Source organism: Phocoena sinus, chromosome 14 (assembly GCF_008692025.1).
Source record: "Phocoena sinus isolate mPhoSin1 chromosome 14, mPhoSin1.pri, whole genome shotgun sequence".
Classification (NCBI taxonomy): domain Eukaryota; kingdom Metazoa; phylum Chordata; class Mammalia; order Artiodactyla; family Phocoenidae; genus Phocoena; species Phocoena sinus.
In genome coordinates this window covers 88735419-88793093 of record NC_045776.1, presented here as the reverse complement: position 1 = coordinate 88793093, position 57675 = coordinate 88735419, and the positions used below count along the sequence as shown (strand labels likewise).

The 57675-nt window shown below is 58.6% G+C and overlaps 2 protein-coding genes across 12 annotated transcripts; both read right to left on the bottom strand.

Annotated features, from left to right (window-relative positions):
- Positions 1-3269: 3269 nt before the first annotated feature.
- Positions 3270-19807, bottom strand: PUS1 (pseudouridine synthase 1). Of its 9 annotated transcripts, none has more exons than XM_032654577.1 (6): positions 15504-15590; positions 14494-14725; positions 12499-12636; positions 8633-8735; positions 5051-5742; positions 3270-3559 (listed from the first exon to the last, which is right to left on the bottom strand). In XM_032654577.1, the coding sequence occupies exons 2-6, from the start codon at positions 14713-14715 to the stop codon at positions 3518-3520; spliced, it is 1197 nt and encodes a 398-aa protein (XP_032510468.1). In that variant the 5' UTR covers positions 14716-14725; positions 15504-15590; the 3' UTR covers positions 3270-3517. The 9 variants fall into 9 exon arrangements, with proteins under 9 accessions (XP_032510468.1, XP_032510465.1, XP_032510469.1 ...); XM_032654574.1 differs by having other exon boundaries at positions 3270-3771; positions 15504-15573; XM_032654578.1 differs by adding an exon at positions 13996-14119 and having other exon boundaries at positions 3270-5742; positions 15504-15561.
- A 63-nt stretch (positions 19808-19870) lies between these two features.
- Positions 19871-41762, bottom strand: ULK1 (unc-51 like autophagy activating kinase 1). 3 transcript variants are annotated; one of them, XM_032654571.1, is made up of 28 exons: positions 41432-41762; positions 40994-41173; positions 40872-40913; positions 33587-33619; positions 33254-33290; positions 32390-32519; positions 32233-32306; positions 31904-32005; positions 30851-30909; positions 30681-30763; positions 30255-30305; positions 29824-29912; positions 28895-29048; positions 28177-28237; positions 27884-27973; positions 27283-27408; positions 26688-26836; positions 26477-26563; positions 25753-26021; positions 24900-25093; positions 24457-24566; positions 24227-24370; positions 23730-23923; positions 23458-23630; positions 23261-23379; positions 22687-22844; positions 21762-21897; positions 19871-21667 (listed from the first exon to the last, which is right to left on the bottom strand). In XM_032654571.1, the coding sequence occupies exons 3-28, from the start codon at positions 40901-40903 to the stop codon at positions 21612-21614; spliced, it is 2910 nt and encodes a 969-aa protein (XP_032510462.1). In that variant the 5' UTR covers positions 40904-40913; positions 40994-41173; positions 41432-41762; the 3' UTR covers positions 19871-21611. The 3 variants fall into 3 exon arrangements, with proteins under 3 accessions (XP_032510462.1, XP_032510460.1, XP_032510461.1); XM_032654569.1 differs by having other exon boundaries at positions 32390-32563; positions 40994-41086; XM_032654570.1 differs by having other exon boundaries at positions 40994-41086; positions 41432-41481.
- Between the last annotated feature and the right edge of the window lie 15913 nt (positions 41763-57675).

Sequence of the window (57675 nt, the reverse complement as noted above, 5' to 3'; positions counted from 1 at the left end):
CATCCCTCTCGGCTCCAGAGGCAGCATCAGCAACTGGAGGTGCCTTGCGGGGGTGGGGGGGGGGGGGTCAGTTCTGTCTTGTTTTAGGAGTCATTCCAGGAGACCCAGTCCAAACCAGGTTATTAGGCCCCTCCAACAATGCACAAGCCCCACATGTCCTGTGGAAAACGTCTGCCCAACTCAATCTGCAGAGTGGCTTCCGTTTCCAGAAGCAGCCTGTAACGTTTTCCCTCTTAGACCCTCTCAAACTGCAGCTTCAATACACACAGATCAAAACTGCTTAGATGTAAGCTTTAAAAACTGTGAACCGCTATATTGTATACCTGCAACTTATAGAATACTGTAAACCAACTACACTTCAATTAAAAAAAAAAAACGCTTAAATGATATTCCCACTGTTTTCTTGGATGGTTGATTCCTGTGCACATCTTACATGCTGGCCGATGTGGGAATCTGCGGGGCAGCCGGGGAAGGCTGGCATGATGGGCCGCCAAGCTCCTCCCTCAGCCAGGAGGGCTGGGGCCGGGAAAGGAGGTGCCAGCTCAGGCTCTGCTTGCCCTCCAGCATCGGGGGGATACAGTGCTTTTCTGTTTTTGTTTTTCAGTTTATTTTATTTATTTATTTTTGGCTGTGTTGGGTCTTCGTTTGAGCAGGGGCTACTCTTCGTTGAGGTGTGTGGGCTTCTCATTATGGTGGCTTCTCTTGTTGAGCAGCACGGGCTCTAGAGCACAGGCTTCAGTAGTTGCGGCGCACGGGCTTAGTTGCTCCGCAGCATGTGAGATCTTCCCAGACCAGGGCTCGAACCCGTGTGCCCTGCATTGGCAGGTGGATTCTTAACCGCTGCGCCACCAGGGGAGCCCTGCTTTTCTGTTTAAATCAACCAGACTGAGTCTCAGTTGCTGACAACTGAGACCCCGACTATGCAGGCCCCTGACTCTTAACTTTTTCCTGAGTGTGCTTCCCCACTCAGGGAAGGGGCACGAGACCCAAAAGAAGGCCGGCCCCAAGATCAGGTTTGCTCCCTGATGTTGTGGAGAGTGGGGGAACAGGCATAGTCCTATGATACTGGCAGGGATGCAAGGAAACACTTCTACAGCAGACAGGGGCCGTCAGAATGAGGTAGACATTAGAAACCCGCCAGACCACCGAGTCTGCATCTAGGGATGCTCACACGTGGACAAGGATGTATAGGGATGGTCGTTGCGTGCAAAATCACAGGCTGGACACATGTCCACCAGCAGGCTGAGTGGCATGGACTGTGTACACTGTGGGCCACCAGCAAGAACGACACAGACTTTTGTGATGGCAAAGACCGCCACCGTCTGTGTGAAGACAAGGGTCAAACACGCTCATATATGCACAGAGACCTCTGGAAGTCACAAGAAAAAAGAGTAGGGGCCTATGGAGAGATACTGGGAATTAGGGAGGGAGGGCAACTTCTGTTTTTTTGTACTCTGTTTTTCCAAGTACACATTTTACTTTATTTTATTTATTTTTTTGGCTGTGCCATGCAGCATGCAGGATCTTAATTCCCCGCCCAGGGATCCAACCCATGCCTCCTGCAGTGGAAGTGTGGAGTCCTAACCCCTGGACCACCAGGGAATTCCCTCCAAGTACATATTTTAAAATATCACATACCCATGGATCCTCCAAGGTGATTTAAATGAGTCACCCAGGGACTTCCCTGGTGGTCCAGTGGTAAAGAATCTGCCTTCCAATGCAGGGGACGTGGGTTCGATCCCTGGTCGGGGAACTAAGATCCCACAGGCTGCGGGGCAACTAAGCCCGTGCGCCACAACTACTGAGCTCACGCGCCCCGCAGCTAGAGAAGCCAGCGCTCTGCAAGGAAAGGTCCCACATGCCTCAACGAAGATCCCGTGTGCCGCAACTAAGACCCGATGCAGCCAAAAAAATAAACAAACAAAATTAATTTTTTTTTTTTTAAAGAAAGTTTGTTCTTTGCTAAAAAACAAAACAAGACTCACTCACTAATTGCCTGGAGTCACACTTGGGAATTGTCTACAATTTGACCCGGAAACCAAGACCACGTAACCTTTCATGGGGAGAGCCCCACGATCCCAGCAGTTCTTAGGTTACTTTCTGCCCTGGGAAGTGACTTTAAAAGCCCTATCACAGGTAAAATTAACATGCTTAAAGCCAAGCCCCAGTATTTCTCCTTCAAGCCCATCCTGTTCCCAATCACGCCACCTGTTAATGGCCCAGCTAGCTCCTCAATTCCTGAAACCCAAAGCCCAAGTCAGCCTCGAACCCTGCCTCCTGTCCCAGCCGCAGGCCACCCGGCAGCGGCAGCTACTCGCCAAGGTTTCTCGGACCCAAAGGCACACCTCACTTGGTCTCTCCCCAATGGCACTGCCAGTCTTCCCGATTCTACTCGCCCCACCCGCTCTGTTCTCTGAAAGACAGTGCTCCCTCGAGGGGATTTGCCCAGCCACGTTGTACACACGTGTGCAACCCACCACACGGCATTTGCACATCACACGTGCACACGTACCCATGCAGACACATCACCTACGATCACATCACAAATACACGCGCACAGACTGCTCACACACCACACGTGCGTCCACGCGTGCGTCCCACGTGCACACACACCACGCGTCTCCTGCGGCAGACTTGCTGACTGCCTGCCCGCCCCCCCCCCCCCACCCCCGCCTGACCCCTCTTCCTCGGTAATAGAGCGTCGCCTCCTCCGCAGGGCGCCACTTAATAAAAGCATTTCCCTGCCCCCCTTGCAGCTGGACGTGACCACGTGACACACCTCTGGCCAGCGAGGGGATGAAGTCGCTGTCGCTGGCGGGACGTCCAGGAGGGCTCGCTACGAGACAGTCAACGATGTGTCCCTTGCTTCTGCCCTCCCTCCTCCCTCCCGCCCGGAACACAGGCGGCGCCAGGGATGCACGGACCAGGATGAAAGCTGCGTGCCGCAGGGGGCCAGGTGGACACCCAGAAGGAGCCCGTGTCCTCCAGCGCTGGAGACTGCTACCCCTGGCCTGACGGCCCCCGTCCTGTTCTGGTCTGCGCCGCTCGCCGGGCCGCCGAGCCCCACCCTGACAGCCGGGCAGCCAGTCCTGCCAGGAGCCGCCCGCTGTCCCGCCGGCTCCAGCCTGCGCCCAGCCACGCGCCCCCGCCAGGTCACCCGTTCCCACCGCTCCGGTCTGCTGCTGACACAGCGCACGGTGCTCCTTGCACCTCTCTCGGTGAAAGACCCGTGGAAAAGACGGAGAAAAAGGTAAAAGAAGTGACTAAGCAAGGTTTGTACTTATTTAATAAGAAAATCGGTTCTTTAAAAAAATAGTGTCTTTACGTGCTGAGTTGTGTGTAGTCAACGCGTGAGCTGAAAATAGACTCGCGGCAGGTTCTCCCTGTGACGGAAACTCAGAACGATACAGCCCTCAGGATCCTGAGCTGGGGAGGCCGCGCGCGGGCCGTCCCGTCTGGGCGAGGCATGCCGCCAGCAGCAGGCTGGTGGGTCCCGGTGTGCGTGTCGTGGGCCAGCTCAGTCACTGTCCCCATCACTGCCTTCCAGGGGGCGGGGGACCTGCAGAGCGAGAGCAGACAGGACACGGCTGTTGGGGAGCGCTCTGCCCGGCGAGGGCCCTCCCCTGCACGTGGGCCGCCCAGGGCGAGGCTCAGCCTCACCCGTCTTCCTCTTCACTGATTCAAGAACCTGTCTTGAACGGGCAAAGCCAAGGGCTGGGGACCAGATGGGGTCTTCATCGGGCTCCTCCAGCTCCCAGAGGCTTCAGTGACCTTGGGGACATAAAACTGATCTACTGCAAAGCTGGTCAAGTACCAGCCCCTCAGCGCTATATAGAGACGGCAGACAGTCAGAGGCCTCTCTCCGTCTGTGGGAATCAGGCAGAGAGCAAGCCTGGCCCCCAGGTCCCATCTGTACACGTGCTCCATCTGGCCTCACAATGCTGGGAAAAGTGATAACCACCAACATTTAAAGAGTGGACTATTTCACACACACGTCTGGAATCCCAGTTTCTCCTGAGAAAAGGCAAGCTCCGACAACACTCGGGCCCACCTTCCGCTGGCTGGCGCTGAGCTGCAGGGGCCCTTCCGGTGGAATGAGAGCTCTGCCGTTTCTCACAGTCTCCACCAAGTCCCGTCTCCTCCCCGACGCTGCTTGGAATTCACCATCCGACCTGCAACCCCTGCCTTTCTTACCCCTGGCCCACCGTGCTCGCTCCCCTTACCTGTATGCACATGGGCTTACAAGCCCGGCTGGGGAGGAAGGACAGTGTTTTTCTAGATATCTAGATAATGGGAAGAAATCTCCCAGAGCTCCAGGTGGGAATCTCACCCTTTGACAGCCTGCTGGGACACCATGAGAGAACACAGGCTTTGGGGACCTCCCTCGCCCCAGGGTAAGGAATTGAGAACTAGAGTAAAATGTTCACTTTTAGCTCCAGCACCTCCAATCGTGGATGCTCTCCTTCTAACGTGAGGTTGGCAGTTAACTCACAGATGAACCACACTTTGAGCCAGGTCCCCGGGCGGTATTGGACAGCAGGGCTCTGGGACAGTGGGGCCGAAAGCACAGCCTGCGTCCCCTCCCACGCGGAGAGCACCCGGGCCCGGACAGGAACGCCGCCCAGAGGGCGAGGAGAACGACGCTTGGCCGCTCAGCGTCCCTGGCGCCTGCCAAGCGACCCCATGTTCTGGAGCCAGGTACATCAGCCAGAGGAGGACGTCCCACTGGCACCTCCATCCCCCACACGGGACGACGGCCACCGAGCACGTCCCTCACCCAGCGTCACTAGGCGCGGAGCAGGGCAGCTGGCCACCAGGTCCTACGCCCTGGCCCCGCTCCTCCCCCTGTCGTGACCCCAGGGCAGCGACAGGCCTCTTGGTGCCTCGGCTTGCTCATCTGTACAATGGGTACAGTGACAGGGGGCAGAGTGGGCTTCAGCTTAGCCACGGACACTGACAGATGTGGACGAGTGCTGGGCTGAGCTCCTGGAAGGGCCAGCGCCAGCCCCGTGGTTCCCCTGACCCCCAGCCCCCGTGGCCCCAGCCCCACCTTGGCGCCTGGGCCGGCGGCTGCGTGGGCGGTGGCGCCGAAGTCATGCATGGGCAGGGTGCTCAGCCACTGGGCCATGGACCTCTCGTGGCGCTCGGTGCCGATGATCGTGGGGTAGATGTGCTGCTCCTTGAAGGCCGTGACCTCAGCCTCCTCCCGCGCCCAGTCCAGCGGCTCGTGCAGCCCGTCGTGGCCGAAGCGCTGGTTGTACTTCTCGAAGTGCACCCGCTCCAGGACCAGGCCGAGCCCCGGCGCCTTGGGCACGTCCACCTTGGCCTCCCCCCAACAGCGCTCCAGCACGCTCTCGGGCGCGTAGCCCTTGACGATGGCCACCACCAGCCCCACCATCTTCCTGATCTGGTGCGTCATGAAGCTCTGGCCCTTGACCTTGATCACCGCAAACTCCATGCCTTCGCGCACGAAGGGCTCCTCGCAGAACATGTCGAGGATGTAGCGCCGGGCGCTGGGCTCGCGGGGCCCCTTCTGCGAGGTGAAGTTGTGGAAGTTGTGGGTGCCCCTGTAGCAGGCCAGGAGCCGGTTCACACGCCCCAGCGTCTCTGCATGCAGCCGGTACGTCTCGTCCTGCGCGTCGTGGTCCTTGTGGGCAAAGGCGAACGTGGGCAGCATGTAGAAGTAGGTCCTGGCGTCGCACTTGTTCTTGGAGTTGAAGCCGCCCGTGACCCTCTTCAGTCCTGGGGGCAGAGGAGGCGATGAGGACAGACTGACGACACCCTGAGCAGGTCTGAGCGCCGGCACCTTACCTGCCGAACCCGGACGAGCCCGAGGGGGCCCCGGCTCCGTGCGCTAAACCCTCAGCTAAACCCTGTCAAACAAACCCCGGGGTCGGCCAAGGTGCGGGACACCCTGCTCTCGCCTCACGGATCCCGGGGGACCCACATGGACTAAAGCACCAGCCGGTGACCCCGACCCAGAAGCCTTGGATCACAAGCCATCCTGCAGGTGAGGCCAGGGACAGCAGTGTGTTCAAACAGCAAAAGAAACTGGAAACGACTTAAAAAGTCCAGCAACAGGGAAACGATCAACGGCTCTCAGACATTTGCAGAATGAGCCGAAAGCAGCCCCGCAGAGCCGGCGCCCGTCCCCAGGACCGGGGGCCGCACCGCTGAGCACTCACTGTGCCTGGCCAGGGCTCCCAACAGACTTCCTAACCGTTCAGTGAAAAAAGGAGAGCAAAGCGAAGAACTACGTGTGTATTTCTCTTTATGAGAAAAATACAAACACACGGATTATGTCTGTATTTGTAGAGAAAACTTCTGAAAGAAATCACAACTGTTGCGGGGGGCGGCTTCTGGGAACTGGGGAGCACGAAGCGCCTTGTGGCCCTGGGTGCTCCGTGCTGCGCGGCTGTCCTCACGCTAAGTCAAGACCGGGTCGCGAGGACTCAGCCTCACAGGGAGGCTGACTTAAAGGCCAACTTTGGCTTCATGTTACAAGGACTGATGACACGGCCCCGGGGCTGCCAGTTCAAGGCTGCATCTGCGCCACTCTTCCCGTCTTCTGTCTCTGCTGTCGTGTTTGATTTGGGGTAATCTTATTTTTGTGTTTTGTCTTGCTTTAAGAATCCAATTTCATCGACACAGCATCGCAGGTATGCTTTGTGCACCTAATTTCTGTTGTGCGGAACGTAACTGCCAAGAAAGGCTGAAGGGGGCTGGCAGCCGACCACATGGCTGGGCTGCTAACGAGGGAAACACAGCCTTGCTGTGTCACGTTATGTAAGCAGTGCTAACGGCTGTGAATTGTGTAGGGCCTGGTATTATTTTAGCAAAAGTGGGGAACAACCTGTGGCATACGTGAGAACGTTCCCGCGGAATGAATGTTAAGAGGCATCACGTGGGGCTTTAAGAGGACTGGCTCCCAGAGAAGGTCCTCAGGAGGGAATTATCCTCACCAGGCAGAGAAAGACCACAGGACAATAAAAATAAAACCGTGTCACGCCAATTAATAAATGCAGAGCCTTCCCCGGCGGTGCAGCGGTTAGGACTCCGTGCTGCCACTGCAGGGGGCGCGGGTTCCATCCCCGGTCGGGGAATGAGATCCCGCGTGCCGTGTGGTGCAGCAAATAAATAAATAAATAAAAATTTAAAAACTAAATTCAATAGTGGGCAAAGTAACCAAAAACAAAGCTTGTGACTTTGTGTTGAGATCCCTATTTATACTTGTACCCAACGTTCATGGCAGTTCCTTTTCGTAACAGCCCCAAACTGGAGACACCCGCAGTGTTCCCCACCAGGTAACTGGATAAACAACTGGAAACCACGCAGCAATGGAAAGGAACAAACCGGATGCACCCGACAACGTGCAGGAACCTTTAACCAGAGGCTCCGTGAAAGAAGCCATTCCATACGATGCTATTGACATAAAACTCTAGAAATACGAAGCAGTCTATAATGAAAGAGAGCAGATCAGTGGTCGCCCGGTGAGGCATGGGGTGGGAGGGGCGTGGGGAGGGTCACAGTCTTCTGGGGGCGACAGAGAGGGTGGCCCTCTCAAGTGGGCTGGTTTCACAGGCATGCACACACATCACAACGTTTTAACTGTATAATGAACTACGCAGTTTACCGTACACTGGTTGTACTTCAACTTTAAAAAGCATTTAAAAGTGTTTTCAATTCTCTGGTTAAAGACGAACTGACACTGTAGTGTGCGGGCGATGACACAGGCAGACCTGAAATACACGTCACGACAGGAGGGCAGGTGCAAGTGCGTGGCTGCAGGTGTTAGGTGCGTGCAAGGTGGCCTGGCTTCACGTGAAGGCAGCTGTGGTAACTGGCCCATGGATGCTTTGACCCCGGGGCTGGCAGACAGTGGCTAAAACCGTGGCCGTTCCTGTACAACTTCTGAGCTAAGGCTGAAAGGGTGGTTAAAAGAAGAAACAAAGGAGAAGAATGTGCGACAGAGACGGTGATCCGTGCGGCCACAAAGCCTCAGATAGTTTACTACCTGGCCCTCTACAGAAAGCCTCTGCCAGCCCTTGCTTTAAGGGCTGGCAAAGCGATCGCTAAAAAAACCATAGCGAGTCATCGCATTAGCTAACCAAGGTGATAATGAAATGCAATAAGAAACATCAACTAATCCAAAAGGAGGGAGAAAAAGAAGAGGGAAACAAATGGGACAGAGAGAAACAGAAGGCAAGCAGAGCTACCCCCAGCCACCCCACTACCACATTATCAATGGCACATATATGCCACTTAAAAGGCAGAGAGGGTCAGACTGGAAATCCCGTTATCAGGCCTGTTACAATAGGAAGTCATAGCCCCTGTTTTAATTTTATCAAATCTGGGCTTTCATATCCAAGCATTTGGTTAAAACAAGGCACGTGTACCACCAAGATGCTGCACTGAGGGCCTTTCCAAGTCTGTCTGTCTGGCTGTGTCCCTTTCTGAAGGAGGTGGGAATACTGAACCCCTCCTCACAGCTGACTCACAACCACTCCTTCCAACTGCTAAGCGACCACTCTTATCTTAGCTCCGCAACAGAGAAATTTGGTGAAAGAAGAAATTTCGTGTCCCTGTGAGACCGGCCACCACCCAGTGTGCAGCCCAGCGCTGCAAGGCTTACCCAGTATCCGAATGTGAGACGGAAGGTGGCTATTAATCTTTTCTAAAAGGTCGTCAATCAGCCACACCTTCAGGGACACAACCTGGCCGGCCGCAGACACACCCTGCAAAGGAAGCAGACATGGGAGGGCCAGCTGGGCCTTGCACTTGGAGCGCGACACCCTGCAAGCTGGTCTCTTCAGGAGAAGGACCACACGCACGCTACATCTGTCCGTGGAGGAATTCTGCTTTTAGAAGTGCATCTGAAGGGAATAACCAGATACAAGAACAGTGCTCTATATACCAAGGGAGTGAGTGCCACATAACTTATAAAATATTCCAAGTGAACTTCAGAGCCCAACAAAACACGGGAACAAATACATGAAATCCTGCAGATAGGAGATAAAGTCCCACCCTGGATGTGACTCTCAAGGACTTAGGAAAAAAGAAAATGCAACTTAAGAGGTGACAGAACTCTGGAGCTGAGCAAGGCCACCATCTAAGTCACAGCAGCAGGTATCCTGTGGGGATGGGGTGCTAGTGACACAGGTAAACTGAGCAAGCTCCGCACTCAAGAAGAGCACAGTTCACCATTTGTATGTTACACCTTTTTCCTAAAAGCAAGTTTTCATAAAAGGCAATACGGCAGTAAGGTCTGGGGGAGGGGAGCGGTGTGGTTCGGAAGGTGGACGAGGAGGGGGCTCCTGGGACACGGGCAGAGACCCACGTGCTGACCTGAGTGGAGATTATCCAGGCGCTCACCGCAGAATCACCCGTTTCACTTTATACTGTATGCACCTTTCTGTTTACTACAATCATACTTTCTAAAAAGATTTTTTTCAATGTAAGCAAAGAAGACAGAGTACCGTGTAACACTCCTGCCGAAAACCTTCTTTACTCTGTATCTAGTCATGAGAACAATCAGACAAATACAGATTGAGGACAGTCGTCAAAATAACTGGCCTGAACCATCCAGAACATCACGCCAGGAAGGACAGAAAGGAGGTGACGAGACCATTTTAAAGGAAACTCAAGGGCTTCCCTGGTGGCGCAGTGGTTAAGAATCTGCCTGCCAATGCAGGGGACACGGGTTCAAGCCCTAGTCCGGGAAGATCCCACATGCCGCGAAGCAACTAAGCCCGTGCACCACAACTACTGAGCCTGCGCTCTAGAGCCTGTGAGCCACAACTACTGAGCCCGCGTGCCACAACTACTTAAGTCTGTGCTCTAGAGCCCGCGAGTCACAACTACTCAGCCCACGTGCCACAACTACGGAAGCCCGCGCGCCTAGAGCCCGTGCTCTGCAACTAGAGAAGCCACCGCAATGAGAAGCCCGTGCACCGCAACGAAGAGCAGCCCCCGCTCGCCGCAACTAGAGAAAGCCTGCGCGCAGCAACGAAGACCCAACACAACCAAAAAGATAAATAAAAGAAATAATAAAAGAAATAGAAAAAAAATTTTTTTAATTAAAAAAAAATGAAGGAAACTCAAAAGACATGACAGCTGAATGGAACCATCAACCCTGGGTTAGACACCGGATCAATAAGAAACGGTGCACCAGCGTTCAATTTCCCAAGGGTGACAGCGACACCGAGCAGTCGCCAGAGGATGCCACGGCTCACGCGACGTATTTTGGGGTGAAGGGTGATGACGTCTGCAACTTCCTCTCAGATGGTTCCATTCAAAGGCACAAAAAGGAAAACAAATATGGCAAACGTTTAACACTGCCGAGTCCAGGGGAAGACCAAGGGTGTTCATGCATTGTTCCTGGGACTTTCGGAGGTCTGAAGTTTTTCCAAATAAAAGGTTGGAGAGATTTTTGTAAAAAAGAAGAAAGACAAAAAATAAACTGGTGAGATGGAACACAGGCCGAATCCACTGTCCACCAGGCAGACACCCTCCAACACAGAGGCATCTGGCCACGAGTGGCTACTGAGGGCATAAAATGGCTGTTCTGAAATGAGGTCTCAAAGTCTCAGTACACGAAAAAGGAACGGAAATACACCTCATTGCTAACCTTTTTATATTGATTACATGTTTTTTGGGGTTTTTTAAAATTTTTGGCTGTGTTGGGTCTTTGTTGCGGTGCGCGGGCTTCTCATCGCGGTGGCTTCTCCTGTTGCAGAACATGGGCTCTCTAGGCGCGCGGGGTTCAGTAGTTGTGGCTCACGGGCCTAGCTGCTCCGCGTCATGCGGGATCCTCCCGGACCAGGGCTCGAACCCGTGTCCCCTACACTGGCAGGTGGATCCCTAACCACTGTGCCACCAGGGAAGCCCTGATTACACGCTGAAATGAGAATTTTCCGCATATGCTAGTGGAGAGTGGGTGATGACTAAAGGGTACAGGGAAGTTTTGGGGATGATGAAAATGTTCTAAGCTTGGCTGTGGTGATGGCTGCACAACCGTGAGAAAGGACTAGAATCAACGAATGTACCTTTAAATGGGCAAAATATGTGGGAGTGAGTTACAGCTCCTTGAAACTTTTTTTTTTAATATGAAACAAAAACTAACAAAATATTCATTTGTTCATCCATGGGGATGTTAGTATCAAAGGTTTTCTAGATTTCCCAAAATGTAAGAAGGAAAACATATTCGAATAAAACCATCTCTAATAACAGTGAAAACTGAAATAAATGCTAGCCCTGTATGTGGAAATGCTGTCTTCATTAGCTCGGGTAAATGTTTACTTTTCTTCTGCCTTGAAAACAACCAGAGAGCTGTAAGTGGGAAAGCTAAACAGAAAACAACGCCGCGGAGAGCCCCGGTACTCTTTACTGGACTGAAGAACACGTGACTGGGTCACCCACGAGACTGCCAGGCGCCTGTTTTTGTTCTTAGCTGTCTGTGCGGTAGCTCTGGTTCCGGGGCTCTGGCCTGGGCCTGTGGATCCCAGGGGACGCTGTACCTTTGAAACTCAACGTTATTCAGATTCCCGGGACCCTGACCTGCAAAAAGCTACGTGTACCACAGACTCCCAGTGACCTTAGGTGGCCAGAGAGATGATTCAGGGCCCAGGTCTGAGAGAGCAGGCTCAAAGGTGCACGGGCACTTTGGGTTTTTTATCTCCTGGGGGAGAGCTTCACGTTCTCCGTGGCTGGTTGTCCCACCTGCCTCGGCGACACCCTCCATTCCTTTGTGGGGAGCCCCTGCTCGCACCAGCCCCACACCTGGGAATGTGCCAGGGTGGGACCAGCCAGCGACTGGCCTGGGACGGTGGGAGAGCCAACCAGACAGCAGGACTCAATCTCATGAGCATGAATGGACAGTGCTGGGTCACGGCCACCCGAGACTCCTGAGCGTGCAACTCCCGCGGGGTTCCAAAGACTTGGCGCTCACACACGCACAATGGAAACTAGTTCCCGTTCATCGCTTTTTATGTTGGTTACACGTTGAAAGGCGACTACCTTGGACACACTAAGTTAAATAAAGCTGATAACAAAACCCAGCGTCACCTGTTTCCTTTTCCCTTTTAGCTGTGGCTCCTGGGAAGTTTAACATCACACGCATGGCGGGCCTCTGCGGCCACGCGGTCCTACTTGTATCGCGAGCCTGAGATGGATGGATCTAAGGCAGATGTTGTGGCCCCCGTGCCACCCACAGGAGCGACAGAGGAGAAAGCACAGACAGAGAGGACGCCAGACCCTGTGGCCCTGAGCACCTAGGTCCAGCCACACCTGGGCCGGAAATGCCCCAGTTTCTTGGCCACACGAGGCAACAACTTTCTTTCCACTTACACTAGTCTGAGCTGTGCATCTGTCATTTGTAACCAAGAGAATCTTGAGAGATAAAGGCGCTAAGATGGAAAGTGGGACGAGGACAAACACAAACCACAGACCGGCGGCTTCGGTGCTGCCTGCACCTGCAGGGGATGTGGGGACAGCACCTACCTTGTCCGTCCGGGCGCAGCGTTGGAAGGACATCTTCCGCATGTCCTCCCCGTGATTCTCAGGAATACAACCCGACCGGACCAGGGCAGACACCAGGTCATCTTCAATGGTCTTGAATTTCGAGGACCCAACATTCCTCTGAGGAAAAGAGAAGAAGAAAACTTGTTTTTCACTCAATCACTACCCACAGTAGGGGCCCCGGGCCATGGCTGATCCAGGTAGGGGCATGTGCGTTGTGCCTGCACCCGGCAGGTGGGGACCGCACCCGTGGGCATGGAGAGACCCTGCAGCTCGTCCCCCGACCCACGGGAAGCAGGAAAGCCACCTGTGGGTATCCACAGTCTAGAAACTTCCCACCCTGGGCAGCTGACACTGGGCATCACCTAAGACATCATTTCCCCCTACCTGTCAGATGTGAGACCCGCACCCTCCTGCTGGAGACCCATCTGTCTGCTGCACCCGGCCAAAGAGGGACTCCCCTCCCTCATCACCCCAGGGTCTCCCCTCCCTCACCACAGCAGGGAGCAGGCCCTCCTGCGTCACTACAGGGAGGCAGGCGCCCCTGCTGGAGGAGGAAGCCACCCCAGGGTGCTGCCAGCACCTAGTGGGTGCGGATGCAGTATAATCACAGTCCAGGGCCTGCAGGACCCTGTGACATCAGTGAGACCACCACCCTGACGTCAAAGAAAATCTCTGCAAAGCAAGGGACACAGGGCGACAAGTACGTCGCCAAGACGCACCACAGTGGGCGGGTCCTTCCCAAAGTCTACCTCCCGGTCCCCACTGCAGCTTAAGTCCAATCCCTTTACTCAGCAAGAAGCTATAAATGCTCCTCCAGCGATCGGAATGGATATTAAGAAACGGGGATAACCACCCTTCCCCACATCCCGCTGTGTCCTTCTGTCACCCTGTGAGCTACCGTCATGCCCTACCCCCCCTCCATTCCCCTAATGGGGAAACTGAGGCAAACAGAAGATGATGAGACACAGGCAAAATTCTCAAGACAGTGCATAAGGCAACAACACACGTAATCAGTCACCCTCAAGCAGAAAAGCATTTAAACATCGGCAAAGAGCAGCGGAGGTGGTTTACTTGTTCCACTAAGTGAGACCGAAGCACCGCTTCCACTATTGTCACCATCTACCGGTGGTCATCAAAGGTCATCAAATTGGTTTCACGGGTGCAACCCTATACTTAATGAAAAATACTAAAATAGGATACAAAGTATCTCATTACTACTATTATTTACAGTAAAGGTGACCACAGCACCTCGTAAGGTTGGGCACTGTTTTCTTAAACTTCCGCTTCAGTGAGATACTCTACACAGCAGTGAATTCCTCCAAGAAGTTTAAAGAACGAGGCACCAAAGTGTAAGAGCCACACCGCTGACCACAAGGGACGAGAAGAAACTCTGCGTGCACCTGCTGGGTCGCCGGGGCTCTTGTGCCTTTCAGGAAAGGGTCACGGGGCTGGGCTGGGCTGGGAGCTCTCACGTGCCTGCGTACCCTCAACCGTCACCTTCACGTGTCTAACAAAGAGTAACAGCTGTCTCTTCCGAGCATCCCTGGCGCTGTCCCACTTCTAGTGTGCGGCATCGGTCAGCCCAATGACTCTTCCTGCCCTGTAAAGTCAGCACTGCGATCGTAAAGATGAGGAAACGACGGACTGAGAGTTCTAGTCACTTGCCGCCCCTGGTCATCGGCAGGCCTGGGCCTTTAACTACCTTGGGAGACTCATGAACACCTCCCCCCGCCCCCCCCCCCGCCCCCCCCCCCCCCCCCCCCGATGCCGGCAAGCATCCAAGCAATGCATGGATGAAACAGGGCTCAAAGCTGCTTCAATCTGAATCTAAATCTTGCCTGATGGGACCCACGCGATAAAGGAGGTGAAGAACGAGACCCCTCTTTCTGCCACTTCCCAAGATGGCTCACTGGGTAACTGTCGCTCCGAGGTCCCTGCCCCAAGCACACCGGCCCAGCCCGCGGGCGCCCTCACCTGCATGCCGTGGTAGCCCTTCCCGGAATAGGCCACGAGCAGCACGACCTTGCGCTTGGGCAGCTTCCTGTGCTGCCCTCCACCCTCGCTGCTCCTGAGCCTTTTCGCCTGCTGCTCTGTCTCCTCCCAGATCCTGGCCGCGCCCTGCCAGCCACGCCGGACCTTCCTGTCCTGCTCCTGCTTGGTCCCCACGGGCACGGGGGCCTCCCCATTCCCTGCCATGGGGGGCAAACTGAAAAGACACGGTGGCGAGGGGGGGTGGGGTGTGAGCAAAACACAGAAGGAAGCGGCCCAGTGAAAGGCTGACGGTGGCAGCCTGGTCCAGTAAACACCCTGGGCTGACCACCGAGTCCAAATCCCAGCTGCGCGCTAACTGTAGATCTTGCCCAACCACCAACTTGACCTCGGTTTCACTGTCCAAGAAATGGAGCAGTGACAGCACTTTATGCGATGAGGGCTGGTGCTCGCCGGGCATGCAGTCGGGCTCAGTGGGGGTCAGCGTGCTACCCTGGGGTCACGGACAAGTGCACTGTCATTACCAGAGGAGGCGCGGTCCCAGGCGCGGGGTCCACGGTCCGCAGGCTCTCCTCAGGGCCCAGGCCGCCGCCCGCAGGCTGGGGAGCCCCATGCAGGCCCGGGAGGGGCGGGGGGGGGGGGGCACGCGCCCGACCCCTGACCTCCCCCGGTACGCACCCACCCGGGTCCTCTAGACCCCTAACCTCCCCGGGGCCCCTACACACCAGCCCGCCCCTCCTTAACTCCGACCACGGCCACGCTCCAGCCCCACCCCTTGAGAACTCTAACCTTCCCGGGACCCTCTCACGCTCCAGCCCCGCCCGCGGATAACCTAAGTCGTCCCTGACCTCCAAGCTGACCTCTGACCTCCCCAGTCCCTCCTGCTCCCCCCTCGTCCTCTCGCCTCGCCCAGCCGGCTCTCCCTCGGGAATTGGGGAGACCCCGGCCACCCACGCCGGGACTAGCGGGGCGCGCCCCGACCCGGCCCCACTCACAGAGGGGCGGACTGAGCCGGAGCCGGACCACGTGGGCGAAGGCGGAAGCGGAGCGCGCGGCCGGACGGCAGCCGGACGTGGACAAAAGTACTTCTGGGCGAGGCGGGCCGAGGCGGCTTGGGGCGGAGCTTGGTGTCAGGGGCGGGACTGAGCGGGGCTTCGGGGCGGGGAGGGCGGGGCCTGGCGCCGGGAGCCCGGTTCCCCGCTGCCAACTCGGGGGTGGTTTGAGGCCGATGTGGATGCGCCCTCTTAGGGCGAACAAATCGTCCTAACAACTACGCTCCCAGGCTCTGTTCCGTGTTACAAGTGTTAGCTCATTCAGTCCTTTCGCCCGCCTTAGGGAACAAGCACGGTAAGAGCAAGCACGTTACTGAAGAGGAACCCGAGGGACAGAGAGGCTGAGCCCATGGCCGGAAGCCACACGGCACCAGTCCCGCCATCTGGAGTGACAGCCTGTCTTTCAACGGTGTGCAGACCAGCGCCTTCCCACAAACCTCTCATAAGAAAACACTTGCCACGTGCCAGTGCCAGGTGCTGCTCTAGTGGCTTGATGCCTGTTAGCTTATTCAATCCTCATGAAGCCTTGAGGAAGGTTCTCTCGTCCCCATTTTACAGATGAGGAAGCTGAGGCACGGAGAGGGGCCCAAATGCCAGGGAGAGACTGGGTCATGCTGGAGCCCCCTGTGTGAGAGCTCCAGGGAGTGAGGACCTCCTGGAAGCTGGTAGAAGACAGATGGGAAACTCGCCCACACATGGGGTTTGGGAGGCGGCACAGATGTCACCACAGCTGGCGGGAGCGAGCGACAGCCCGCAGAAGGTGGAAGGAAGTGCGGCTGGCAGCACGGGACTCAGACCTCCCTGAGACGGCCACTCGGTCAGTAGCTATTTTCCGAGCACCTACTAGGTTCCCAGCGCCTGCAGAGGCTGCGAACAGACTAGGAGCAAAACCCGTGCCCTCGGGAAGCTTCCACTCTAGTGGGGATAGACAATGACGGACCAACAGCAAGAGAGTGTGTGATCAAGTGTTAAATGCTGTGTGAAAACGACTCAGAAGTACTGACGCATGCTACGGCTGGGGGTGAACCTTGAAAACACATTCAGTGGAGAAGCCAGGCGCAGAAGGCCACGTCGTGCGTGTATGATTCCATGCACAGCTGACCCTCGAGCAACGCAGGGTTGAACGCACGGCTCCACCTATACAGAATTTGTTTCACTAAATACAAAGTGCAGGACTACTAAGTCTGCCAATGGCTGAATCCAGATGCGTAACCACGGACACAGAGAGCCAGCTGTCAAGTTATATGTGGATTTTCGAATGCGTGCGGGGTGGGGGGTGTCTGTGCCCCTAACCACCACGTTGCTCACAGGTCCCCTGTATGTGAAATGTCCAGAACAAGCGAATCCACAAGAAAGAAAGTGGATCCGTGGCTGCTGACATGGATTCTCTCCTGGACCAAATTCTACTCAGACTCCTAGGTGGAAAAGTCAGGCCTAGTTGGAAAAGAGCTCAGGCAGGCGGAAGGGCACAGCTCACCTGTGCTAAACAATCCCCCAGGACAGCCCACCCCTCTGAGGAAGGGAAGAAAGAGCTGCCCCAGGGTTCCAGGCATGAGGAAAGGTCAAGGTCACGTGTGGTCTGGGGAACTCAGGTGGCTGAGCAGCCTTAGGAAGCATCGGGGCACCTTCACACAGAGCACCCCACAACAGAGCACCCTACCTTCACCCAGAGAACCCCGTCACACAGTACCTACCATCACAGAGCACCCCTTACCATAGAGACTCCTTTGTCGGGGGACACTCCTTCCCCGCCCTCGGCCTCTGCAGCTCTGGAGGCCTGGGCCCGCTCTGGCACATGGAGGTGGACACGGGGCCCAGGCTGAACCATCCGTGTAAGCGCACGACCTGGGCAACCGTGACGGCTGGAACTAGAGCCGCCGAGGAAGGCAGTTGAGACTGGATGATGGGACTTCGGGTTGTGCCCCGGGAAGCAGTCCATCTCCCCCTGCCCGTGTGAACCAGGAAGCTCCCGGTGCTTGAAGAGAAACCCAGGCCGGGTGAGGGCAGTCTCTGGGGCAGGCCCAAGACCCCAGGCTGTGCCGCGGGCCAGCAGGTGGGGAGGATGGAAGCTTGGGGCCGTGCTCTGAGGTCCTGTGTCAGGTGAGAGAATGAGAGGAAAAGACCACCGAGGGGCCTCCCTGCAAACTGGCCGTGGTGGCACCGAGCCGGACTCTGATCTACGGAGAACAAACTGAGGCCTATGAGGCTGGGACAGGTGCCCAGGGGGCAGTTAGAAGTGGGGCAGGCACCTGAGCCGGACCTCCTGGCCGAAGGCCCCCTGTGAGCGTGCCAGGAGCACACAGAGCAACGTGAGCCCCGCAGGAAGTGGGGAGCCGGTCCCTCCCGTGTGCCCGCTGCACCCCCGGCCCAGCCAGCCCTCCTGGGCCCTCCTTACTGTCAGGCTCCTACACAGGGTGTTTACAGCAGCGCTACCCATGAATTCCAAGACTGGGGAGCAAGAGGATATCCTTCAGTAGGAAAATGGATACATAAACTCAGTACCCCCAGACAGGGGAGTATCATTCAGCATTGAAAAGAAATGAGCCATCGAGCCATGGGAAGACCCAGAAGAAGTCAACCTGAAAAGGCTACACTGTGTGATTCCAGCATTGTGGAAGAGGCGAAGCTACGGAGACAGTAAAGGGACAGGGGTTAAAGTCAGGGGAGTGAACACAGAGCACAGAGGATATTCAGGGCAGTGAAACTACTCTGCATGGCACTGAAACGGTACAGGTCATCGTATGTGTGTCCCAACCCACAGCACGGGCACCAAGAGCGAATCACAACGTAAACATGGACTCTGGGTGATGCTGACATGTCAGTGTAGGTTTACCAGTTGTAACAGATGAATCCCACCCGTGCAAGGTGTTAACAGGAGAAGTAAAGTGGGTGGCAGGGGGAGAGGGAGTATTTGGGAACTCTGTACTTTCTGCACAATTTTTCTGTAAACCTAAAACCGCTGTAAGAAATGAAGTCTATTAATTTGACAACAAAATGCCACGGCTGTCTTAATCCTCTTTCGGCATTTCTTTGTGCAACATACCGGGAGCCCCACAGAGCGGAAGGGGCTGCATCTCCACCAGGCATGGCCCTTCCTGTCTGCAGAGCCCGGAGCACGCACTCCAGGAAGCCAGACTGGAGCAGCCCTGCTGGGACCTAGCCTTTTGAGGCCCCACCTTCCACTTCCTCTATCACTACCCCTCCGCGAACTTTCGTTTCACATTGCGGTTAGCCTTTTTGGTAACTTAATGAGATACTTTTAGCCTATTAAAACAATACGTAGGGCTTCCCTGGTGGCGCAGTGGTTGAGAATCCGCCTGCCAATGCAGGGGACACAGGTTTGAGCCCTGGTCCGGGAAGATCCCGCATGCCGCGGAGTAACTAAGTCCGTGCACCACAACTACTGAGCCTGCGCTCTAGAGCCCGCAAGCCACAAGTACTGAGCACGCGTGCCACAACTACTGACCCTGCGAGCCTAGAGCCTGTGCTCCACAAGAGAAGCCACCGCAATGAGAAGCCCGCGCACCGCAATGAAGAGTAGCCCCTGCTCGCCGCAACTAGAGAAAGCCCGCGCACAGCAACGAAGACCCAATGCAGCCAGAAAAATAAAAATAAATTTATAAAAAAAAAAAACTTAAAAACAGATAAATAAAAAACAACACGAGGGCTTCCCTGGTGGCGCAGTGGTTGAGAGTCCGCCTGCCGATGCAGGGGACACGGGTTCGTGCCCCGGTCTGGGAGGATCCCGCGTGCCGCGGAGCGGCTGGGCCCGTGAGCCATGGCCGCTGAGCCTGCGCGTCCGGAGCCTGTCCTCCGCAGCGGGAGAGGCCACAGCAGTGAGAGGCCCGCGTAACGCATAAAAAAAAAAAAAAAAAAAAACAACACGTAGTCTAAAACATGGAAACCTTACCACTCAACAACAAAAAGAGAAAGCATCCGATTCAAACGCGGGCAAAGGACGTGAGTGGATATTTCTCCACAAATGATCTAGAAATTGCTGACAGACACATGAAGAGATACCTGAGGTCACTAACCATCGGGGGCATGCACATCAAAACCACGGCCTCTCACACCCACCCAGAGGCGGAGCGGGGGACCCTCCTGCGCCGTGGGTGGGGACGGAAGTGACGCGGCTGCTGTCAAGGTCTGGCACCCGGTGAACCCCTGGAGGACTGAGCTCCCAGCCTTGCCCCGAACCTGACCTCCAAACTCCAGCTGCTGCTGCAGGACATGGGGGGGCGGGGCGTGTAGTCCGAGAAAGGAGGTGACGGGAGAAGGGTAGGCCGTGACCAACCATCAGTAACAGCAGCCCAACAACTCCAGAGGTTTATTTCCTTAAACTGACGTTACACAACTTAACGCAAGGGGTGGGGGTGGGGGCGGGTGACACAAACGTCTTGTAAGGTAGACCAAGGGCGGAGAGCTGTGCTGTGGAGGACAGGCTGGGTGGGCGGCGCTCACCCCACAGCCCGGAGGTCGCCCGCGGACAGAGCCCAAGGGGCCCCTCCCACGGCGCCGGCCCCCCAGAGGCCCCGGTTCCAGCCAACCGTAAAGCAATAAATACGGACATTTTCTGCGCGGGAGGAGAAGCTCAAGCCACCGGTGAGGAGACAGAAACGAGTCCCAGGGCTGCTCTTCTTCTGGGTCCAAGCACAGAGGCAAGATTTCAAGTATCGCAAGAGAGAAACGCGTGGGGTCTTCGCCTGGGCCTGTGGTGAAACCTCAGCGCCGGCGGTGCTGGGCTGCGGCGGCTCCCTCTGCATCCTTGAGGACACGTTCGAGAGGAGCTAGGCAGAGCCGGGCAGACCAGAAAAGGGACCCCCCCCCCCCCGAGCCTGGAAGGTGGCCTCCCCGCCGACCCCCCATGGCAGCCAGGACCTGGTGAGGGGACAGAGGGCTTGACATCAAAACCTCCTGTGAGAGCTGGACAGGTAGGTTTACGCACAAAAGCAGTCCTCAGCTGCCCGCCATCTTCAGGCAGGGAGCAAGGGCAGGGGTAGGGCCGCCCTACAGGCGGGAGGGCGGACGGCCACGCGCAGACCACACGCACCCAGCGCCACCGGCGCTCGGGGTCTCAGCATCGCTGCCAAGGCTGCCCCGATCCTGCCCCCGTCCTTTCGGAACAAAACGTCAACTCATACGAGTTTTCTTCTTTTAAAAAAAAAGAAAAATGAAAAAGAGCTGCAGAATATAAGACACATCTTAGGAGTTAAGTGTGAAAGACGGCAACAACGTCTGTGCTGGGTTTTGGAAGCTCAGTGCTTCGTACTGTCCGTCCCTAAAAGAACATTTAAATAAGACGGCTGCTTTGCCTCGAGAGCGACCCGGGCGGCAGGCACAGCACACGCGCTCGCGGAGCTGTCTGCACACGGACATGTGATTACGGGTGTGTACACGTGCCTGGTGGTGCAACAGCCGGGGCCGAGCGGCAGCCCCGGGTCCAGTCCACCTGCATAAAGTGCTGGGTGATTCACAAAGCTGGGTGGTGGTCTCGGGGGAGGGAGGGGTGGGAGCCAGGAGGACACACCTTTTGCTGGGTGGATCCGCCGGGCAGGCCTGGCGGCTTTGGCTTGAGTGGGCATCACGGTCTCGGGGCCTCTGCTCGTCCTCAGCGAGACAGCCCTGGGGTCTGGGCGGGGGCGGGGGATGCCCACACATCCCCACCTGCCATCGAGGTGGGTGGGCGGCGCTCACCCCACAGCCCGGAGGTCGCCCGCGGAGAGAAGCGGGCGGGAGAGAAGTTCAGATTGCCGGCTGGGCGGGGAGTTCTGCCCGTCAGCCAGGCCAGGGGACTGGCCTACGTTGAGGTTCTGTGCGGGGCCCTCCAGCGCCCTGAAGTCCACGGCCGCGGAGCCCAGGAGACAGAGACGCAGCCTGAGGCCTGGCTCCGGACGCTGGGTGGGGAGCCACGGTCCTTTCCCCGGCACCAGCGAGTGGTGTCACGGCCGTGGGCTTGTCCCTTCGAGTCCGGCCAGCACGCTGCTCCCCACCCCATGGATCGGCAGTGAAGGTCCAGGCCCCTTGGGCGCCGTGGGCCGGGCCTCCAGGAGGTCAGGCACAGATGCCGGTCAGCAGGGCCGAGAGTCTCCGCTCGATGCACAGCTTGCCTGGAGCGAGGGAGGGAGGGGGGCGGGCACCACGGTGAGCGGGCAGCGGCTGCCCCCTCCCGCCCCCGCTCCCAGGGGCCCAGCGGACACTGACACTTGGCGATGTTCTCCACGTCCGCCTGGTCCGAGAGGATCTGCTGCAGCCCCTCCATGAGCAGCAGGGCCTTGTGGTAGCGCTGGACACAGTCCTCCCGGCGGTGGAACATCTCATCCAGGGCGGCCGACTGCACCTGCCGGGTGAGGGCGGAGGCTGAGCCCAGCTGCCTTCCACAGAGACGGGGGACCCAGGACTGACGGCCGCACGAGCCACGGGGCAGCACGCTGTGGGCGCCGCCGGGTCACGCGCAGTCTCGACAGAGGCTTGCTCGCCGCAGGCAGCCGGGGTTACAGGGCAGGCGACCGGCCACCCGCACCGGGCAGAGCACTCCCTCGGTCCCGGTCATGTCAGTGATGGTCACCCCTGGGGGAGGGGGAGCTCGGGGACGAGGAGGCCGACTGTTCCCGAACGTCTCTTCGGGCTGTGTTTTTACTGCACGAGTGAATTTTCTCAAAAACAGGCATTGCCTCAGAAGCAGCGCTTTTTGGGCACAAGGACCCCAAAGCAACAGACGCAGAGCACTGAGCAGGGCCCCTCCAAGCCCCTCTTGCCTTCATGCCGTAGCTCCCAGCTGGGCTGCCTGCGTTGGTTCCCTCTAGAGAAGAAGGAACCAACTCACCTGCTAAGAGCCTTGAAAACCACGTTCCCCATTTTCCAGGTAAGAAACCTGAGTTTCAGGGAGGGACACGCCTGGGCCGTGGAGCCTCACAGCGAGGCGGAAGCCCAGGTGAGCTCCCGGCTCCCCACCAGGGCTGGAGGGGCCCGGGTGACATTTGCTGGCTGAGGGGACAGCGTAGTGGAACTTCCCACCCCGGGAGTGATGCCCCCTGAAATCCGGCGGAGCTGTGGCCGTCAACCCGCCCCTGCCGGCTCCACAGCCCGCTCTCCCGGTCCGGCCCCACGTGGGCCCCGCCTGGCGTACCGTCTGCACCGCGTGGCTGAAGATGAGCTTCTCGGCGGCGACGCTCTGGATGCGGTCGAGGAGCCGCTGCTTGTCTAGGAAGAAGCGCTGCAGCCGCAGGCTGAGGCCTTGGCAAGACACCACACTCGTCTTGTACAGCTCGTTCAGCTTCCGCACCACTGTGGGAGGCGCCCCGGCAGCTCAGGCCGGCCCCCAGCAAGGGAACCCACGCGACCAGCGGGCAAAAGCCCCTCACTCTGTCCCCGGGGCGCTGTCCGACCCCACCTCCTAGGTGCTCTGCCCAGCAACTCACGCTGCGCCTTCCCGCCCCAGGCCCATGGGGGCCCTGCCGCAGGGCCTTTGCACCTGCCCCCCGCCCCCACTATCCCTCCCCGGGCTGGGCCTGCACCAGGTAACCTCCTCAGGAAGGCCTCCCTCGTCACCTCTTCCTCACTGACCTTCTCCCAGAGATAGCTATCCCTCCCTCCCCGACTCCCTTGCCGTGAGCTCAGGGTCTCACGCCCCGAACGCTGCTGCCGCCGCCGCCGCCGCCGCCGCCGCCACCACCACTACCACCCGCCGAGGCTGCCCTCACCCTGCTTCACGGTGGACGACAGGCAGAGCTTGCCGGCCCGGATCTGGTCGATGGCGGTCTGCAGGCCCGAGGAGAGGAGCTCGGCCGCCTTCAGGTAGAGCACCAGCTGCTCCGCGAAGCTGGAGGGCGGCAAGGACGCGTCAGGGGCGGAGCCCACACTCCCGCTGCCTCCCCGCGGGGCCGCCGGGCACACCCACCTCCACTCGCGGCTCAGCTGGCTGATCTGGTCGGCCACCACGCTCTCCTGCAGCTGGTACTCGGGCCCCCCGGCCGCCTCGCTGGCACTGCCCTTCAGGGCCGCGATCTCCAGGACGTGCTGGACGAAGTCGAGCGTGAAGCGCAGGCTGTGCAGGATCTCCGTGTGCTCTTGCTGGGGAGACGGGGCCACTGAGGGACGCACCTCGGCACCGCCACCAGCCCCGCCCGGACGCCATGCTGGGCCAGGCGCCTGCCCCCGCCCGGCCCTCACCTCCATGAGGGTCTCCTCGGGCAGGTCGGGGGCCTCGAAGGTCACAGCCCCCTCCAGGTTGGCGGCAACGGGGTCGGCAAAGCTGCGGCAGTGGCTGGGGGCGGGTACCTCGAGGGGGGCCTCGCCGTAGGCCCCGGGCGCCAGGTGACGGGCGGAGGAGGAGCCTGCCGAGCCGAGGGGGCTGGAGGGGCCCCCTGTGGGGAGAGGGCCGGCCGCCCGCCCCGTCAGGCCTCCGCCGCTCCGTGACACAGAGCCGGTCCCCACCCCTCCCGGGCCCCCGCCCACTGCAGGGGCACCCCGGAGTCCAGGGCCGGGGCTTCAGGGGCCTGCCTGTGGGAGCCGTGCCCCCGAGCCTCCAAGGAGGACCCTCCCAGGGCCTCGCGTGAGGGTAGCGCCTGGCTCAGCTCCTGACTCTACAGCGAGGGCCCCTCCCGCTTCCTGACGGACGGTGCGGGCCGCCGATCTGCCGCAGCCGTGAGGCCAGCGACGGTCCTCACCTGAGAACACGGTGGCACGGGGGCCCTGGGGCGGCGTGGTCCCGCCGGGGGGCGAGCCCACCGTGAACACCACGGGGGAAGGGCTGCCGGCGCCCCCGGCACGGGCTCCCGGGTGCAGGTTCCCTCCGAAGCCAGCGGACGGCCCTGGGAGAGCAAGAGGAGGGGCTCAGGGTCTTCCTGCCGCGGGCGCCCCCACTTCCCAGAGTGCTCTCCGGCGGCCCCCCACGCACCGGTCTCCATGGGCTTTTCCTGCAGGCTGTCCACGCTGCCTGAGTCAGGGGCCTGCGTCCCAAAGGCAGCCTTAAGGAGCAGATCCGTGAGGCGGCCGGCGCTGAGGGACCTGCAGGGTGAAGGGTGGTGAACACGTGCCCTGCGCCACCCAGGGGATCCAGAGACCCAGGCACCAGGCCACCCGCTGCCCAGGGCCGGCCCCCCGGCCCCCCCCCAGGCAGGGTCTGGGGGCCCCACAGCCTGGTCAGCATGCCCAGCCTGTTCCGACTGTGCTGGCCACCCGGTCCTCCTACCCACCCAGGGCAGTTACTGTCACCCATTGAACAGACGCACAAACTGAGGCTCAGAAGGGGTTGAAGAGGGAGTGAGGTGCCCGCAGACAGCAGGCAGGGCTGGGTCTCTCCTCCTGCAGGCCACGTCAGGGGAGTCCCCACCCACTCACCTGCCAAAGGAGCCCTTGGTGTCCTCGGTGGGCCGCAGGCCGGGGCCCAGCTGCTGCCCCTGGAAGGGCCCCGCCTCGGAGAGGTCGGGCAGCGTCCGGTTCCGAGGCGGCGTCATCACCACGCCCTGCCGGGCCAGGAGAGTCAGCAAGTTCTGGGAGCTGGGGGTCTTGGTGAAGTCGAACGCGGGCACGGCCTACGAGGGGCAGGTTAAGTGCTGAGAACGACCCGCCGCGGTGACGTTAACATCTCAACAGGGTCAGCAGCGCTGGCCTGAGTCTGCAGGGCCCCACGCCGCAAAACCCCAAACTTCCACGACCCAGGTCTGCACAGCAAAGGTGTGAAGGCTGACTCCACCCTGTGCTGGAGGACAGTGACACACGCAGACGCACGCGTCCGACACAGGCCATGCACGTGTGCACCTACGCCCTCACAGAGACACCACGAGGTAGCGGCAGGTTCTGGCCCCATTTCACAGACAGGAAGACTGAGGCAAGGGATGAGCTAAGTAACGCGCCCATGGTGGCAGCCTGGGCTCTCTGGGGCTCTGGATGCTGGGCCAGGGTCGGGACGCTTCCGGTCAAGGGCCAGAGAGCAGGTGTTTTGGCTTTGGGAGCCAGTCTTCGTCACGGGGGTGTGGCCACCCCACACGTGAACGGGGAGACACGGATCCAGCCACCAGCCAGTGCCAGAGGTCTCAGCACAGAGGGCAGGCGCTGCTGCACACCAGCCCTGCCTCTGGCTTCCGGGGCCCCTCAGGTCTTGTGGGAATCCCACCGGGCAGAAAGCCCGGCGGCCCGAGCACATACAGAGCCGCTCCGCACCCACGCCCCTGGAGGCCCGCGGCCCTGTTACCTTGGTCGGGGAGCCCAGAATAGGGGGCAGGGGGTTCCTCTGCAGGAAGTCGGGCAGCTTGGGCGAGCCGCGCAGGGGCCGGCAGGACTGCAGCCCGTGGGAGGGCTGCGGGGGGCTGGCTTGCGGGTGGCCGAACGCCACGCCCAGCGGGTCCGTGGGGGGCTTGGGCAGCTTGGGGCGCACCACCCGCAGGTCGGACAGGTTCGGGGCACTGTGCAGGCGGCAGCCCAGCCCGGCGCTGTGGGGAGAGTGCTCAGGTGCGGAGGAGCCTAGGGCGGGACAGGACGGGCCCAGTCACAGCTGTCCCGAGGCCTGCCTGGACCTGCCCCCACGACCGACCAGGACAGTGCACAGAGACCCCCACGCCTGCTCAGGATTCCCTTTACCCTCGGGGCCCCCTGTGCCGCACTGCACCTACGCTCCACCGCGCACCTGAGGAAACAGGCACAGAGGAGCTGAGACACCTGCGCGAGGTCACACAGCACGGCGGGGTCGGGGTGGGACCTGAGCCCCACAGTGGGCCTCCGGAAGCTGAAGGCTTAAGCTTGTTAAAATAGTCTCACAGAGTTTCCTGCCTTCTTTTAACGCGTAAGAAATGACGGTTGTGAACCAGGAAAACGGCCTCTATCCCAAGCAGCGACAGGCCAGCCCAGGGAGGTCAGCCCAGCTCCTCCGCCCCTCCCCAGCTCCACCGGCACACCCACGGGGCCGGAGCTGCACCTACCTGGACGAGGGGACCTGCCACCCCGCATCTCGGCTGCTTGTGGGGAGGGCGCCCCGCTCCAGCCAGGCCGCTCGGGGATGGTTCCGACTTGGGGGCAAGAGGGGTTGCCAAGGTCAATGTGGGACAGAGAGTGAGTCCCTCCCCCGCCCCCCACGTGGAGACTCCCAGTCCCAGCTCCGAGGCTGGGTCCACCAGCGGCGTGCAGGCTCACCCTGGGGAGACGGCGTGTAGGGCCGGCCCCCACCCAGGGAGAACTTCCTGGACAGGGCGGCTCCGTGCTCGGCGTGAGACGGGGGCGACAGGCTGGCCCGTGCAAAGCCCAGCGGGCTGGTGCTGCCTGACCTGCGGATGGCAGAGGACCTGCGGACGCAAGCAGGCACAGGGTGTGAGGGCCCCGGCCACGCCCGGCCAGGGCCACCAGCATGCCACGTGTCTGTCCCCCTCCGTTCAAGTAACGGGCCTCACCGGCAGCCACAACCCGGTGGGAGCCGCCAGTCCCTGCCAGGGCAGCCCCCAACCCACAGGGGCTTCTGTGAATGACAAAAAAAGGTGCCCTCTCCTCTTCCGAAACGTACAAAACTCGAAGTCAGTTTTGTGGACACGAGACACTTCACTGACATCTGCCAGAAAGCCTCACGGTACGGCCTGAGCGCCAGTGTGTCCACAGAGCGGCGGTGCCGACAGTCGTGCAGTGTGCAGTCTGCACAGCCGTGCATGTGAGACGGCCCCGCACCGTCCGAGTGGGCCGCGTGGGGCCCTCGCTACGGTCCTCTAGGATGTGCCTGGCCACGGGGGCCCGCACTCACCGCGCCGCCTGGGACCGGGTGGGCGACTGAAGGCTCTGCTCGATGCGCTGGTAGTTCTGCACCTGAGTGGGGACTGGGATGGGGGCCGAGGCCCCGCACCTGCTGCTGGAGGATGCCCCGGCCCGGCTGTGTGGGGAGAGAGGCTGGGGTCACCGCGGCTGGGGCGCTGGGCTGAACCCCAGGCCCTAACATCCCGGGGCAGAGGCCACGCCGGGCCACCTGCTTCCTCGTTTCTGCACATGGCCAGCACTGCTTCCCTGGTACCCCATGCCCCCCAGTCTCTGCATCCAGGTGGCTTCTGGCTGGGACCAGCCAGTAGCGAGGTTGGGCCAGCTCCCGCTGGCACTGGGAGTCACTGCCTGCTTCGCCCCACAAGCTCGGGAGTGGGGGAGGGAGCGACGACACTGGTCTCTGGTGGTTCCGGTAACCACCCCTGGGCCCCAAGCCCACCCTGCATCCCTTCCTTCCACTGGACCACCCACAGGGCCCTGGCACCCTGCCGGGGCTGAACGAAGGCAGGGCCTCTGGACACAACCGTTTCCTGCAGGATACGAGTGGGGCTGGGGCGCTGTGATGCTGACTGCGCCCCGGGCCCGCTTACCCTGAGGGGCTGAGGGAGCTGCTGCAGGGCGGGGAAGGAGACGGGGTCCGGCCGCGGCTCTCCAGGCCAGCAGAGGCCGCCAGTGAGCTCCTGGCGGGGACAGGGCGGACGGCAGGGCCTCACATTCAGGCCAAACCAGCGCAGACCCTGGCCCCTCCTTGGGACTCCGTCCTGCACTGGGCACAGCAGACTCGGCACTTCCCAAACCGTCTGACCCAGGCAGGTCAGGGGACAGCCTGAGAGTAGGCGTCGCCCTCCCCGCAGAGCCGGCGGGTCTCGGGCTGGGGGCTTACCCGCTGCACATCAGGCTGTCGGGTGGCGGCTTGGCACCGACCGCCTCGGCCACCAGGTCACCTGTGGATGGGACACGGGTGAGGCTGGGCCCAGGCACCTCTTCCTGGGCGGGCCCAGGCCACGGCGAGCCCAGCACTCTCCCGTCCCCGCTTCTGTCGCTCACGCTGACAACCCCCTTTGCCTGTCTGGACCTTACGGCACTCGGAGACCCTGGTACCCTCCCCACGCGCCAGCCTTCAGAGAACCCCAGGCTGGGTGTCCACACCTCCCAATCTGGGCCTCACCCCTCCTCCAGGACCGCTGGGTCCCCACCTTCCCGCTGCCCTCCTTGAGCTGCCAGTGGCTGGGTACAGGGCCTCTCCTCCCCTGCAGAGCCAAGCCGACAGGCTCAGGGTGGCCCGTCGGACACCTGGGCCCGCTCCCACCTGGCCCCGGCTCAGGAGTCTCAGGGCGGCCAAGGCCGTGAGAGAAGTGCCAGCACTCGGGGTGGCGAGGGGAACTGAGGACCTGAGAACAGAGCTCTGCGGGGTTGGGTGGGGGGCAGCAGCTCCCCCCTCGGAGCAGGCGCCCTGGACGCTCTGCGGCGGGCAGGACTCAGCTCTGACTCTTTGGCCAGGCTGATCTGGGGTAGTAACTTCCAGAAGCCCCTTCTTAGGGGTTCCGTCTGACATGTCTGCAGCGATCTCCCTGCCCACCCCTGCCTGGTGGCCCCCTGACCTGGAAACTGGGCCGGGACCATGACGAAGTCATCAGTGTCACAGGACGAGTCCTTGCTGCTGCCGCCCGAGTCCCGGGAGCCCTGCAGGAAGCCGGCGGCCTCGGCCGGGGAGGTCAGGGTCTTCTGGAGCTGCTGCTGCATCTCCCCCAGGGACTGGGGGTCAGAGGGGAGGCCGCTGAGACCCGGCCCCAGGGCCTGGGTGAAGGGGGCCATGGGGACGAGGCAGAGGCTCTGCACGTTCTCCTCCCCCAGGCCGCTGCTTCTCCGGTGACCCCCACCACGGGAGTGGTCACCTCACGGAGCCCCCTGCTGCCCAGCACGAGGAACCGCTTGGCCCCCAAAGGCTCCAGAGGCCCCGTGTCAAGCGACTCCCCCCCTGCCCCCCGTGGCCCTGCATAGCGCTCGGGAGGTGGGGCGTCTGGAAGGTCCACCTTCGGGCGTGAGCGAGCCGTGCTCTCCGCCACCAGCCTGGCCCTGGCCCCCGCCTGGCAGGACGGACGGACAGACAGACGGCCCAAGGGAGGTTCAAGCCCCAGCGCCCCCGCCCCCGAGCACAACCTCGGCAGACCTCACCCCAGCCCTGTGACGGGGACGCGGGCTGCGGGGCGGGTGGGCTCCCAGGACACCGGGCCCCCACCCGTGGCCACCCGCGCGCCCGTGCACATGCAGGCGCGGAGCTGACACGGTGCTGAAGAGACCGACGGGACACAGGGACCCTGAAGCAGGCCTCCACCCGCTTCTAACTCTGCCACGTTCACAAGCAGAACGTTTCTGAGTCTGGTGTGACGAGACCAGACGACACAGCAGAAATGAAGGCGCGAGCTGGGGCGGGGCGGGGCGGGAGCCCGACGAGGTTCCTGTGGACGCCTGCACGCCCCGAAGCTGAGGCGAGAGGAGCCCGCAGCCTGCCGCCCTGCGCGTGACTCACCGGTGGGGAGGCCAGGTGTGAGGTGGAGCTGCTGCTGGAGCTGCTGCCGGACCCCGAGCTTGGGTACGAGGGCACGGGCACGGGTGGGGCTGGCAGAGGGCGCGGGTCAGCACCCGTCAGCATGGGATGCTCCGCTCCCACCCTGCCCATGTCAACCCCACTCCGAGCACAGCTGCCGGCTCGGGACCCGCCCCGCCCCAGAGGAACCCGGGGACTGGGAGGGGACCTGTGCGAGGGCCCGCCCTCACCTCTCCAATCCCACTGCACCAAGTCAGCTGAGCTCGAGCCCACCCCCTGGCCTCGGGGGCCCCTGGGAACCACAGGCTGGAGGAGGGCTGAGGAGCTGGTAGCCCCCAACCTCCCGGGGTGGGGCTGGCAGCCCACAGGGAGAAGGGGGGGCACGGGAGTGCCGAGACCCTCAGGGGACTCACACTTCTTCACAGCGGCACTGGAGTCAAGGAAGGGGTGATGGAAAAACTCATCTGCAGGAGGAGGGATGGGCCCGGGCTCAGGAGGGTTGAGGCCAGGCCCCGCCGTCCCCTGGGCCCTGTCTCCGCTGCCTCACTCCAGGAGCGGAGGGAGGCAGAGCCCCAGCTGGCGCCCCCAGTGCGGCCCAGGCCCGGATCCACCCCCCCTGCCCACGGTTTTCCCAGCAGTGCTGCCCATTGCAAAACCGGGGATTTTACCGTCTCCGCTGCTGGGAAAGGAGCTGCGGGCCCCGGGAAAAGCCACTCACTGCCACCACAGGGCCCCTGGGAGTGGGGTGTGCAGGACGTGGGGGGCAGGGGCACAAGCCCGAGGGCCCTGACCCCCCAGGCCTGTCGGGCGAGGTGGCGGGCCAGCCACGCGGCGCTCACCGAAGTCCATGCGGTCTCTGTGGTTGCGCTGAAGCAGAGACAGGAGCAGCTGTCTCAGCGGGGCCGAGGTCTCCCGGGGGATGCTGGGGGCACAGGGCACCACGTTGACAGGACAGCCTGCCCGGGGGGCGGGGGGCGGGGTGTCTGTGTCTGGCGGGAGGGGCACTCACGGGGGGACCAGCGTCTTGTTCTTCTCATAGAAGAGGCGGAGGTCCTGGGGGCTGCTGGCCTGGAAGTGAGGGCCAGGGGGCCAGGTGTGAGTGTCCCTGCTGCTCTCAGCCACTAGCTGCTCAGAGCCTCTGTCTCCCGAGAGGCCCCTGGTCCAGCACTGCCAGCCTGTCTGTCCAAACACTGAGCGCCCTCGCATGCTTCCAAGGAAGGGGGCCCCCTCCCCCCGCAGCCAGGCTGTGGAACCACGGGGACCACACAGGGGGGCCAGGGGGGCCCAGAGCAAGGATGCTGGCTGGGCCCCCTTCCCACCTGGTGCGGGTGCATCCTGGGTATCTGGTGTGACCGGTCACGTGCTTCTTAAAATTAAAATGTGGCCCGTGCACCCCACCCCAGCAAAGGGCCCCAGAACAAGCTCGCCCCCTAAGTGGGCCCCGCCCTCACGCCTGTTCACGTGTCACGCGCTCAGCACTGCTGTGTGCCAGGCACTGTTCAAGGCTCGGGGGGTACAGCCGAGAGCAAGACAGTCCCTGCCTTCCCAAGGCCAACACGGCAGCGGGGGACGGCCCTCCGCTAGTCGCCTGCTCACGTGCAGGAAACGGCAGGCAGGGAGGTGCGGGGAGTGGGGATGGGGGCAGCCTCGGTCACCGGGCAGGCAGAGGGCGCTTTGGAGCAAGCTGGCGGCAGTGGAGAGCTGCCGGGTCGGCCCACGAGGCCAGCACGGGACGCGAGGGCCTGCGGCACGGGCTCGGGGCCCTGGACCCTCTGGGGTCCAGCACACGGCAGGCCACTGCCTTCCAAATGCAGGGTGTACCCCAGAGCCTGAGGTCCTCGTACCAATTTGGTGGGTCACGCCAGCCCTGGAATGGGCAGGAGGGAGGCCACGAAACTTGGATCAGACACACATGTGGACACGCACAGGTACGCGCCAGAGCCAGTGGAGACTCCGGCCTCGGCCCTGAAGCGACTGCACGGTGGGGAGCTGGGCGGCCACGGCACTCCGGCAAGGGGAGGCTGCAGGGCTGAGCGCGCCACACCCTCTGCCGGGGCCTCACCTGGAAGGGCGCCTTCCCTGTCAGGCACTGGTACACGATGGTACCGATGCTCCACAGGTCCGCCTTCCCGTCGTAGTGCTGGGACATGATGACCTCGGGGGCCTGCGGGGGTACAGTGCGGTCGGTGCCACGCGAGAATGGACGCCGAGCGTGCGCTGAGCGAAGTCCGGCTCCAGCCAGGCGCCAGCCAATCGTAACACACGCCAGCCGAGTGCCACAGACGTGGCGGGAAACGGTACAGCCATGACGGCTGCCACCCAGAGTGAAGCCACAGGATGGACACGGGAGGGAACCCCACCGCGGACCCCCCTTCCAACAGGCCCACCTACCATGTACATGGGGGAGCCGCAGAGCGTGGCCGCCATCATGTCGCTCTGCAGGTACCGGGCAAAGCCGAAGTCGGCTGCGGGCGAGGAGAGGCGTGAGAGGGGTGGCCGCGGCCCCCGGGCCTCCGCCGGCCTCCCCGGGCCCCGGCCGCCACCTCACCGATCTTGACCCGGATGTTGCTGGGGGTGGCACGGCGCCCACCAGGGTTGGACAGCAGGAGGTTCTGGGGCTTCAGGTCCCGGTGGATGATGCCCTTGCTGTGCAGTAGCCGCACGGCACCGGCGATCTGCTGCAGGAAGAGCCGGATGGTGTCCTCGCTCAGCGTCCGCATGGCTGAGGGGAGACGGGCTCCGTGGGGCGCAGCTCGCCCGGGCGCCCCAGGCCGGCGGCCTCCCGCCCCACATGGCTCCCGCGCCCCTCCCTGCGGCCTCCAGGCCCGTCGGCCACGCCGTCTGACCCTGAGCTGCCCCGTGTCCGCTCCCAGCCTGCGAGCCCCGCGCTGCTGCCCAGCACACCCCGCCCCTTCTCAGCTGAGGGCCACTTCGCGGCAGCTCCCTCTACCCGCTGCCCAGGGCATGCACCACGGCCAGCGGCTGTGCGATGAGCCCCAGGCCCGGCCTCAACGGTGGTCCCCCAGCCGCGCCAGGACCCTGCGAAGGCCCGCCCCCTGTGGAGAGCCGGCCTCCACTGGGGCCCAGGACAGGTCTGGCCCCCGCAGAGCAGCCGACTGGCCACCGGGACCCTGCCGGGCACCACATCCACAGCGGGCCGCACGGGGCCCCGCTCAAGAGTGACCCTTGCAGACCACGTCTGCCCTGAGAAGCCATCCCTCGTGGTTCTGACGCAGCATGTGTCCCCAGCGGGGCTCCGCTCCCCCTTGCATCTTTCCCAGCAGGCGCCAGGGGGATGGGAGCCTCCGCCATCGCCATCAGGCCCAGGAAAGCTCGTTCAGGCCAGGCCACCTCTCAGAATGGGTCAGGGTGAGCCTCGGCGCAGCCCATCCCGCCGCAGGTGTCCACTCACTGTGCAGGTAGTCGGCCAGATCGCCGCCGTTACAATACTGCAAGAGACCAGCCACACGCCTCGGTCAGCGGCCAGGGCAGCCCCTCCCGCCGTGCCCGGGTCTCCCACCACCCTACCCCAGGGCGCCTGCTCCCTGGGCACTCGGTGCCCTGTCTCCAGCCTGGGCAGGCGTCCCCCGCAATCCGTGCTTGAGGAGGTCAATGGGGGTGCTCGCCGGTGAGGCGGCCCGAAGCCCACGGACATGAAAACAACTTCTCACCGCAAGGTGACAAGGGGCCTGAGAGCCGAGAGGGCCCAGCCTCCCCGTCCTCACAGCTGGCCTCCAGGACTCACCTCCATGACCAGGTAGACGGAATTGGCCATCTCCTGCAGGACACAGAAGAGGCAGTGAGAGGTGGGCAGCAGCACGCCCCGCCCCCCAGTCTGGCAGCCGTCTGGGAAGCCTGGCTTGGCCCCAGTGTGACCCGGGCACCCGGCACCTGCAGCTGCCCTCAACACACCGCCTGGGCTCAGGCGGGAGAGGCCATTGAGCGCGGACACTGGCTGGCCTGGCAGCCCTGGGGCCTGTCATGCCAGGGCTTAGCCAGTTCGTTAGTGGCCAGGAGATGAGGATGTCTGAGAGCCAAGTGGGCTTGAGTGACCGGAGAAGCGGCCAATCAGATCACTCCATCTGTCAAGTCTGGGGAAGGGGCTGAGGACCCAGGAGAGGTGTCAGGGGTGGAGCAAGGACCCCGCCTCCCAGGGGCAGCCCTCAGCAACCCAGGTCTCCATCAAGGTCAGGGTCAGCCCTGGCCCGGAGGTTCTGACAGGGCTCAGCTTGCTCTTCTATGAGTGGTGAGTCCTGGCCAAGTAGAAGCACTTAGTGGGGGACCCAGGCCCCCAAGAAGGGACACAGCGAGGGTGTGAGGGCCTTGACTCTCAGGCCACGGAAACTGCTCCTGGCTCTGGAATCAAAGATGCCAGCAACATTATAGGTTGGCGCCGCCAGCCCACTGCCGGCCAGCTTCCGGCTCAGCCCTTGGCCTCGGGTTGCCACCGGCATCCACAGCTCGGTCCACGACAGCAAGACTGAGGAGCCCGTTGCTCAGGCCAGCGCACAGACACCTTCCCGCACTTACGGCCCTGGCGTCCGTCTAGGAGGGGCCCCTGAGATCCCCAGGTCACGGATGAGGAAACTGAGCCCAGCGAAGCCAAGTCAACCAGGCAGGCGGGGTCCTAACCGCTCTGCTCTCCTGCAGACAGTCCCCTCCCCTCTTTCCCAGGCGGGGTCTTCCCTAACTGAGGGGCCCTGCCAGCCAGGAGCAAGTCCCCAAACCCCTTCAGCACCAGTACACTGCTGGGCCTTGGGGACCAGGAACAGCCCCTCTCCGCCGCCCAGCAGAATGCACCGAGTCCCCATTCCCCACCAGCACGCGGCTCACGGGCAGCTCCAGCTTCTAACCCCCACGGGGCAAGGGGGCAAGTGCGTGAGCTGGCCCCGGAGCTCTCAAGGCATGGGGGGAGCCCCGAGGGAAGCCTGGGTGGGAGGAGGGAGGTGGCTGCAGGAGGGACATTTCTCAGCGGCCTTTGGGGGAGGGCACCCGAGGCCCAGACAGACTTGATCCCCAGCAGCGGGCCACCACCCCGACCTGGCAGGACAGAGGACCCCGATCAGTCACCCTACCCCCAGGAGGTTGGGCCTGGGCTCAGACCCACACCAGCAGAACACAAAGCCACTGGGTGACACCCCAGGTGTAAATGTCAGCCCCCTGAAACAAGAGAAGACCCCTACGGGACTGCCCTGGTGGCGCAGTGGTTGAGAATCCACTTGCCAATGCAGGGGACACGGGTTCAAGCCCTGGTCCGGAAAGATCCCACATGCCACGGAGCCAACTGAGCCCGTGTGCCACAACTACTGAGCCCACGCGCCACAGCTACCGAAGCCTGCACGCCTAGAGCCCGTGCTCCGCAACAAGAGAAGCCACCACAGTGAGAAGCCCGCGTGCGGCAATGAAGACCCAACGCAGCCAAAAAATAGTAAATAAAAAAGATACATTTATATCCAAAACAAAAGAGAAGCCCCCATGCCTCCAGAGTTCCCCCAACAGAGTGGCTGTGGGTCCAGGACAGGGACGCTCCGGGGAGCAGGGCTGAGAGGCGGACACTGAAAGCTCCGGGGGCTGGCTGGGCCGCGTGCCCCACCCTGCTTCCCCAGGCCCTCACTCAGCGGCGTGTCCGGCAGGGATGCAGAAGCCTTCCCAAGTGCCCAGCCGGGCTCCTCTGGGAGGGGGCGGGCTCCGCCCACCAAAGCAGGCCCTCCCTCCCCTCCCCCTGCCCCCCCCAACCCAGGAGAGAGGCGGGAGCTGCCTCAGCCCAGCACGCAGGCCCCGCCCTCCCAGGCCAGCTGTGGGGAGAGATAATGCAGGGAGAAAGTCCCCGGTCACGCCGCACCCACGACTGCGACCAACCCCAGCGGGGCTGGCAATGGGGACAGAGGGGTACCAGGAGGAGGGAGATCCCAACAGAGGGAGGCTCTGAGAGCCGGAGGCTCCCGGGCAGAGGGGCCAGAGATGAGGACCCAGAACTAACCCAGGAGATAGAACAGCCACTCCCCGTGACACCCAGGCCACCTGTTCCCTCACCTGCCGTCACCCTGACCACGGCCACCTCTGGGGACATGCTTAACAGGCTCCCGAATTCACCCGCCGGGAGCAGCCTTGTCTTGAGTGGCCCAGAAGTGCCACACCGCTAGAGAGGGGCAGTGCAGGGCGGGGCCCAGGCACCCCCAGCTCTTGGCTGTCCTCCCGACAGGACCCCTGCTCCCCAGGAAAGCCTCCGATCACCCACCGAGCCAGGACGGGCAGGGGCTGGATGACAAGGACAGGAGACAGATGCAGCATCCATGCCCCCCGAGGGTCCCCGAGCAGTCACCCAGGGCTGGCAGAACAGTGGCCGGATGGGACAAGGGGCCTGCCAGCTGGGAGGGGAGTTCCCTGTACCGCCTGCTCCCCGAGTCCCGCGCAGCCTGGACCCCACAACCTCCCGCCCCAGAAAGGAGGTGCCTGTGCATCAGGGACGGCATACTGCCCTCTGCGCCCAGGAACCCATGGGACCCCCGCACAGGACCCCGAAACCCACTCCAGCTGGGGTGCTTCCAAACACCAGGCCAGACGCCCTCCCTCCCGCGGGGCCACCCCACGGGGCCCGCCGCCCACTGGCTCAGGGCTCCTAGCCCTCCCCGCTGCCTGACACCCTGGACCCCCGAGACCTCCCTGAAGCCTTCCTGGTGCCCCCCGGGCCTCGGCGAGCCCTCAGTGAGCAAAGACCAGGGGCCCTGGGGCCCCTCTCCTCCCCCGATCTCTGTCCCTTCACCCCGTGGGTCACCCAGCAGAGACCAAGCGTGTTGCCCGCAGGCCCTACTGTGCACGGAGCCCAGAGGTTCAGGGCCTGAGGGGGAGAGCACAGCAGGGCTGGGCCGGGGGAGTCGTGCCCACCTCCCCTCACCACGTGGGATTCGGGCCCGCAGAGGCCCGGCCTCGGGGTCCCCCACTGCCCTGGCTTCAGAAGGCCCCTTCCCCGCCCGCAGCATCAGCTTGTGAGGCGCCAGCCCCATGGGCCGGCACGAGCCTCGGCCACGCCTGCAGCGCCCACCGGGCCTCCAGCCTGCAGGGAGCACAGCGGGGCCACCCCATCCCACCAGTCCCCCCGCGCAACCTGAGGAGCGGGCAGGTCCCATCGACGTCCCAGCCGACTTAAGGGGAGGAAACGGGCACAGAGAGGTCCCGTGATTCTGCCTGGCATCCGGGCACCGGAGTCCTGGCCGCTCCACCGTGAACGCGGCCCCCACGGAAGGGGGCCGTGAACCCTGACCTGCACACCTCGAGCGGACAGGCGAAGCCCTGAAGGCAGGATGAAGCGGCGCCCTCTCCGTCTCTCAGTGGCGCGCCCACAGGCCCTGGGGACTGGGCTGGCCCGGGTGTCGGGGCCAGGTGCCCCAAGCAGCCTGGCACGGGTGCCCGGGCCCGCGGGAGGCCGCCCTGCCTCCACAGGGTGCTAAGGTGCTTTGCTTAAGAGGATCCCAGCTCCCGGGCTCGGCCGAGCCTGCTCTGTCTGGTGATCCTGGGCTGGGCCTGGTGGGCTGGTGGGCAGGTGGGCGGGCGGGCACTGGCCTAGTTAACCCCTTGGAGTGGGCCGCCCTGGCTCCAGAAGGAGGCAAAAGCCACAGCCAGGGCCGGAGCACAGCCGCCCATGGGAGCCGCGGCACTCCCCGCCCCCAGGCTGGGCTCTCCTGGACAGCGCCCAGACGGGAAGGGATGCCCAGCCCCACCCTGAGGAGGAAGCCCACCCTTCCTCAGGGAGCCTCCTTCAGCTTCCATTGTGTGCCTGTGGCTCCCGGGGGCTGGGGAGCCGGGGGGAGGCCAGCTGCCCTCTCCAGCCCCCTTCTTCCCACACACCGGGCCTGCCCCTGACTCGGGAGAAGCAGGGGACACTTCCAGAATGGAAAACACAGAATCGACGTGTCCCTGCCCAGACCCACCAAGCCCGCCTGGGTCACGAAAAAGCAAGGCCAAAGGTTGGCACTGTCCTGAATGACCCCACAGCGAGGCAGACCTCTCCCCTTGACTGAGGTGTCCACCCACCCAAAGTCACTATGGGTGGCTCTGTCAGCCAGGCCGGGAAGTGAGTCACCCAGCTGTGGGAACCGGCTGGACGGCGTGCTGGTCTCAGGAAGGCCCCCGTCCCAGGGCGCACGCTGGGCAGGGATGTCCCCTGACCCCTGTGATGGCCACTCTCCCCAGAAAGAGCACACCCAACCACAGCCCAGCAGGCGAGGGCAAGACCCAGAGCCAGCCGTCTGCCCCTCAAAGAAAGGAAAGGCCAGGGGCTCCCGCTGCCTGCCCACATGTCTGTGGGCCACAGAGCAGAGCACCACCCCAGAGGCCTCCCCCACGCACGCACAGCAGCCTCACAACAGTCACTATTCCGTATGGCCACGAAACAAAACCACCTCAACATACAAGAAGCAACCTGAGGAGGAATATTTGCAACCTATCATGGAACGGCTTTCCTTAATATATAAAGAGTTCTCACCAACCAATATTTATATAGCACTTACTAATTAACAAGTACAGATCTAAACACTTAACATACATAGACTCAAGCTGTCATCACAACCACCGTACGACACAGATGTGCTGTTATCATCTTCCATTTTCTGGGTAACACTGAGGCACCAGGAGGCTGAGTAACCTGCCCAAGGTCACACAGGTAAGTAAATGGGTGAGTTGGGCTCAGAAAGGCAGTAGGGCGCAGGGCCCATGCTGTTAACCACAGTGCCGTCCAACCTCGGTAATCACAAGACCCACAGGAGCACATCCCTGGGTAGGAGGCATTCCTGGTGTTCAAAGAGAGATGCTGAGCCTCCCCCCAAAGTGAAAAACAGAACCATAAAAGATGTCATTTTCCACCTCTCAGGCAGGCCAAGATGAAAGTCTGATAACCGACCTCCTGGCAAGGATGTGGGGAGACAGGCGCTCCTGCCAGCAGCACTGCTGTGTGCACGGTCCATCCTCTATGGACCACGATCTGGCAACTGTTCCAAACTAAAATACACATCCTCTTATTTCTAGGAATCCACCCTGTAGACACACAGTCATGGCAAAGGTGAATCCAGGAGAGTCACCACCACACTGCTGACATGTCAGAATCCCAGAATAACCCCATGTCCCACCAGTGGGGGACTGGTGAGGTCAACTGTGGAATATAGGGCCACGGAACACCACACAGCTGCAAATAACACCACAGTCACGGTCGTAGCAACGCCAGCACACACAGTGCTTACTAGGACCAGTTTCAACCAAACAACTCCAGACTCTCTGTTTTACAGAGAAAGACATGGACGCACAGACGGATTAAGACACTTGTTCCAGGACACACAGCTCGTTTAAGTGGCAGAGCCAGGACTGGAACTAGGTCACCTAGCTTCAGAGTCTGGACTCTGAACCTTGCAGAAAGAATGGGGGATAATTTTCTTGGGAGGAGAGGGGTGTCACTTCTCACATATGGATTGAGTTAATGTGGAGTGACACAGACCTTCTCAAAGACACACACTTAAGTGAAAAATGCCACAGTAGAACTGTAGATGGTGTGGCAGCAAAGAGGTACGTGAGGATGTGTCACTGTCCCCAGAGAGACCCTCTGGGGGAGATGGGGCTCATTGGGCCAGGGATGGTAGAGTCACCTTTTTCCACGTCCCTTTTGTACTGTTTCTTCATTTTTTTTTTTTAAGCCAAATCATTGACTGTTTTTAAAAGCCATGATTTCCTGGGCCCCATGTGTGTCTCAGACAAGTGTCTAAGGACATGGGGAGCCACCCCACACCCCAAAGGCTGAGAGCACAGGGCCCCCGCGGGGGGGGGGCCTGCAAGGGAGAGGCTGGCTGGCCTCTAAGCACTTCCTCTGCACAAGGGAAGCCACAGCACTGCAAGCCCTGGAGGAAGTGGCACTGCCCACAGCCAGGTGTGTGGCCCAGCCAGGATGGGAAGGAGGGCGTGCAGAGGCGGGGGCAGGGGACAGGGAAGGGTGGGAGAGGAGGAGGGGGAAGGGGGCCGCCCTCTTGGCCCCAGAACACAGCTTCCAGGCACTTCCTGTCGCTGTCACCTTGGACCTGGGCCCTCCCCAAGTCACCTCATGTCATGCCACAGCCCCCAAGGCCGCAGCCCCGCTCTGAAGGGGGAGGGAGAGGACAGGGAAGGAGGGAGGAGGCCACCAAAACACAGACAGCCAGGCTGGGAACTTCCCCTCAGCCAGGGGCTGGTCCCGTGGCCTCAGTAAACAGGTTTCAAAACCATTAGTCAGCACTTTGGCCCTCAGATCTGCTGCCTCAGGTTCCTGGTCCCCAAACTGGGTCTCCAGGGTCCCAGACCTGGGCCGAGGCCGGGCCCCCCCCCCACCGCCAGGCCTGGGGGCCCGGGGTCACTGGGGGAAACAGGCCGCGGTCCTCTGGGCCAGCTAGGCCTGAGATGGCCTCGTCACCCGGGCACCCGCCTCCCTCCTGCCCGGGTGGCTGGCCCCAGCTGCCGGCAAGAAGGAATCTCCCTTAGCCCCGCCCCTCCCCCAGTCTGACACAGGGAGACAGTGGCCAATGCCAGGCCGCTGGGGTAATGTCAACAAACAATCCGCTGGCCCAGACAGGTGGTCCAGGCCGGCAGGGCTGCCCTGAGCCTGCGCTGGGGACAGGACTCACCGTCGCGGCCGCTGGGCCAGACACCCCCGAGGGCCGCGCTGCAGCCAGACCTCCCTCGGTGGAGCTGCGCTGGCGCCCCTGGCACTCAGGTGGCAGCGGAAGGTGGGAGCTCTCCCAACACGCCCAGAGGAAACCCAGGCCCAAGAACTGGGCTGAGGGTGGGGTCTCCAAGGTCCCAGCAGGCCTCCGACGCCCATCCACACAGGGGGGTGCCCAGCTGCTTCCCCCAGTACGAGACGCTAGTCTAGAAGAGTCCACTCCTGGCCAGGGTCTCCAGAACTTGGCTGGACTGGGACTTAAGTCAGCGGGGCCTGAGGCTGTACTGGGGACAGTGGGGGCGGGGGCGGAGGGGAGAACAGCCCGTCCCCACCAAGACGGCGCCGGCAGCCTTACCTGGAAGTCATACAACGCCACGATGTTTTCATGTTTCAATTCCTAGGACAGAAACCCGGGTTTCCTGTGAGTGGAGCGCACTCACCCATCACCCGCTCCCCCTGCTGCTGAGGCCAGCTCACCTTGAGGATCTTGATCTCCTTCCCCAGGAGAGTCTGCGACTTGGCCAGGTTCTTCTTGTTAATGCACTTGACAGCGACCTCCAGGTCGTGTTTCTGAAAACCAAGCGCGGGTGTCCCTCAGGGGCGGGGAACCCGGGAACGCCTTGAAGGCCTTGCCCAAGCCAAGCGCCCAGCAGGTCCCTGGAGATGAGGGGGTCAGGAGTGCATGTGAGGGGGACGTGGGGTCCCGGGGCTGTGGGGTGAGACGAGGGGCGCCCGGCTGTGTTCATGTGGGGTCCCCGGCAGGATGAGGGGGCCTCTGGGGTGTGGAGGTGGGGATGGGGGTGGCCGGCGGTGGGGATGACGGGGGGGGTCCCTGGAGCGGGGGATGGGGAGAGGGACCCCGGGGCGGGGGGGCCGCCCTCGCCGGCGCTCTGTCCGGGCCGGCCGGCCCCTCACCTCGCGGTGGCGCCCCTTGAAGACCACGGCGAAGGCGCCATGCCCAATCAGGTCCTTGCGCGAGAACTCGAACTTGCCCACGGTCTCCAGGCCGCCGCGGCCGGACTCCATGGCGCGGGCCGGGCCAGGCAGGCCGGGGCTCAGGCGACGGCACGGGCCGGGGGCGGTGGGCAGGGGGCGCGCCCCATCGGGTAGCCCGGGCTGCGGACGCGATCCGACTCCAACCCAGTCTTGACCTGGGCTCCGACCCTAGCTCAGGATCCAGCTCGGGCTCCGGCCCGGAGACAAAAGAGCCGCGGCCGCCGGGCCCGGGAGCCTGAGACGCCGGCGCAAGCGCACAGAGTGCCGGGCGGGGCGGAGCCTGGGGGGCTAGCCTGGCTGGGGCGGGGCGGGGCCTGCCGGGCGGCCGCGCTCAGTGGGTGGTGGCGCTGGCGGTGGGGCGGGGCCTGTTGGGGCGGGACCAGATGGTTGGGGCGGGGTCAGTAGCAGGCCCGCCTCCTTGGGAATGACAGGGGAGCTGCAAGCCTGGGCACGAGCCAACGGTCGCCCTCCAACCAGTTCTCCTGCTGCAGCCTTACACTACGTCCCTTGTCTGCGCATCTGGGGGGCGCACATGTGCCATAGCCGCCATTAATACCTGGGACGTGGCCTGTGTACCCCAGGGCTGGAGATTGGATAGAATAAATTCTTAGAAAGGGAACGACTGCGTTGCAGGGTATGCATTTAAAATTGCGCTCGATAGTTACAAACTGTCCCCCAAACTGCACCAAACCCAAGAAATAGCCCACAAGTCCTAAGGTTAGGTAAATCCTGGTGCATCCTTTCTATGGAATAACACACAGCAGATTCTCAGAGGCAGAGACGCTCAGATAAAAAGTGCTCCAAGGGACTTCCCTGGTGGCGCAGTGGTTGAGAATCCGCCTGCCAATGCAGGGAACACGGATTCAAACCCTGGTCCTGGAAGATCCCATATGCGTCAGAGCAACTAAGCCCGTGCACCACAACTACTGAGCCTGCACTCTAGAGCCCACGAGCCACAACTACTGAAGCCCACGCGCCTAGAGCCCATACTCTGCAACAAGAGAAGCCACCGCAATGAGAAACCTGCGCACCGCAGCGAAGAGTAGCCCCCACTCGCCGCAACTAGAGAAAGGCCGCGCACAGCAACGAAGATCCAGTGCAGCCAAAAATAAATAAATTAATTAATTAATTAAAAAATAAAGAAAGTCACTGGAGAGAGATGTGTGTATACCATACCTACATGTGTATATAGTTTTATGTATATATATACGTATATAGGGTTCCTCGTACTATACTATGTATGCATATATAGTACATTGGGTAATTATAACAGCTAACCCATTGCTTACCATGTAGCAGGCAGTAGTCTTTCCATATATTAATCTATTCCTCACAATGATCCCATGAAGTGCTTGCTATTACATCCCTATTTTACAGATGAGAAAATTGAGGCCCAGAGAAGTTAGGTAAAAAAGTCACACAGCCAGGGCTTCCCTGGTGGCGCAGTGGTCGAGAGTCTGCCTGCCGATGCAGGGGACATGGGTTCGTGCCCCGGTCCGGGAAGATTCCACATGCTGCGGAGCGGCTGGGCCCCTGACCCATGGCCGCTGGGCCTGCGCGTCCAAAAAGTCACACAGCCAGCGAGAGAAAGAGCCCGGATTCTCTCACAGGAGAAACTGTTAACAGTGGTTGCTTTGGGAAGAGCCGGTCCTTTTCTCTTTACACCTTGAGTGTGAATTGCTCCTATAACCTCCCATTCTTGTTTTTGCAAATGCAGAATTCTAAACAACCCTCCCTGCCACTCCCAGTCTTCAGTAATAGCCCTGGATGGTTGCACCAGCCTGTGGGAACACACTTCTGAGGGGTGGGCTCCCAGGCACTCCATACCCCGGACCGGGGCCAGAGACCATCAAAGCTGGAAGGGACAATGGGTCTCCTGGGCCACCACCTTTGTTTTCCAAGGACAATGTCTTGCAGTGCCATGTGGTCAGTCGTAGCCTGCCCTCAGGTCCTCATCCATCCCCTCACTTTATCCAATGACTGTTTTCTCAACAGCCAGAGTTGCCACAGAAGAAAAACACAGAATCCCCTCCTTCAAGACCTTCCTGTCTAGTGGTTGGGGTCGGGGGACAAGACGGGCAATGATTGCACAGACAGTTGTAAATTTTCAACCCAGGAAAGTGCAGAGAACGGGCAGGGCAGACGGTGGGATCCCCTGGAGACATGCCTCCAGGATCCCAGCGCACCTTGGGAAGGAGATATTCGCCCTAAACTTGGGAAGTGACAGGGCTGAAGTTAGGAAGGGGGCAGGTGAGACGGGATGTGCGTTTGGAAAAGGTTTCTGGGCCCTCGACAGTGGAAGAGAAGGGAGGCGAGGTATGCTCGATTCCCCTGGCCTTGGGCCCAGCTCGGTTGCTCAGGCTGCCACCCTCCTCTGTGTGACACGCCCACCGTGGTCTGTGCCAAGTCCATCCTCGTGACTCAGATTCCATATCTGCGAGTTTGCCTATTCGCTAAGTGTTTCATGTAACCCCCAAATCAGTACTCACATGCTTCTGTGGGCAAAATGTTTGTTGCCCCAGGCCCCCTTTCCCAGCTGAGGGTGAGGGAGGCCACTGCCTTGCATCAGCAGCTCTCGTACTGCAAACAAGGGTCCTGTGGGCTATTTAGGGCCACATCTGTCGCGGTCTGAACGTGGGCCGGAAAAGAATTTCCAGACACAAGGCAGAACGTAAAGAAGATAGAATTTATTGGAGGGAAGCGTCGCTGCCAGAACAGCGGGCCGACTTCCTAGCAGTCTGGGAGAGTCGAGCCTGAGCACGTACTATTGGTCAGTTTTTACAGCCAGGAAACAAAGGAATGGTCCGAGGTGAAAATCTCGTTTACTGGTTGGTCGAGGCACATATACCTTCCTTCTGTAGGGTGGCAGTGGGACAGGGCCGATGCCTTTGCTTATTTGGGACAGGTCCCCGTTGCTCAGATGAGTGCCGCCCAGGTGGGCTCAGGAATTTTGTAACCATGGCAACGGGGTGGGGCGGGTGAGTAAGAGTCCGGTAGGGGCTGTGACGCTGACACCTTTTCAAGCAGGGCCGTCCTTTGTCCTTGGAGCCCCCCAACATTCTTCGGATCTTTGTGCTTTTTGTTGGTGATTTCGCTGTTCAAAAGTAAACAATGTTAATGAATCAACAGCATATATTAAATAAGATGTCTTTTAAACAGAAACACACATAAACACACAGGGATGGATTGAACCGTTGACAAAAATGTTGTGACCAGAGGGTGGCAGGAACCTAAATGTATTTTTCCCAGAGCAGGTTCAGAGTCCGCTAACCCTGTGCTGGTGGCGACGTTATAGAGCGTGAGTACTGTCGACTGAAAAAAAATGCACAGCCTAAAAGTTCAGAGTTATGCTTTATTCGACGGACAAAACTAAGGGCTTAAGCCTGGGACACAGCAACTCAGAAACTCTGAGAGACTGTCCCAAATGGGCAAGGGGCGGGGAGCCAGGATCTATAGGAGTTCTTGAAACTAAGACCAGGTAGTCGGAACATTGAAAGATTACCGTTAAGTAAGGAAAACCAGACATCACAAGTTAAGGAATTTAGCGCTTCGCTATGTATGGGAAGATGCAAAGTCTGGGCTCATTGAAATCATTCCTCTGATGTGCACCTCAGCTATCCGGGGCCGGTATCCTCTGCTTCTCATCCTGAGTCTTCCCAGAATGCACCGTTGGGGAAGCTGTAATGTGATGGCTTGATGGCTGCAACGCCCTTTGTTTACCGATATGGCAGCAAACATTCTTCATTCACAGCACCGTGAACAGTGAGAATCGACTGCCCTTGCTATGTGCAGGCAACTCTCTTCACAGGAAGTAACTCTTATGCCCACATCAACCCTGGGAGGTAGATTCCTATGGTTACTCCCGTTTAATGGGGGAAGAAACTGATGCCCAGAGAAGTGACTTGCCCAAGGTCATACGACTAAGAAGTGATACCTCTCCACCGCAAGCACTTGCACCTTGTCCTCCTGGGTCTCCAAACCTCCGGAGGAAAGGACAAAATCCTGTTCAGCTCTGACCTCTGGTGCTCAGCCCAGTGCCCAGCAATCAGTCAAGAAACCTGGGGAAAGGATGTTGAGTGAAGAAAGCCACCCCTGACTTGCTTACTCAACAAGCCCAAACACACCAGCTTCCATGGAGGTGCCACCTGCCCACCCAGACAGGCCTCCAGCACTGCTGCTACCTTCTATGAAAGGAATGGTGAATGGCTGTCGTTTCAAAGGGACTGGTGGCAGCTACCTAGAGTCTTAAACTTAAGACTTCTGAGAATTCTGTGATGGATTAGTAATGTCTGTCACAGGTGCTGGGAGTCGGGGGTGGTTTGTGTGCCTTAAAACAGACAGGGGGCTGCATTCCTGTGTCATTGAGACTTCACCAGTGTAATTTTCAAGAAGTTAAAAACTAACTCTCAGGGACTTCCCTGGAAGTCCAGTGCTTAAGACTCTGTGCTTCCAATCTAGGGGGTGGGTGTTTGATCTCTGGTCAGGGAACTTAGATCCCACATGCCACATGGTGTGGCCGAAAAATTAAAAAACAAATAAACTCTCATATGAATATGGAGCAAAAAGTGGGCTAGAGGTTTAGCTAACTCAGTAACGAGGGAACCAGCCAGACAGTAAAGATGGTTCCTGGGTAGAATTTGAGGGATTGTTTATTTATAGGGATTTGAGAAGAAGAATGTTAGAGTAAGATTGGTCGGTCCGATTCAAAACTGGTTATTGTTTCCCAGGGCAAAACATTAACCTTTGATTATCTTTTCTATCTCAGAGAAATCATCTGTCTTCTGTTTGACAAAAACCTACAAGTTAACATGGAGATAATGTCACAGACTCAGAGCTTTGAATCAATTGTCAACAGAAAGGTAAACACGGGTGAAGAACCCCTGCATCAAGGATCAGCAAACTTATGGTCTAAGGGGGAAAATCCAGCCCTCCTCTTGGTTTTTTCCTTTCTTGTTGTTTTTCGTTTGTTTGTTTTTTTGGCCGTGCCCTGCGTCACGTGGGATCTTAGTTCCCCAAGCGGCAGTTGAACCTGTGCCCCCTGCAGTGCCAGTGCAGAGTCTTAACCACTAAACCACCAGGGAAGTCCCAGTGTTTTCTTTTTTTTTATTTTTTTAATATTTGTAGACTATACATAACTTAAAAATTGCCATTTTAACCATTTTTAAGTGTACACTTCATTCATATTGCTGTGCAACTATCACCACCAGCATCTCCAGAAATTTTCCATTTTCCCAAACTGAAACTCTGCTCCCATTAAACACTAATGCCATCCCCCTGCAAAAACTCTAACACCCTACTCCCTCTTCCCTCCACCCCGGCACCCACCCTCCACTTTCTGTCTCTATGGATCTGACAGCTCTAGGTACCTCATAAAAGTGGAATCCTACAGTATTTGTCTTTTAATGTCTGCCTTAGTTCCTTTAGCATATAATGTCCCAAAGTTTCATCCGTGTTGTAGCATGTGTCAGAATTTCCTTCCTTTTTAAGGCCGAATAATATTCCATTGTACGTATACGCCACATTTAGTTTAGCCATTCATCCATTGAAGGACACTTGGGTTGCTTCCACATTTTAGCTATTGTGGATAACACGGCTATGAACGCGAGTGTACAAGTATCTCTTCCAGATCCTGTTTTCAATTCTTTTGGATATATATCCTGAAGTGGAATTGCTAGTAATTCTATTTTTAATCGTCTGAGGAGTCACCATACTGTTTTCCACAGAAGCTGCACCATTTTACATTCCCGTCAGCAATCACAATTTCTCCACAACTTCACCAGCACTTGTTATCTTCTGCTTTATAAAAATAGCTATCCTAGTGGTTGTGGTTTCTCACTGTGGCTTTGATTTGCATTTCCTTAATGATTAGTGACGCTGAGCATCTTATTTGCTTACTGACCATTTGTTTAACTTCTTTGGAGAAATGCCTACTCAAGTTCTTTGACCAGTTTCTAATTGGATTGTTTGAGTTGCAGTTCTTTATATATTCTAGAGATTAACTGCCTACTTTGGTAAATAAAGTTTATTGAAACCCAGCCGTGCCCACTTGCTTATTTAGTGTCTCTGGCTGCTTCCAAGCTGCACCTGGAAAGCGAAGTAGCTGCAAAGGTGGCCGTGCGACCGGCAAAGCCATATTTGCCATGTGGCCCTTTACAGAATGAGTTTGGTGACCCTGGCCTTGAATTACTAAGTAGTCCTTCAATGATGCTCCAACTGGACCACGAAAGAGCATGCTGAAGTCATTACTTACAAGTTCTGGATCATTCTTCCAAACAGTGGTAGTGGATACCAGCAAAACCTAGGAGTTCCTGTCTCTATCACCCCAGTCCACGATGCCCAGAGGTGAATCCACTCCTCAAATGCCACTGAAACACCACTGGTGTGTGTGTTGGGAGGACACTCCTCCCCAACCATGGGCTGGACGGCAGAGTGGGTGAGTGTCTGGGTGGGTCCCCTCTAGGCACAGCGGGGAAGCCTGGGTAGCCACCTGGCTTCTCTGTGCCTAGGTCATCTCACCTGGAATAATAAAGAGGATTAACTAGAACAATGGAGACAGCCAGCTTCCTCAAGAAGAGTTCCCTAGAACACCACCACCTCCCAGTCCCGTCCCAAGCTAATTCCAGCCATCAAGGAGCACTGCTGAAGGGAGAGCTGGTGGTCTCATCCCGAAAAGGTCTTTATCCTCCGCTAGGGGACTTTAGGCAAAGCTGCTCGGGGCCTAGGCTCATCTCAAGGACTTCAGACTTTGGGGCAGGATGGGAATTTGCTTCCTGGCTCCCAGAAGGGTGGGATGGTGACAGCCAGGGTTCTAAGGGGCCTCCGGGCTGGTTTCAGTCCCCGGTAACCTCAGGGCGCCACCCACCCTGGCCTTGCAGCCAGCCCCTTCCAGCCTCAAGCCCAGAGGGAAGTCTGTACCTGTGTCCCCCAGGCAAGGATGGCTGAACATAAACTTACAACCCAGCAATCCCACTCCTAGCTGTTTACTCAGGGTGCCTGATGGGAAATGTTCATTACAGCTTTATTCAGAGTAGCCCAGAGCTGGAAACAAATGTCCATCAACAGGCGAAAGCAGAAACAAATGGGGATATCCGCACTCTGGAGTGGAGAGAGTAAGCATCTTGTCCACACAGCAGCGCGGCGAACCTTGACGCCCTGTACGTAAAGCGAGAGAAGCCAGACCCAGAAGACCTCTGCTGTAGGGGTTCATCCTGTGTGGGATTCACCCGTCAGAAACGGATCGCTTGTTGGTTGCCTGGGCTGGGGGGATGGATCGGGAAAGGACAGGCAGGGCTATGGAGGGGACAAGTGTTCTATGGTGATTGGGGTTGTGGTGGTTACGTGGCTTTATACAGTTGTCAAAACCCTTGAAATGTGAGTATTTAACTGTGTGTGAATTATACCTCAGTAAAGTTAATTTTATTTTTTAACTTTTTAATAAATTTATTTATTTTTTATTTTTGGCTGCATTGGATCTTCATTGCTGCTCATGGGCTTTCTCTAGTTGCGGCGAGCGGGGGTCTATTCTTTGTTGCGGTGCATGGGCTTCTCATTTCGGTGGCTTCTCTTGTTGCGGAGCACAGGCTCTAGGTGTGCGGGTTCAGTAGTTGTGGCACGCGGGCTCAGTAGTTGTGGCTCGCGGGCTCAGTAGTTGTGGCTCGTGGGCTGTAGAGCACAGGCTCAGTAGTTGTGGTGCACGGGCTCAGTAGTTGTGGCTCGCAGGCTCTAGAGCGCAGGCTCAGCAGTTGTGGTGCACGGGCTTAGTTGCTCTGCGGCATGTGGGGTCTTCCCGGACCAGGGCTCGAACCTGTGTCCCCTGCATTGGCAGGCGGGTTCTTAACCACTGTGCCACCAGGAAAGTCCCAAAGTTAATTTTAAAAAGAAACACTGGGAATTCCCTGGCGGTCCAGTCATCAGGACTCTGCGCTTCCACTGTAGGGGGTACAGGGTTGATCCTTGGTCAGGGAACTAAGATCCCTCAAGCCGCGTGGCATGGCCAAAATAAAATAAAATACAAAGAAGCACTGACACAGTCGACAGTGTGGATGAACCTAGGAAGCATCCTGCGAGTGGAAGAAGCCCGATGCAAACGGCCACATCTTGTACAAAGACATTTACATGAAGCATCCAGACAGGCGAATCCATAGAGACGGAAAGAGGATTGGCGGCTGGCAGGGGCTGAGGGGAGGGGAGGGGCAGGGACTGCTGAGGGGGAGGGGGCGTCCCAGGGTGCCCGCGGCATGGGGGGCTGTGCTGGGGGCTGGCGGCTCTGGTCCTAGGAGACACATCGGGTGCCAATAGCCTCCTCGAAGGCCTGGAGGGAGAAGGAGTGAGTGACTGCTGGGTCCAGGGCGCCGAGCTTTAGCCCGCATTTTCCCAGCCCCAGAGGGCTCCAGCCCTTGAAGTCAGCAGCTCCTGAGTGAGAACCAAGCTGGCTCGGAGTCTGCGGCTGCTGCTTCTTGCAGAAGTCAAAGCAGAGTGCCCCAAGGCCTTTGCATCCTGCCAGGTGGGTGACTCAGCCTGACACGGACCACTGCCACCCTGACGATGGACGACGGAGAGTTAGGAGCCCTGCGGGACGTCTGAAAGGCACGCAGAAGCCCCTGCCAGGCCTGGAGCAAGGCTCGGGACTTGGGGCTTCCTCTAAGCGCCTGGGCCGCAACTCCAGAATCCTGCGGCGTCCTGCCCTCCCTCTGGTCCCCGTCTCAAGGGGCAGCCGGTGTGTCTTCCGATGATGTGCATGCTCCCCCCCCCCACTCCCCCCCCCACCCCCCTCCCACCCCACCTCAACCTGCTGTCCTCCTCCGCCAGTTCCAGGCCTGGCCACGCCCTGGTCTAAGCCACTGCCTGGGGCCTGGGGCCTCCTGGTGGGCGCAGTGCTCGGGGCATTGCTGTCTTCTTCCGTCTTCACCTCCCTCATCCAGCCCCACTCGACCTACCCCAGCTGCAGGGCCTTTGCACTGACCAGCTGGTCAAAACGCTGGCTCCAGCCAGCCATCTCCTCCAGAGGCTTTCCCTGACTGCCGTTCCATCCAAAGAAGCCGGGCCCCTCTGGCACTCTAACAAAGGGGACTGTGGGCCAAGGAGCACAGTCAAGGGTCTGGGAAGTGGGATGGGAGACACACTTACATCCTTATTTCTCTCACCTCCAGCAGAAATTTACCATTCACCCTCTCCAAAGTGCTTAAGATTAAAAAAATTAAGATCTCCTCAGCCCCACTTCATGTCCTTCCTCACTTATCCTTATGGGAACTCTCCTTGTGAATTTCTTATTTTCTAGTTCCCTCCACCTATGTGGAAGCTCCAAAACAGGGAGCTTGAATTTGTTACTAGCCTAAAAGGGACTTAGGAAACCTTCAATTCATTATTGTTTTTTATTTATTTATTTGGTTGTGCTGGGTCTTAGTTGTGGCTCGAGGGCTCCTTAGTTGTGGCCTGAGAACTCTTAGTTGTGGCATGTGGGATCTAGTTCCCCGACCAGGGATGGAACGCCAGCCCCCTGCATTGGGAGCACAGAGTCTTAACCACTGTGCCACCAGGAAAGTCCCCAGTTTGCTATTGTTGAAAGAATGAATGAATGAGCAAATGAACGGGGCACAGGGGCTGGGTGAGTCCAGGCACCCACCTTCCCATCCATCCCCAGAGACCCTCCTCTCCTCTCTGCTGTGGGAGCCTGTTCTTGTTTCTGTCCCTGCTGAGCCCCCTCCAGGCCTGTGCCCTGGACACACAGACACTCACACACACACACACACACACACACACACACACACACACACACACACACAGAGGACAACCTATGATGTTTACAGCAGTAGCCTTTTTTTTTGAATTTTTTGAATTTTTAAATTAAATTAAATTTTTTTATACAGCAGGTTCTTATTAGTTATCCATTTTATACATATTAGTGTATATATGTCAATCCCCATCTCCCAATTCATCACACCACTCCCCCACCCCCTGTCCCTTTCCCCGCTTGGTGTCCATACGTTTGTTCTCTACATCTGTGTCTGTATTTCTGCCCTGCAAACCGGTTCATCTGTACCATTTTTCTAGGTTCCACATATATGCGTTAATATACGATATTTGTTTTTCTCTTTCTGACTTAACTTCACTCTGTATGACAGTCTCTAGATCCATCCACGTCTCTACAAATGAACCAATTTCGTTCGTTTTTATGACAGCAGTAGTCTCTATAAAAGGAAAAATACTGAACCCTCCCCTCCCCAAACCTCTGCTATAATCTGTTTCTCCAATGGAATATTGCCCCGTAGTGGAAAAAAAAGAACAGATGCCAACTTCCTGCAACAACAAAGATGCTTTTTACCGACATAATATGCAGTGGGAAAAAATGAGTCCCAGAAGATGACCTATAACATGACACCCTTTCAACAAAGCTGAAAACAATGAAAACGCAACGTGACATTGTGATGCGTGTTGATGAATATCTGGGCGATTGTTCATTTGTGTTAAAACTGCCATCCAACAAAGGTGAGGTGACAGCACAAAACTCAGTGGTCCCTGGGAGGGATGAGAAGGTGTGGGGCACAGAGGCGGGTGGAAGTTACCATTGATACTCTAGTTCTTGGGTGGGTTGGTGAACTCACGCATTTTTATGTTATAAATAAGTCCAGGCTGATGGTGGCAGCGCACCACGAACTAAGATTCATCCAAGCAGTGCATCTGGGGTTTGTTTAGAATTTTTTTGAAAAGGACAATTCATATAACCATGTGGAGACATATTTTTTATTTTCTCATCTCCCAGCAGCCTCAAATGAGGGAAAGTCTAAGGTCCCATATCGCAAGTGGTCCATTTATATGAAACACCTGGAAGAGATGAACCCACAGGTACGGTTGCCAGGGCCTGGAGCAGGAGGGGAGAGGGAGGGGCTGCTAATGGGGATGGGGTTTATTTCAGGGTGATGCAATGCTTTGGAACTAGACAGAGGTGGTGGCTGTACAGCATTGTCGACATGCTAAACGCCCCTAAATTGTTCACTTTAAGGTGGGTAATTTTGTGTTTCGTGAATCGCACCTCAGAAAAAAATATCTCGAGGGGCTCTGGCTTGGGGACAGGCGCTCCGAGGGCTCTGTGGATGGACGGGTAACACAGCGCCCCGTCCAGGCCCTGCTCTTAGGGCTCCTCGGAAACCCACCCACTGCCTCCTCACCCCCGGCCCCAGGTGGGCACCATTACCTTCCCCATTCTACAGGTGAGGAAGGAGGGGCCTGGCTGGCCCAGAGCCACACCCTGGCAGGTCCTGGAGCCCGGCTGTGGACCAGCATCCACGCAGGTCAGCCTGTCTTGCGGGCAGTGCACAGCGGCGGCGCCTTCGACGTCCACCCACCCCAGGCTGCTTTTCCAATCTCTGCACCCGGAGGCAAGCGGGTCAGGCAGTACTCCATTTTTCTTTTTTTTTAAATGTCTTTATTGCATTTGTCTTCATTTTTAAAAAATTTGCGTTATAATTCACACACCATATCATTCAGGATGTTAAAGTGTACACTCCAGCGGATTTTCAGCATGCTGACTTGTGCGACCATCACCACTATCGCATCTCAGAACATTTTCAGCACCCCAGCAAGAAACCCCACACCCACTGACAGGCTCCCTCTCCCCCAGCCCCGGGTGACCACTAGTCTGTCTCTCTGGATTTGCCCGTTCTGAACATTTTGTATGAGTGGAATCATACGATGTGTGGCCTTTTGTGTCTGACTTATTTCTATTTCTTTTTTTTCTTCTTTTATTTCTTCTTTATTTATTTACTTTTTGGTTTGTGTCTGGCTTCTTTCACTCAGCATGTTGTTTTCAAGGTTCGTCTACGCTGTAACACGTATTGGTGCTTCGTTTCTTTTTCTTGCTGAATGATACTCCATTGCTCAGATAGACCACATTTTAAAATTTTTATTTATTTATTTAAAAAAATATATTTATTGATTGATTGATTTTTGTCTGTGTTGGGGGTCTTCATTGCTGGGCGCAGGCTTTCTCTAGTTGCAGTGAGTGGGGGCTACTCTTCGTTGCGGTGTGTAGGCTTCTCATTGCAGTGGCTTCTCTTGTTGTGGAGCACGGGCTTTAGGCATGCGGGCTTCAGTAGTTGCGGCACGTGGGCTCAGTAGTTGTGGCTCGCGGGCTCTAGTGCACAGGCTCGCTAGTTGTGGCACACAGGCTTAGCTGCTCCGCGGCATGTGGGATCTTCCTGGACCAGGGCTTGAACCCATGTCCCCTGCATTGGCAGGCGGATTCTTAACCACTGCACCACCAGGGAAGTCCCTAGACCACATTTTTTTTAATCCATCAGTTAGTGGACCTTTTTTTTTTTTTTTTTTTTTGCAGTACGCGGGCCTCTCACTGCTGTGGCCTCTCCCGTTGCGGAGCACAGGCTCCGGACGCGCAGGCTCAGCGGCCATGGCTCACAGGCCCAGCCGCTCCACGGCATGTGGGATCCTCCCAGACCGGGGCACGAACCCGTGTCCCCTGCATCGGCAGGCGGACTCTCAACCACTGCGCCACCAGGGAAGCCCTAACTTATTTAATTAATTTATTTATTTTTGGCTGCACGGGGGCGCTCTGCAGCCGCGGTGAGCGGGGGCAGGTGTGGGGGTGGGGCCTATCCCCTCTCGGCGCGCATGCCCCCCACCGCGGGGCCCCTCCCATCACGGAGCTCGGGCTCCAGGCACACAGGCCTCAGCAGTTGCGGCAGGCGGCTCACCAGCTGCGGCCCACGGGCTCCAGAGTGCAGGCCCGGCAGCCCTGGCGCACGGGCCCAGCTGCTCCACCGCACACGGGATCCTCTGGGTCCAGGGATCGAACCTGCGCCCCTTGCACCGGCAGGTGGACCCTCAACCACTGTGCCACCAGGGAAGTCCAAGGTCACATTCTGAGGTCCCCGGTGGACATGAATTGTGGGGACACCATGCAGCCTAGTACAGCACCTAATCCAGGTGGGAAGTGCTGGCCTCTGCCACCAGAATCTCCCTCCTGGGCCGCATCCCCGTCCTCTAGCCGGGGTCCACCACAGTCTCTTCTCACCTGTGCAGGCCCACAGCTCTGGAAAGTCCAAGCCAGAGCCTGCAGCTCCTCTCCAAGGACGCCCAGGTCCTCACGCTCCAGGCTGGACACCCTTGCCTCCCCCTTCTGGCCTCCGTGCTCCCCCTGAACACACAGGGCATTCATTGCCCCTGCCCCAGGGCCTTTGCACTTGCTGTTTGCTCTGCCGGGAGGGACCCGTGTCGCCCAGCCCGCCCCCCCCACCCCGGGCCCTGACCTCCCTGTTTAGAGTTATGACCCTTCCTGCACACTCGCGCCCCTTCCCTGTTTTTGTTCCGTCTAGGAAACCCAGCACCATCTAACAGACCTCGTTTAGTGGCGTTTCTTGTCTGTCTCTCAGTGGAACGGGAACTCCATGACAGAAGGGATTTTCCAGAACCACAGACGGTACCTGGCCCTCAGGCAGCCCTCAGTCAAAGCTGTTGTGTGAGTGGTCCCTGCCTAACCTCCCAGACCTCCCCGGTGAAGTGACCATTATCAGTCAACATCCTGACGGGAGACAGAATTCCACTCCACAGGGTCTCACTGGACATTAATGAAGGGAGTCACAGGGCTGTGGGGACCTGGGGCTTCGCCAGGCCCGCAGGGGCTGCTGGAGCTGGGTGGAGGGCCTGGGTGGGAGGTGGTCATAGAACTCACCGCTGTGGAGGATCGGGGACTAAGGGCCTCTGCTGGGCCAAACCCAGGAAAAGCCAGAGGCCCCCGGGCGACGCAGCCTTCAGGGCCCAGAGCCTGGTCTGGGTGTGGGGCACCGAGCGTGTGCAGGACACGCCTCTCGGGGGGGAATTGGAGGCCCGGGGTCCCGGTCCCAGCCCTCACCACCAGCTGCACAGCCCGCTGGGGACTTGGGGCGCCTCCGGGCTAGGAAGCAAGTGTCCGGAGGCAGATTCCAGCCTTCGGAGGCAGACGGGCAAAACGCTTGTGCCCTGTGTCATGGGGCAGGAGGAACAGCCACAGCCACCACGCCCATCAGCCTCCTTGTGCCGAGGCCTCTGCCATCAAAGCCCAAGTCCAGGCCAGCCCTCCCTGCCTTGCCAGTAACCAGGTGTGAGGCCTTGGGCAACTTACTTGTATCTTTTTAAAACTAGTTTTCTCATCTGTAAAATGGGGCCACAATGCTACTAGGATATTTCCAGGTTCCCAGCTTCTGGGCGCCTGGTGGGAAGAAACTTCCTGTCCTTCTTGTGGTTAGAGCCGTGCGGTCAGTTCTGACGGATGAGCTGTCAGTAGAAGCTTCCGAAATGGAGCTCCTAACGGCCCCTCCTGAGCTCCCCGCTGGTATGGCAATGTCAGATGGTCCCACATTCATTCTGGAGCCCCTCGCCAACACTGGGATGGGTCACCACATAGCAGGAGCAAGAAATAAACCTGCAGGGTTTCGAGTGGCGGAGCTTTTCGGAGCCGTTTGTTACTGCTGCAGAGCCTGGCGGGTCCTGAGTGATAGTCAGGAACTCACGGGGCTGTCGTGGGGATCGGGTGGGTTGACCACATCAAACGCTCAGTGCAGTGCCCAGCACGTCGCACATGCCCAGCAGGTGATTCACAGATACGGGCGGTCATCTAGCTGACACGTCTGTGGCAGCCTTCGTCCACGTCCACTGGCTCGCCTGCCCGCCCACTCTGGCCTCCACGCTCCACCTCAAACATGCTGAGCCTGTGCCTTGCCCCTGCTGGGCACAGTCTCCCCCTAGAATTTTGCGCGGCTGGCTCTTGGGTCAGCCCAGGTGGCCCCTCCTCCCAGAGCGTCCCTGACCACTTAAAGCAAAGCCTCGCCCCCTCACTCCATCTCCGTCACTTCACCCTGGTCTGCCTTGTCTAAAGTACCTGTCTGGGGCAAATATCATATGATATCACATATGTGGAATCTAAAAATGACACAAATGAACTTATTTACAAAACAGAAACAGACTCACAGACTTCAAAAAAAAAATCCTGTGGTTACCAAAGGGGAAAAGTGGGGGTAAATTAGGAGATTGGGATTGACATATACACACTACTATACATAAAATGGATAACGAACACGGACACGCTGAATAGCACAGGGAGCCACGCTCAGCATTCTGTAGTAACCACGTAAGTTACACCTGAAACTAACACAGCCTTGTAAATCAACCAAAGTCCAATATAAAATAAAAATTAAACAAAAAAAATAAAGTACCTGTCTTGGGACAATCAATCCCAGTTGCTCATCAGGTTAAGGGCATGGGGAAAATAGAGTCTGTTGTAGATTAAAAGACATTTACAAATGCAACGGTGGTTCTGGACAAATCCACTGTAAAGATATTTGGGGAGACAAGGGGGCAACTCTGAATATGGTCACGTAGGAGATGACATCAGGGCATTATTGTTAATTTGGGGAGTGTGACAGTGTTGTCGCTGTCATGCGGGAAAATGATCCTTTTCTTTTTAACTGACGTATAATTGACATATTAAAATGTCTGTATTCTCATGCAAGGTACTTAGGAGTAATATGTCATTATGTTACTTTATGTTAAAAAATTGGGGGGGTATATGAGTAAATATTTTATTTTACTTTCCAAACTGTGAAAGCAAGGACCGAGTCTCATGCCACTGGATTTCTTTTTCTTTCTTTCTTTTGTAAAATTTTATTTTATTGGAGTCTAGTTGATTGACGATGTTGTGTTAGTGTCAGGTGTACGGCAAAGTGATTCACTTATACATGTACACATATTCATTCTTTTTTAGATTCTTTTCTCATATAAGTCACCACAGAATATTGAGTAGAGTTCCCTGTGCTACACAGTAGGTCCTTGTTGGTTAGCTATCTTATATATAGTAGTGGGTGTCTGTTCATCCCAGGCTTCTGGTTTATCCCTCCCCCACCACGTTTCCCCTTTGGTAACCGTAAGTTTGTTTTTGATATCTGTAACTCCGTTTCTGTTTTTTAACTAAGTTCATTTTTTCCTTTTGTCTTTTTTTAAAAATTAGATTCCACATATGGGTAGTATCACTTGATATTTGTTTTTCCTTGTCTGACTTATTTCACTTAGTATGACAATCTCTAGGTCCATCCATGTTGCCGCAAATGGCGTTATTTCACTCTTTTTTATGGCTGAGTAATATTCCATTGTACATACGTAGCACATCTTCTTTATCC

Coding starts and splice junctions, on each gene's coding strand:
- PUS1 (XM_032654572.1), bottom strand. CDS start 15,121: ATGGGGCTCCCCAGCCTGCGGGCGGCGGCCTGGGCCCTGAGGAGAGCC. Junction 5,743..8,632: donor GTCTCACATTCGGATACTGG/GTAAGCCTTGCA, acceptor CTCTGCCCCCAG/GACTGAAGAGGGTCACGGGC. Junction 3,772..5,050: donor CCGCCGGCCCAGGCGCCAAG/GTGGGGCTGGGG, acceptor TATGTCCCCAAG/GTCACTGAAGCCTCTGGGAG.
- ULK1 (XM_032654569.1), bottom strand. CDS start 41,542: ATGGAGTCCGGCCGCGGCGGCCTGGAGACCGTGGGCAAGTTCGAGTTC. Junction 30,910..31,903: donor CAGGGAAGGCGCCCTTCCAG/GTGAGGCCCCGG, acceptor CCTCACTTCCAG/GCCAGCAGCCCCCAGGACCT. Junction 30,764..30,850: donor AACAAGACGCTGGTCCCCCC/GTGAGTGCCCCT, acceptor CTGTGCCCCCAG/CATCCCCCGGGAGACCTCGG.